At 34.2% G+C, this 72089-nt stretch overlaps 3 protein-coding genes and 2 long non-coding RNA genes across 17 annotated transcripts; 3 read left to right on the top strand and 2 right to left on the bottom strand.

The window, feature by feature from the left end:
* The first annotated feature begins 5958 nt into the window (after positions 1-5958).
* Positions 5959-7016, top strand: LOC112703436 (uncharacterized). Its single transcript, XR_003811299.2, has 3 exons — positions 5959-6250; positions 6404-6469; positions 6553-7016. It is a non-coding gene; the product is annotated as an uncharacterized lncRNA (long non-coding RNA).
* A 529-nt stretch (positions 7017-7545) lies between these two features.
* LOC112703435 (protein TRANSPARENT TESTA 9) lies at positions 7546-11089 on the bottom strand. 7 transcript variants are annotated; one of them, XR_003811217.2, is made up of 8 exons: positions 10221-11089; positions 10056-10132; positions 9832-9965; positions 9590-9702; positions 9193-9250; positions 8732-8840; positions 8251-8440; positions 7546-7949 (listed from the first exon to the last, which is right to left on the bottom strand). XR_003811217.2 is itself a non-coding variant. In XM_025754884.3 (7 exons), the coding sequence occupies exons 3-7, from the start codon at positions 9844-9846 to the stop codon at positions 7888-7890; spliced, it is 357 nt and encodes a 118-aa protein (XP_025610669.1). In that variant the 5' UTR covers positions 9847-9965; positions 10056-10132; positions 10221-11089; the 3' UTR covers positions 7546-7887. The 7 variants fall into 7 exon arrangements, 5 of the variants coding, with proteins under 5 accessions (XP_025610669.1, XP_029143880.1, XP_025610668.1 ...); XM_025754884.3 differs by lacking the exon at positions 8251-8440; XM_029288047.2 differs by lacking the exon at positions 7546-7949 and having other exon boundaries at positions 7956-8440.
* Positions 11090-32039: 20950 nt separating this feature from the next.
* On the top strand, positions 32040-32998 carry LOC112701592 (uncharacterized). The gene is made up of 3 exons (XR_011863519.1): positions 32040-32265; positions 32419-32484; positions 32568-32998. It is a non-coding gene; the product is annotated as an uncharacterized lncRNA (long non-coding RNA).
* A 577-nt stretch (positions 32999-33575) lies between these two features.
* Positions 33576-37323, bottom strand: LOC112703433 (protein TRANSPARENT TESTA 9). Of its 7 annotated transcripts, XR_003811214.2 has the most exons (10): positions 36784-37323; positions 36234-36285; positions 36069-36145; positions 35837-35978; positions 35603-35715; positions 35207-35264; positions 34746-34854; positions 34543-34664; positions 34266-34455; positions 33576-33964 (listed from the first exon to the last, which is right to left on the bottom strand). XR_003811214.2 is itself a non-coding variant. In XM_029288046.2 (9 exons), exons 1-9 carry the CDS (start codon positions 36795-36797, stop codon positions 34414-34416), a joined length of 729 nt encoding a protein of 242 aa, XP_029143879.1. In that variant the 5' UTR covers positions 36798-37323; the 3' UTR covers positions 33576-34413. The 7 variants fall into 7 exon arrangements, 5 of the variants coding, with proteins under 5 accessions (XP_029143879.1, XP_072055737.1, XP_072055736.1 ...); XR_003811216.2 differs by lacking the exon at positions 34543-34664 and having other exon boundaries at positions 36784-37322; XM_029288046.2 differs by having other exon boundaries at positions 33576-34455.
* A 16190-nt stretch (positions 37324-53513) lies between these two features.
* LOC112703432 (protein DMP6) lies at positions 53514-54484 on the top strand. Its single transcript, XM_025754879.3, has one exon. The coding sequence runs from the start codon at positions 53703-53705 to the stop codon at positions 54354-54356; it is 654 nt and encodes a 217-aa protein (XP_025610664.1). The 5' UTR covers positions 53514-53702; the 3' UTR covers positions 54357-54484.
* The last annotated feature ends 17605 nt before the right edge of the window (positions 54485-72089 follow it).

Genomic DNA, 72089 nt, shown 5'->3' with positions numbered 1-72089 from the left:
TGATTTACTTATAAATAATATAATTAATGTGATTTATGTTGATTATAAACTAATTAGATTATCAATAATTAGAATGAATATTTGCATATAATATAGATTTAGCGTAAATTGATATATAATAACAACTCTCTTTTATCATTGTTATGTATTTTTATTCTGAAACACATAACACTACAAGCTAATTACAATGGTAAGAACGCGAAGAAATAATCGAGCTACTTCTGTTGAGGCAAGTTCTATTCCTAACATGAAGATCTGTCAAGAACCAACTAAAATTCTGAACAAGTACGTACTATTTTTTTTTGGTTTCTTGTATTATAAATTTATTCTAAATGATCTTGTATAATTTGTTAATAATGAGTATATCTATTTACATATTTGATTAAAAGAATAAAATAAAAATTATGTTAATTCTTTAAAAAAAAAGAGACAAATGCTGCCACTATCCCTCCCCCTTCTTTCTCCAAAAGGAGACCAAACCCAACCCTAAAAGGTAAAAACTCCATTAGAGCAGCTATCCATCCTCACCATTTAACACCTCCTGACGGGGCATCTCCTCCATCCCCATTGGTCCTTCCAAAACAAACCTACTTCTGTTTTATTTTCTTCTTTTTCACTCTGGCGCAGCATTGTCCACTGGGAAAAAGTAACTGGCTAATGGGAGACCTGTTCCACGTCTTAGCTTCGACCTCCCAGTCACAACACAGACATGCCTGACTGACAGCCTTGTTCCGAGAGTCTAAAGAACCCCCAAACAAAGTAGCCTCAAGCTCCTCTCCTCCTTCGTTCAATTTCCATTCTTGAACCAAACATTAATTTTTCTTCCAATGCTTCTCAGCCTAGTGCAGCACTTTCTACTCCCACATTACAAATCTTGTTGGCCCCCCTGTGCTAAAGCAAGTGAAGAACAAGGAAATGCATGAGAAATACATCAATCCAACTATTTCCCCCTCCTCCTTCATTCAATTTCTTTGAGTATTCTTGTTTTTCTGAGATAATTTCTTTGATTGTTGATTGTTATTAACAGGAAGAATTGTTGATTTTTGTTTTTGTTGAGTTAATTACTATTGCTTTTTTTCAAATTTCAGAGTTAGTTTTTTACTTTGATCTGAATTTTTGTGCTATTGATCTAAATCTCGGAATTTTGTTCTCAGTTAGTTGCACATATTCTTCATGTTAATTATATTTTTGTATTCTTTTATGTAAAAGCTATATGGACTTGGGTTTTTTCACATTGAATAAAATGAGATTTTGACCCTGCATGCAATGTTCTAATGTTACAGTGAACCCAATCCATCATTGAAGGACAGAGTGACTTTAGACTCATTAGCTAATTCTGTTGAGCAATTGACCCAAATAGTCCAATCTCTTGTTCAACGATTGGAAAATAATGTCAGCTCTCCCTCTAAGGTGTTTAAGGTCTTTGGTTCCAATTCTAAGACTCTTAACCAACAAAGTAGTGCGTCGAATAATTCATTGTTGCTATGGTGTATTGAGAAGGCCAAGACAGATCTGTCAATTACTAAAAAAAGGAGAACATATTCACTTACTCCAATCGATATTCCTGGATTAGAGCTACCTAGTGTGAGTACTAAATAATAAGTAGTTTATTATTATTGTTATTATTTTTTCACTAATAACATTTTTTCTTATATATTTAGTGGGTGCAAGTCTGTTTTAGACCAACAGCTTCAATGGGTTTGAACGAAACTGAACTTGCAATTGCAACATACTTGTATGGTAATCATTTGATGGATAAGTAAGTAAACTCAATTAGAATTTTATTTGTTAACGGTGTTGTTGATTTGTTTAGCTATTTTTATTTATGTTAAATTATCTTTGGCAGCCACAAGGAGGATATAGTAATTTCAGAGTTTACAGCTCGCAGAGATGTATTCAGGAGCTTGATACCAGGAAAGCCAATCGTTTCTCTTGTGCTAGACTTAGTAGCAGATATGATGAGCATAGAGTTGACCAGAGAAAGTGGTTATTGGTTTTTACCCACAACTTTTGCGGTAAGTATTTAGGAGTGTATACTAAAATAATATTGGTAGTTGTTATTTGTATTGCGCATATAAACTAGTGGCTGAAATAATGTAGCTGTCAGAGAAGACAAAATTGGATCCTAAAAGTCTGCCACTTTGTATCACATATGGTTATTTGGGCAAAGTTGACTGCTTAAAAAGAGTAAGTTTATATCATTTTAAATTCATATTAGCAAATATTGGTATAAAATAATTTTAATAACTAAAATGACTTTCTCTTGATTAGGTCTTTATCCCTGTATCTGAGACTACTTACGAAGGTCATGAACACTGGTACCTCGTAGTGATTGATCGTGTTAAAGGACAAATCATTTTGCTAGACCCATTACCCATTGAGAAACAGTTCAAGCGAAAGAGGACAACCTTGAAATTAGTAACTATATTTTCCTTTTTTTGTTAATTATCTACATATATGACTAAAAAAACAAACTCTAACATAGACATAAACAGGCCATTTATTTGGACGAGGTATTGGAAGATCGTTCATTCTATGACTTTGAGACCACTCCGAATCTGATTTCTTCACAATTTGAATTTGAAGAGCCGGAAGGCCTTCCGACCCTCGAAGCTAGATCGTAAGATCATATAATGAATAGTTATTGATATGAAATTTATGCAATTATATAATACTCTAATATAGCTTCCTCGATATGTAGGAGCGACGCGGGTGTATGGGTTGCAAGTTGGATGATAGCTTGTTTTGAAGATGATAATTTTAACATAAAGGTAATGTTATGCACTAATCTTTTCCTTCGTTCTTTCTTCTATATTTAAGTAGTTAAGCCTAATGTTAATTATTCAAATTTTATTAGGTGGATGATGGGGTTCGCATGAAGATTGCAGTCTCACTCGTGTTAAAGATTCATAATACGATCAGCTATACGGTAAAAAATAATGCCATTGAAAATCTTAATAAGCTGAATGATAATCACCATCGTGATGATTATGAATTTTCACAAGATTAGATTTGCAACATAGGATATTTATTATTATTTTTGTTTTTATTATTTTCTTATGGGCATATGAGTCGTCTAGTGACATACGACATTATATTTTGTTTACGTTTGTGTTGGTATTTGTTTGCCGGATTATTTAATTTCTCCATTTGACTATGTATGAATTTATACTCTTTTGGAGATTGAAATTTAGTTCTTTTATACTCTTTTATACTCTTTTGGCCTTAGTATGTTGCATGTCAGTGGTTTTTCTTCAATTGTAGCAATTGGAATGCAACAAAAAGGTTAATCTAGAACCAGGGGACTTCACTCTTTTTGATTTTGTTTTAGAGCCATAAGTAAATGCAAACTCTTAAGTAAATAAATTCAGGTCCACTTTGATATGATGCAAAAAATCTGTATGGATTTTTTTCTTTCCTGGTAATATTTTGATCTATTGAATCTAGGAAAGAGGGGAGAAGTTTAATATGCACAAATACTCTCAAACATGTTACATACTAAGGATTGGCACTGACTCAAAAAGAAGAACCCAATATTCCGCTTTGTTTTGTAATTTTTTCTTTCTTTGTTATTTTCCTGTTGTGCCTTATAGTTTAAACAATTTGATGCTTAATAGGATCAAGATTGTTATGAGCTTTCAGCTGAGTATGAAAGGAAGCATAAGACTGAGAAGTTGGAGGAACTTGGGAATATGCTAACTGGTCTTGATGCTGGGGATTCTATTGTCATTGCCAAATCATTTTCCCACATGCTTAATTTGGCTAACTTGGCAGAAGAAGTTCAAATTGCCTATCGAAGAAGGATTAAGCTATTAAAGATGGGCGATTTTGCTGATGAGAACTCTGCCATCACTGAATCTGACATTGAAGAAACCTTCAAGAGGCTTGTCACTGACCTGAAAAAGTCCCCACAGGAAGTGTTTAATGCTTTGAAGGAGCAAACTGTAGATTTGGTCCTAACTGCTCATCCCACTCAGTCCGTTCGTCGATCTCTGCTGCAAAAGCATGGAAGGTTTGTCACTGGACTCAGGAATAATTATAGTCCATTAACTACAAATTTATCGTTCCAATTCACCAGAATCTGGAAATCATTGACCTCATTGGTAATCATTGTCCTCTTTATCATGATAAGCAGGAACTTGATGAGGCTCTCCAAAGAGAGGTGCATTCTTGATTTTGTGTCGACACAGCTCTGAAGAACATCGGAATAAATGAGCGTGTCCCATACAATGCCCTCTTATTCAATTCTCTTCTTGGATGGGAGGAGATCGTGATGGTACCTTACTTTTTTTTTTCCAAAGATTAGCACACAAACTTATTTCTCGTTAAATCTTAATCTTAATTATCTTCAAAGTATTCATGTGGAATGGATTTAAAATATCTTCACCTCCTCCATGATGCTCTGCTATTTCTTTGTTTGTTTTTCTTTTTGAGTTTTGATTCTCAGCTTCATATGTATAATGTCCATTACAGGTAACCCTAGGGTAACCCCTGAAGTTACAAGGGATGTGTGTTTGCTGGCTAGAATGATGGCTGCTAATTTATACTTCTCTCAAATAGAAGATCTCATGTTTAAAGCATTAAAAGCATGATCATTTTTGGCCAAGCTTCTGCGTCTGTTTTTTGGCCAACCCTTGTTCTGCCTTTTTGGCCAACCCTTGTTCGAGCTGCTTAACCCTCTGTTCAGTCCTCTACGCCGTGTGTTCGAGCCTCTGTTCAGCCTCTGTTCCACGGCCTTTCAGCCACCGTTCCACCATTGTCCGCCTCCATTCAGCCATCTCCGTCGCGATTTAAAGCTCCTCCCTTTCCCTCTACTGTTTGAATTTCAGAACTGCTCCATCCTAGGGTGATTTTTTTCCTTCTTGTTCTTTCTTGTATTAATTATTCAGTTATTGTTTTTTTTATTGTTGTTTTCATGGTTAGTATGTTTTCTAGTTCTTATTTTGTTGTTAGTTTACTGTAGTTTAAAATGTTAATTGTTCTTGTTATTTTGATTTTCAGTTTTAATTGATCTTATTAACTTGTTAATTTGAACAGAGACGGAACAAGATCATATCCAAATACGGACTTGCCGAGGGATATTTCTTTGCATTTTGATCATTCCCTCTTGATGTGGGAGTTCTAGTGCAAGTGGGGTTTTTCCTTTTTTCTGGGATTTTGGACTCAAGTACCAGTGTGGAATGGGATGGCAAATATGATCCAAAATTTTCAGGCAGCTGATGTATTCCTGCTAGCATTCTCTCTCATAAGCAGGGCTAGCTATGAAAATGTTGCCAAGAAAGTAAGATTGGTATATACTTATTATTATTATTATTGTTCTTTTTTCTCTCTACTCTGGACTAATTTTTTCTTTTCCTCCTTTTCCAGTGGATTCCTGAGTTGAGACATTATGCTCCTGGTGTTCCAATTATTCTTGTTGGAACAAAACTTGGTTAGATTCTTGTTCTTTCTTTACCTTCTTGATGTTTGATGCCCTTGTTATCTACCTGATAACCTTCAGCATGATAGTAGTTCCGTGATCCTGTGAAGTTTCATCTTATTATCATACTAATTGCTGTCTTTTACTCAATACTGTGTTTCTTTCATTATTAGAAAGTTGGGGAATAGATTCTGGATTCCAATGTCATTGCTGTTATTTTTTCCCTTTGATTGCTTGTTATTCAGTAGTGGTTTAGAGAAGGAAGTTCAATCCTCGAAGGTTACCTAATTCATGACTTTAATCAAGAATTGATTCAGATATACCAAACCATTTCATGGAATGCTTTCTTAATTTTTCCCTTTACCTCCTTGTTTAACTAAAAGGCTAATGTAATGTTTTAAAAACTAAATGGTTGTTGATAAATCTTGAAAAAACCTTGATTTATGAAGAGTATTAGGAAGTTTAAAGTGACAGAAGATTGCTACTACCTAACATGAGTAATTTGCCATGGTGGAGCTGGTGTTTCCATAAGTTCTTTTCTTATTGACTCGTTAGAATTTCCATTTCTGATAGTCAATAACAAAAGTAGAATTTCTATTCTGAAAATTTTGTCTCTGGTCTCAATTTTTCATATAGTTTCTTTTGGAATTTGTTTTCTCTCATATATAGTGCTAACTTAATTATATGTATTTAATGCTTTCATTGTAAAGATGTCATTATTAACTTGCTTGGGCATTTCTTGACAACCAATATGCGACTTGTGTACATCTTCGGGATGATAAGCAGTTTTTTCTAGATCATCCTGGTGCAGCGCCTATCACCACAGTGCAGGTACTTCCTAGCTTTCATTGCTTCCATTACCAATATCCATTGCTATCGCTTTGTGTCTTATTTCATTGTCTTTTAGCCTTCAGTTGGTGTTCATAAGAGAGACCATCTGCTTACTTTATACATTAGTGATCTGATTTTCTCTCTTTGTTGAAGGGTAAGGAACTGAGAAAACTTATCGGTGCTCCAGTTTACATCGAATGTAGTTCAAAAACACAGCAGGTACATATATGTTCTCTGCATCTATAAAAGTTCCAAAGGTTAGATAATATCACGTCCCTAATGATATCTGCCTTTGAATACAGAATGTGAAGGCTGTTTTTGATGCGGCCATCAAAGTAGTTCTCCAGCCTCCAAAGCAGAACAAAAAGAAGAGAAAGGGTCAAAAAACCTGTTCCATATTGTGATCTTCTCAGTTCTAAATTGGTAGTTGGCAGAGGATGACATGACTGTAGCCATTTCTTGGTAGTCTTTTCCATTCTATATCTTTGCTGCATAACACATGATGGTGTTGGTGTTCCGGAAACATTACTGAACCAAATGTTCGGACGAGAGGGACAAGAATCCGAGGAGGGTATTAGTCTGCTCATCAGCAGAAAGTTGCTGAAGCTGATGAATGGAGACGTGCGGTATCTGAGGGATGCTGGCAAATCATCTTTTATCTTAACAGTTGAACTGGCTGCTTCCCAGAAATTGATTGCTTAAAGTTATAGGAAAATAAATACTTTGAGTTTTTGTACATCATAGAGACTGACATAGATTAGTTGAGACAAATTTTGTACAGAAGGCTCTTTCTTTTCATTTTGAAGATTGTCCATTTTGATTTCTTCCTTGTATCATTTCTTTGAAAGTGTAAAAATAGCACATGAATGAAAGAAAGTTATTGCATCTCATTTGTTGACTAATTTATTTTTTATTGGCTTTATTAAATCTGAATCATCTTTTATATCTTTATGCAGCAATTCAAAATTAAGTTCAACATTGTTTTGAAGAAATTCACTGAAGTTGATGATTCGTTTCATTTAATTTAGAATTTTGAATGGCGGTTGAAACTACAATTGTAACTCTGTTATGAACTCACAGTTTTCTTATATTAGAAGTGAAAAGAAGAGACATTCCATGTCATTATAAATAGTAACACAAGCTAGAGACATTCCATGATTGAGTGTCACGAACTTCAATTTTCACAGTAATTCTGGTTTTGCAGATGGCTATGTTATAGAACTGCAAATTCATATCTTAACCTTTAACATCTCCATTTGAAAGAAAGAATTTCGTTTCCGATAAAAAAATTTTTGGGCTCATGACCTGGGTGTCATAGAAATAATGAATTAAATTGACAGAGATGCCTAATAGAGTAATAATAAAAGTGGAAAATATTTTACACAAACAAAACATGACCCTGAGGAAGAATGTCCATGGGATCAAGGTCTTGATCATTTTCCTGTGAAACATTGTGGCTTCTTAAGGCTATGTAAAACAAAGCAATGTTTCTCCGTCAATGCAATACAATACACCAGCTCGGAATTGAAATAACACCAGAGCTATCAGAAGCGTTCCCTTCGCTCAGAGTTCTCGCATTTAAGTTTAAAACATGATACAGGATAACACCAGCCACGTTGTTAATCATGCTTCTTCCCTCAACGACTTGAAGAAGACGTGATAAGATATATAGTGAAGTGATAGCAGATAAATCTGAGCCCTGGGTAAAAGAACATATTGTTTGAATCAGCGCATCACGTGGAAATAAATCATGGATATAAATTCAAGTATAGCAACTAGCAAGATCAGCTGAAGCAGGCAATTACCAAGTGGGAAATTTCCAATATATCATGATATATATTCAAACATTCACAAGTTAGAAATTTGTTTTATCAATTATCGTCAATTCATATCAAGTATTAACAGACTTTAACACTAGAGTTGATATAGCAATGATATACCACAACAGAGGGAAACAGTAATTAGAGTAAACTAATTAGCAGGAAATTCTCAGATCTCACATTATTATTCATTGAAGCTGGTAATGAGAATAGTACAGGAAACACAAGCCCATTCAGGAGATTCTCAGTAACCAATTGATTCAATCAAGGCTCATCAACACTAAGAATGTCTTTCAAGTAGTATAGTTCATCAACAATTTTATCAGATTCAAGAATCAATCAATTTCTTCTTTTTTGAGTGTCCATATCCCTGTTTGAATAAAGGGCAGTATCATTATAAATCAGAATCACTCGAGCATATATAAATTAATGAAAAATATCTAACAAATGATTATACCCTTTTTTTTATGGAGAAAAGCATCTAAGGGAATACACATTTCTCGTAATCTGCCAACCATGACAGAGAAGTAGTCTGAAACTGGTGGCGTCATTATAAATTTATAGACCATCTCATCACTAACTGTCAAACCAAGACCCAAAATACTGTAAATATAGCACTAAGGCATGCTTATGACTTAAAAGCAGATCGAGAGCAGTATACCATTGTAGATGTTGAGAGCTATTGTACGTACTGCTGTCTGAATCATCTTTTCCTCATGATGAGCAAACCTTAGAGCCTCAGTGTACAAGGGAAAGGAAACTACAGCATCCTGCAATTGAATAATGCTTCAAAGAAGATCATGCTGAATTTTGCCAGAGAAAACAAGCAAATTTTCCACTCCCACCACGAATTTATGGTAATGATTGCTTTCTCGTGCTTTGGTTTCAACAAATAACTAATACAAGATAGGAACTGCATATATTTTTAACCGATATCTTTCTCAACAAAAATGATATTACATTAGCTTTCTAAACGTGTGTAATTCAAAACTACTCTAGCATAGTAAATTCAACAAAAAAAGGATGAATTCATTATTCACTTGTCCTATTCAAAAGTGAGAAGACAATTATTTTAGCTCAATATGCAGCAACAAACCATCATATTTACAAGTTTTGACCTACCCCATGTACATTCACAAGAAGGCAAAGTGTGTGTCTGTTTATTTTACCACTAACAGCCCTGAATGAAGAAATGAACCAAAAGTTAGTTTCTCCTTTTAGAATAAATATTAAAAGATAACAACAAACATAAAACCATGTGAAACAAAATATCAGAATCAGAAAATTTACACCCTTATGTGATTCACTAATAAAAGAAAGAGGAGAGAAATTTTAGAACAGAAAAACTTGCAACACAACCTTAGAAAAGACATATAGTATGGAGCCAAGTCTCCCCCATCAAGTTCATACGGATGCAAAATAATGCTATTAATATAACCATTGCTGAAACAATAGTCTGCAAGATGCAAAGTCAGCACAGCATATTGGATTAAGTACCAGTATAAAGCCTAAGACATACCAGTAGATAATATAAAAGTACCAACAGACCATCTGGATTCTGTGTGCCATATTTGACAACATTTCCGCATAGCATAAGATCTCGTGCATCACACTATTGATGGGTCTAAAGATCTTCAATTAAAAAAATTAAAGTTTTCAACTCAAATAACTATTTCATGCCTAACAATGTATGAAAAATAGGTAAAACTCTAAAGTCTAATGACCTTAGCCTGAAACATCAAGAAATACTAATAGTCTTACAAATTGCATGTTCATTATCCATGTTTTGAATCATTATGCTGAGATACTGAAGTAACGGTGCCTCAACTCTTGAATTTTCACTGATATCAAGCATTCAAACGAATTCCGCAACCACTTGGCGATCCATGAAACATCTGAACCATTTAATCAAATACAAAATTCAAAATTTTCAAGATAATACTAACAAGATCATAAGCAACGAGATTTTCCCAACAAGATCTTACTCAAGAATGGATGGATCATGTTTATCACCATAAGTAATTATCTCCACAACAGACTGCAATAAATCCAACACTAATTCCTGCATAAAACAGCATGCATAATCACAAGATGCTTTTTGTTCAATGAAAACAAAGTACCACAATGCGAATAAAATTGACTTGTGTTACCCTGTTACGCATGTTCACAACTTTGATCTGCTTCAGTTCATCAATTACGGATCTGTAACCGGAAAATCATCAACAGCAATATTTATAATAAACAAGTTAAAGTTCCGTAAACAACAAAAGCCTCATAAGGCACTACAGAAACTTAATTTCCACAGCAAACTTCACGAAAAGATCAGGTCACTACCAAAAAGAAAGATCATCAAAAATCTCAAAACAGACTCTTTAATCCTGTATAATAGCATTAATAAAAACAAGTTTTAATTCCGGTAACAAGAGTCCCATAAAAGCACCAATGAAACTCAATTTATACAATCAAATTCATGAATAATCAAGTCACTACCTAAGAAGACCATCAGAATCTCATATCAAACCTTATCATAGCAAATCCAGGACAATGTAATATATAAGAAACAAGTTCAAGCTCTGGAAAGTGGAAACAACTAAAGCCCTGTAATGCACAACAGAAACTCAATTTTCACTCTAAAACGCACAAGTGAACAACCAAGTCACAACTACACTACTAAAGGATCAACAAAATATCAAAACGAACCTTAGCAAATCCATAACAATATCATTGATAAGAAATAAGTTCGAGGGATATGATGCATGGCTTTGGGTACATACTGACCGTCGAAGTCTAAGGATTTTTTCTTGGTTGAGCTTCTGCTCTCTGAACTCGAAGGAAGAAAACTGGAATGGAGATGGGTTTTTCTACTGAGTAGTCTGAGAAGAGGGGGGCAGAATCGTGACGGAAACAGAGGCCAGGCGACGAACACAACTCAGAAGACGGTGGTGGGTTGGAAGAATCTGCGACGACCAGACGAAGACGATGGTGGCTGAGCGCCCGACGGACGGCGGCAGGAGCGCGATGGACAACTATATTTCAAACTATATTTCAACTATATTTCAAACTAATAGTATGTCTTTCTAATTATATTCTATTTAAAATAATTAATTTAGATTATATATAGCATCCCTAAAACGTGGACAACCTTATTCTAATTAGTAGTTGTTATGTGCAAAAATTATGTTCAAATATACAATAGGATAAATTCATGAACATGGCTATGCTTTTTTGAGATAGTCATGCACTCATGTTATATCACTCTAATATAAAAAATTTATGTTTCATATAGATAAGTGAATTCAAAAAGATATTTTGCAAAATAATTTTAATATAAAACACTTAAAATTTAACATTAGTTTATATGTTTTTTAATCTATCTTTATACAATAATAGAATATACTATATATATAGTATAATAATTTATTTATAAGTATACACATGACATCGATCTCATTCTAATTAAATCTAAAATTTTGATACGAATGATAAAACAAAATGATTGTTGAGTCAGACAAAATTATTAAATTTAAAAATATCTTATTGAATTCATTCCTAAAATATTCTATTGGGTGTTTATATGGTTTTCTCTTATTTATTTTATGATGTTATAGAATTTTTAAAAAAATTTAAAATATTTTTATATGATAAAATAATATTTATAATTGTATTAATTATTTAAAGTAGTTATTTTTTTCTAAAGAATTATGTCATATATTAATATGTGTATAGCTAATTTTATTAATTAATATAAAAAAATAAAAATAAAATAGTCTTATAATTTTTAAATATAAAAAAAATAATCTTAAAAAATATTTTTAGTAAGTTTTTTTTTTGACAATGTTCAACCATTCTAATTAAGTGGATTTTTCTTCCAATCAATTGGAACGTATAAATTCGATCAATTGATTTATTCTTCCAATCAATTGAATGAATAATAAAATCGATTTAATTGCATAAATACTGACTTTTCTTCACAAACCAATCGATTGGTTTACGAGCTGTAAACAACATAATGAAGGACATTTGTTCACTAACCAATTGATTTTTTCAATAAAAAAATCAGTTAATTTTTTGTAGATTGTAATTTTTACACCTGCAAAGATGGCATACCTACCAATTCATAATCAATGATTATCGTTGCAACAAATCAATAATTATAGTAGAGAAGATTCGTAAATAATTACAATTATAGAATTAGATAATTAAAAAATAAATTGATGATAGATTAGATTATAAAATTAGTAATTTTAACATTGAAAAAGATAAAATTAAAATTTTTAAATTAAAATAAAATTAATTTAAGATTGATCTATATAAAATTTAATGATAAAATTCTAAAGATAAATAAAATATATCATGAAAAATAAAATAATAATTTATAAAATATAAAATAAATTTTAAAATTAAATAATATTAAAAAATAATTAATAAAATTAAATAAAAATTATTTAATAATTATTCAAAAACTTAAAAAAATATATAATTTATTATTAAAATTATTTAATAATTCAGACGTTTGGAACTAACTATTAAAACTGGAGTTTGCTGCTTAGTAAGATAATATCCATCAGTTGAAATTGTATACAATTTTATTATATAAAGAAAGAGTATACATTTTTTTATAATTATTTTAAATTATTTTATTAATGTTCAATATATGAATCCTATTTTTTTTATTTTCTCTCTCATTCCATAAAATAAAATAAAAAATTTATAAACCTACATATTTACCGTAAAATTTATCATTCTTCTTTAGTGTTTCAACAGCATCATGAAATCTCCCCATCTCTCTCTGTCATACACACGTGTATATTCTCGAATGAGACACAAGGAAAAGAAAGAAACAAATAATTTCTAAGCCATAATAATATATATCTTTTCATTTTAATATTAAACTATAAAAAAGATTGATCTTTTCTTTCTATAAAACGAAACATTTTTTCACGGAATTTTTCGTAAATAAAATATTAAAATTGTTAATTTCTAAAACAAAGAAAATGTTTACATCGAATCTCAAAATTTTCAATTAACACGATGAAAAATGTTTTAACATCTGGCATAATATTGTTGTATATGCATCAAGAATAATGTTAAGTTTATTTTGTTTTTCTTAAGGTTAAGTATGATTTTGGTCTCAATATAGAAATCGAAAATTGATTTTGTTTTCGATTTTTTTTCGCTACAAAATGGTCTCCAAAATTTCAATTTGTTTTAAAATCATTTTTCAGACAAAAATACCCTTCTCTTTCACTCCCAAAATCAACCAAATTCAATAGAAATAAGCAGAACAGAAGTCTAAGTCCAGAATCCACCACCACCACCACCATTATCATCAAGGTCGTCATCATCATCATTAGAACTTTCCTCAAAATCAACCAAAATCAATCAGAAACTCAAGTTGAACCAGAACCTACCACCACCACTACCATTATCATCATGGTCATCATCATCATCAGAAGAACCATCAACAAAATTGAAAATCAGAAGAACCATCAACTATCAGAAAATCAAAACTCAAAAAATCAGAACAATCAAAATTCAGAATCATCAACAAAAAGAAGAAGAAGCGGCAAGCAGTGAGAGTCGTGGAGCATCGGCAAGAACGTGGGTAGCAGTGGGAGCGGCGAGGAGGAGGTGCGACGAAAAGAGAGCGACAGCGAAAGCAAGGCGATGATGTCGGCGAGGGCAAGGAGGAGGAGCGGCAGATCACAGGCGGCAGGATACGGTGCGGCTTCCCTTCCCCCTTCTTCCCTTCCCTTCTCTCTCCCCTCCTCCCCCGGTTTCTCGCGCCTCACCCCCCTTTTTTTCTCTCCCCCGATTCTCTGTATCCTTTCTTTCCTTTATATATATATATATATATATATATATATATATATATATATATATATATATATATAAAGTAAGTGTTCAACACTCAACTGGAGCAATGTAAACAAATACAAGAACAATAAAATCATAACAATTTTTATGTTATTTTCGGTATAGGCATCAACAATATGAGTTATTTATAATACTATTTCTTAACACAAGAGAATGAGGAATAATTTAGTAATAAAAAAATAAAATTGATAAAAATGACGATTTTAAAATAAATTAAAATTTTTGGGATCATTTTATAACGAAAAAAAAAATTAAAGACGAAATCGATTTTCAACTTATTAGATCTATTTCAATTATTACTTGGTCAAATCAATTGCTAAGAAAACTAATTGATTGTAATATTGTACAATCAAAAATGGTGATTGCTACGGTACGATGATAAATTAATACGTACCGATACATTTAAGATATGGACAAATAACAATAAGTCATGTGGAATTTATTTTCCACGTCAGCATTTAATTTTTTCTTTTTTAAATATATAGTATATCACCACTTTTACTAAAACACCCTTTTAATTAAATAAAAATAAAAAATATTTATTTATTTAATTTTATAAAAAGACTTAAACATCCTTTCTTTATTTGATGAGACAAAAATATCCTTTTAAATTAATCAAATTTTAAAATTAAAAAATTAAACAAAACAAAAATATATCTAAAAAAATTGTTTTTGAAATCTAGGTTTCAGAAATCCTTTTCATCTTGTCAAGTTCTTCGAATAAAAAATTGTTTCTAAGTTTCAAAAATCTTCTTCATCTTCTCAAGTTCTTCCCTCCCCTTCGTATCTCTCTCTCTCTCTCTCCCCCTGGAGCTCGGTCTCTCTCATCTCTCTCACCGTGGCGTCGCCGTTGCTCTCTGTCTCGTCATCGTCTTGCACATAGTCGCGCGCGCCTTCGTTGCGCTCTTCGTCGCCGGTGGCAGAAGCAGCAGGTTCAGGGGCTCGTCGTCTTCTTGCTTCGAGTGTCGCCGTCAGCCTCCTTCGCGCAATCAGAAGCTGCTTCATGATTTGGTGAGTTCTAACAAAGGTAGGATTTCATTGTTCCAAGTTAGTTGAAACTTGAAACCGTGACGCTGATGTTTTCTTCCCTTTTCATCGCCACAAAGAATCCTTATATTCTGGCTCACCCACTTCGCTAGATCACACTTTCATTTGATGATTCCATCAATATCATTGTTTATTTAGTTGTTAATCAACCACTTTGTTAATGTAAAATAAATTGAAATTCTAGGTTTGGGTACAGAGACGCCAGTTCATTCCCCAGAACAAGTTAGGTAACTTAATTGATAATTTTTTATAATAGATCAGTTGTTCATTCCTTCTTTGAATTGTCCAGTTATATTTAGGTCTTCCTAGTTTGTTATTAGTGCAACAATTGTCAGTGATTTGACTTTTAGGTTGGATACTACCTGATTTTGTTATAAAGTAGAAATTTGCTTCGATTCAATTTAATACATAGGTGTTTACTCAGCAGTTTATTGTTTTCCATCTTGTTCCATCATTGTGACTAAGCATGCACTTTGTTACTCAAATATTACAGGGAAATCATTTGGATTTACGGCTTGTTCGAAACCAGTGGCTTTTAATAGATCCCAAAATACATTTTCTTATGTCAGAGGCAAATGAAGACAAAACATCTGGAGATTATATCTACCTACTCTTTTCTTTTACTATTTCAAATGATATATAATTCCCATGCTCATTGCATTTCAGGATGGTTATGTTCCGTATCATTCTGCCAGAATTGAACCGAGTTCAGTGGCTTCCTTGGATTCCTCTAAAAGAGGGAAAATCTTCCATGAGATGCTAAATAATTTGTTGGGCCAAATCCAAAGTGACTCTGACCATCGTGTGGTAATCCGATGTGATGTCAACTTCAACACGGCTTGCTATGGCAGAAACTTAAACACACTTATTGGACGCACTGCACATATTGAGTTCTTGGAGTCCGACATTTTCGCCAAGTTCATAATGTGGTCTTTCCCAGAGCTGTTCAGATAGTAAACAACTGAATTTCCATAACTCAGGCCATTTTGTCAGTTTAGCAAAACATATAGGTCGACCGAAGAAGGCTTTCGGAGCAGTGTAATTGAAACAGTCAAGAGATGCTGAATTCAAGTCCGTCAAATGTCAAAACTCCATGGCATCCGGCTTGATTCTCGCAGTCTGAATCATAATCCTCCAAAAAATGTGCCCGCATTTTGCTTACATGGGGAATCTTGTGGCATGTGTGGAGCAACAGGCCTTGCATGGAAGGGGAATATAGCCTTTTTTGCTAACTAGTGTTCCCTGTACTCTGCTAAAGGACCTGAGCTTTTGCATTTATGCAAGGGCAGAATAATGTAAATTAAATCAGGCATGTACAATTACAAAGAACAAAAAAAAATATTTATTGTATCATATCTGACAAGTATATATAATATTGTTAGATCTGCTGCAGGCTTAGAAAACTAGAGATAATGTTGTACAACAAAGTTTATTAACCCTTCCTTGTTAAGCAGTGTTATTTTTGTTAACTGTTCTGGTGGCAGTTGTTATGATCTTGTCTATGGTTTGGTTTTGTTGTTTCTTCTTTGTACATGTATATCTGAAGCGGCTAATGTTTGTTGCTTTGTGTACTGAGCTTTCCAATGAGCCAAATGAAGTTGTCTCCATTATTAGACAATGCTAGAAATCTAGTATTTCTGGCATAGTTGTAATAGTGAGACACACTTAATATAGAAATATACATAGTAACAAAAAATGTTCATGAGTCTAGACAAGATTATAACAAATCATGAACACAAGCAATTTATTTAAATAATAAGAATTTAAATTTTAATGCACTGTGCATCTAATTAGCTTAAATGTCCATCCAATAAAACAAACATGATTGGATGAATGTGTAAATGTACTAATACATCAAAATTAAACTCAAATAATAGATTGTCAATTTGTTATATGTTTCAGGTGTTTGGACAAATGATAATAACATTTTGTTGAAAGAAATTTTCTTCTGAAAACAAATTATTAAATCTGAACACATTGTACAATGCACATGTGTCATGCCTCACTGGAACAGAGAATAAATTCTATTTAATCTATCGGCTGTCTCCATTTTCATAAACACGAGCTGATGTTTCTTTAAGGCATCATACATTTTTCTTATGAATAAGCAACACATTCAGTTCATTGAGAATAGAAACATAACATGCAACTTACATAATACAGGCATTCAAATGAAAATTTTAAACTTTATTTAATAAATTCAACCCAAACCTTAGCAACAGGAAATCATTCAGACAGAACCTTCTGCATTAGAAATTTACTCACATAAGTGTGAGAAAATACTTGCTATATATAAATATATATTTTAAGCCACCGAACCATAAAATATTTATGAAGTGATTATGTTTTCTTATACAAAGTACAGATATATAAATACAATGTAAAACAAGGAAGCTAAATGATTTATCAACTAAGCTCGTCTACTCATTCTTCCTCCTCCCCAAAAAGCTGGTAAGATGTAAAAATATACATGTTCCGCAAATTTGTACATCTGGTAAGCTCAACAATCCAACATTTTCATTGATCTGCATAGCTGGATGAGCCAAGGTAATCAAGACCCTCAGTTTGGCACGTCATAATCTTCCGGAATGCCTCCCTCACTTGGCGCTCTAGTGGATCCAGTCCAACTCTAAAAGCTTCACAAACATGAGTGAGCTCCTTCATGTCCTGTTCAATTTCCATTTCCTGATCCTCTGTCAAGGGAAACTGAGGTGAATCCACCAAGTCTGTCAAGTGACGGGTACATAGCTCAACTCGATATATCTCCTTCAACAATCCATTTGAGTTCTGGCGATCTCACTTCTTTGACTCCTCCATGATCCGTTCATAAAAGGTGTTAACCGGCACGCTCCAAGAAAATTGCCGTGAGACTGAAAAGTGAATGTTTAGACCCCTGTCCTGGCAGGGAATTGCTGCAACAAGGGTCCACAAAACAAACAAGAGAATACAATTCATTGTATAAACAGGAACTGCAAGTCCTCTTGTAGCAGAAATCTCATTCCCACGAGGTGGAACAAGGTTGCTTGCAATGGACTGGAGTTGCTTGGCAGCAGACCATGATCGAGAGACACTCTATGAATGCGATCGTGAATGCCCTGCCGAGTGTTGATCCTTGCTCGAGTTATGACGCCCAAAAGATCTATTACGTTGCGAAAAAACTGATCCAGAGTCTTTCTCCTCGAGCATTGCCAATGCTAAATCCATCAGTGCCTTTCTTGCCCTCCGGAACTGGCCTTCATTCAATGCTCTCTTATTCGAACCCAAGGCAGAAAGCACAATATCCAGATGATTTTGCCATGTACGAATCTTCTCAACCCCATCACGGCTTGCATTACAAATATCAAGCGCCTTCACTGACTTCTCAAAGAATTCAGAAATCAAACGATCTAAGGGGGGTTTTGAAACATGCTCTTTATTATTCAACAGAATAGTCCTGAATTCCTCATGGCAGCAGATGAATACACCCAATAGCTTCTGAACCCAATCAATTGAGAGCAATTCATCATTACTCGTGAATTCAACAGAATAGTCCTGAATTCCTCATGCCAACTGATAATATTTTTAATTGATAAACTCTTATAAACTGATAAACAAAACCAGTCATTTACCATCCAAAGGAAATGCTCAAGCAGGGCTAGTTCAAACTACACATAAATCCAATCCATGCCCTACATTTCACAAGCACTAAAGTAATGCTTCAAAGCATAACTACATGAAAAGAAACATATCAATAGCATCACATTCACATTAATCGCATTATTTGACTTTTCTAAAGTCAAAACCAATCCAAAACATATTAAGATACATACATGTGAATCTAAATAGACATATGAGCCGAGTAAGTTTACCTTTTTTCTCTGATCAGACAGCATCTTCAAAACTGAGCATAAATGAACCTTAAATTATTTAACCAAAAGCTGCATCAACCAGCCCCTTCTCTCGGGTGTAATCCAAATCACCCGAACTCCCACTTCCACTTCAAACCCCAGAAAAAAGGGAAAACCAGAGTTGCACTAGAACTCCCGCATCAAGAGGGAATGATCAAAATGCAAAAGATTTTGGTAACAATGAAAAAGGCAATAACCACTTAGCGTTTTGGCAACAAAAGGCAATAAACTCTTAGCAATTTGGTAACAAAACAAAAGATTTTTCAACTGAAATAAAAAATAATGGCAAGTGAATGGACTAAACAGCATAAAGACAGAAAATTCACAACCACCTTCTTATGCAAGGAAATAGGCAAGCATTGTTTATAAGCCTAAACCAGTACAAGTCATGTGATGATAAATAAATATTTGAGCCTTAATCATTTAAAGAATCTTTACAACTCATGAAACAGCTTGAGTTATATAAGAAAGTGGCAAGAAATTTAACTTTATTAACCAAAATATTCACCTTCTTGGCAGTTATTTCTCTCAATAACTGCATAGAACTGCTATAGAGCTTTCTTTGACATGAAGCTAGCAGAGAATTTGATAAGTAAATAACTCAATTGGAACTTCAAATTGCATAAATTAAAAATATAATATATAGATTATAACTCTATGGCTTTTTGTTGTTGATGACATCATTCAAAAGTCCAACCTATGTATTGCTATCACGGGGTCGACTAGAATACGACGAGACATGCAAAAACTGAGGATATGATGTAATTCCGGCAGTAGAAGGATATTGGTTGAAATACGCCATGCCATTTGGAACAGGATGAAAAGGAATAGGGAGGACTCCACCATAAGGTTGATAAGGAAGGACCACTGGATAATGATGCATAGGATACTGTGGCAATCCTGGTATCTTGGTTGTGGCTGCATCTGGAACTTCGGTCGCTTCTATTCCTGATGTGTTGGTCTTAGCTTTTAATGTCTCTTCACTTAGACTGATTTCTTCGGTCTAAACATAAATCACAATTTTTAAATAATTACAATACAGAATTTATGCAAAGTGTTTGTCTCACTCGCCATTAAACTCTCGGTTGCACTTATGGTATTGGATTAATATAATTTAAATTCAAACTAATACTTTAATTTTCCTTCTTGAATTATCTAATATAAATTATTAGATATGCAAAATGTTACCTTCTGTCGATTTTTTTTTGCCATTTGCTCTAATCTTCGGTCTCTCTGCCAATTTAGATACAGACTTCTTGCTTCCATAACCCTTAAATTTTTTGTAACAGAATAATAAGAAATAATATAAGCACTACGAGAATAATATGTTGCAAATTTGAATTGAAATGACAATAAATTTGATAGATGGTATAACATGGATAAGTGCTTACTTTAAAATTATTTTTATTGTGCACGGGTGTATTTTCTACTGATTTTGTGTTCTGAGAGGGAGTCCGTTTATTGGCATCACATTCTTCAACCTGCTAAAAAAAATTTAAAAATTGCTCAAAATATAGCATTATTTAATAGTTCTGCGAAAGACACTAAAATAATAGGTAAGCATAAAGTATATCCTTAAGCAAGGCATTATATTAATACCATTGGTTCACCTTCAGCATTTGAGTATTCGGCGGGGGAGTCCTTCTTGGCGAGTAATGGACATTGTCCTAATGAAATACCTGCCTAACTTACAATGCGAACATCTTCGCTTCTTTTGCCCTTTTGGAACCTTTCTTGGAGCCCCTTTTGACTTCACAACAGCTGGATCACCGATTAGTGCTGAAGTGGGGGAAAGCCTCGCTTGTGCATCACCTTTATTTTGCACCTTCGAAATTAGCTTAAGTAACTCACCTGAGATTTCCCTATAGTCTGCTGAATTTTTGGAAGAAATATCACAGCTTCCAACAAATAGATGCCATTGCATCGCGTCTAAGTGTGGGCGTTATATCATCAGCGGCGTCTTGCTCGCCAATTGAGCATATAAAATCACTCTTTGCATCTCTTGTCCATCTTTTCAGGATAAGAGATGTAGGGACGCAATTTGCATTGCGATGCTTCAAGACCCCAAAGATGTGGGAGCACGGTAGTCCACGAGTCTCAAATAGCCTGCACTCACACGCAAACAGGTCCTTGTCTTTATTGTAAGACACTTTAAATTCCCATTGCTGATTAAAATACTCACTCGTGCTGTACTCAACAATGTCTCCACTGTTTGGGCATTCAGTCACATTTAAAGCACCTGCTGCTTCTATCTCATCTTTCACAAGTTTAAAAATATTTCTAGTATAAAGTTCAGCAGCTTGTTTCTCAAAACTTTCCAAGCACGTAGTCAAAACAGGAAACTTATAAAAGGTGTCAAAGTCAGCAGTAAGATGGTTGTTTCGGTAATGCCTTAGTACTTCACTAAATTTATGCATGAATTCAAGGAGACTGGTTTTACTGTCAACATAGTTCTTCAATAATGAATGAATTCCCTCACACTGTGATGTAGTTCTTATGCGGCCAAAGACGTGCTCCCTCAAATATGCGGTAGCCCACTTCATTCTATCATTATAAATGACCTGGACCCATTCATTCTCGGCAAGTCCGTATTTGGATATGATCTCATTCCATCTCTGTTCAAATATTTTTACGGTAAATTGTCCATACAATAATACACTAAAATCGTCCCAAAAATGCTTATTTTTTATATTCTGTACCGCATTACGATGGAGATTTCATGCACAAAGGCGGTGTGGTATACCAGAAAATACTTCTAAGATAGCCTCTCTCATAGCACGGTCTCCGTCTGTCACAACGCCTCCGGGTAGTTTTCCTGACATGATTTCCAAAAATTCCTTCAGTGCCCACTTGAAAGTTTCGGACTTTTCATCTGAGAGCAGAGCGCATCCAAAGATAGTCGTCTGGCCATAGTGGTTGGTCCCTGAAAATATGACTAAGGGCTTGTTGTATACATTTTTCTTGTAAGTGGTGTCAAAAGCCAGTACATCGCCAAAACATTCGTAATCAACAACGCTTTCTCCATCATCCCACACCAAATTATCCAACCTACCATCCTTTAAGGTGAACTTTCCTAGAAATAACGGGTCACTATCTGCCTTAGAAAACAGATAGGCCAACGCAGCAAATGCATCACCGTCTTTCACTTTGCCACGCCTAGTCTTACTAATGTGGTTATGTAAGTCTTTGCTAGTAAAACCCACTTTATCATATCCACCTTTTTGGGAAACCATGTAACCCATTATGTGGCAAGTTTTAACATCACATGCTCGCAAGCTGTCTGCTTGTGTTTTATCGGCCTCATCAAGCCCACGATTTGTGGCAATAAGATGTCTGTACTTAGGTGGACACAGTGGATGATTGTGTTCACTCTCAAAGACACTGACTTTTCACTTACCCGTTCTATAGTGACGAATGAACCGAATCCTCGCCTTGCAGTTGACACGAGTAATTGCCCTATGCTCCCTTTGCCGATTGTCCCTTTTAAGGTGCTTCCAATGTCTTTCTCCCGCTTTATTGCAAACTAACTGTCTTGTATTAATGTTGCCATTAACATCCACCGTCTTCAAGTCTTTTCGGGACACAAATCCATAGCACTTGGCATATTTGGCATAAAATTCACAAACTTGAGATTTTGTATCAAACGCCAGTCCCCATATATCTTCGATGGTCATCAGTTATCAACTTTTCCAAACCACCAGCATTAATTATATCTGCCTCTGCTTCATCTACAGTTACATCCACCATATCATCACTTTCATTGGAACTACACTCATACTCAACACTTAAATCCTCAGATTGATCACCATCCTTATACGACTCTTTGCCATCATTCTCCATGACCGAACTTAAAATTTTAACATGTTAGGTACTAACTAAATGCTAGGAGAATGGAATAGGCAAAATGAACTAAACTTTTTTTTAATTAAAATTATTGGTCAATCAAATCCTATGAAACCTAAGAGCTATTAGTGCATAAGAGTGTTAAAACAGTTTTTCATACTTAAAAAAATTCGAAGAAACATGTGGAAGTCTAAGCTCAACTTCTAGGTGTATTCACAGTTTTCTTAGTCATCCCTTGCATTTTCTCAACAGGTTCAATTCAATTTTCTTCTGACAGGTAAAAAAATCTAATACCAACTTTCACGTATTAGAATATTACTAGATACATGTTTTTTTAAAGGTATATATCAGTTCATAAATATAAATGCCATTAAATAATAAAAAAAATTAAAAATACAATAAATTATATACGTTTTTAGACCTTCATCAACTTTTTCCATAAATTTTTTTGATAATATTTCAACAGAACTTTAATTTTGGTATCACATTGCAGTATGAATTGCTGAATTTAATAGTTAGGGACTAAGTCAGTGACACCAATTAAGTAATAAGATAAAATAAATAAAAACGATAACAAGTTTGAAAAAGACATTGCGTACCGAAAACACAGCTGGCAAATACCAGTGTGTTTGACATCCTATTTCTTTCTCCTGCATGGTTAGCATAGTAGCCACCAAATCTAACACCCATATGGTAAATAATAAATATATTAGGAATTAAAGTATGCTAGAGATAGCAGTTTAATTATGCACTTACATCCCCATGTACCCGCTCCTTGGGAATTAATGACTTGAAATTGTCACGAGTTCCGCTAAATTTGTTTGTTGTCACCAAATACTCATCACTACAAATAGGAATCACATTAATATTGAACTATATTTTTAATATTTAGTATATAGATAATGAGATATTTAACCTTCGTTTATTTGGTGCAAACACATAGGTTGCCATTTTAATATCTAAGTCATCCAAATCCATGTATGCAGGAGGCTTAAATAAAATCGGAATCCACTGCAAAAAAAAAAAAATTGGTGAGATCACTAAGTTATATAACCGTAGAGGATTCATGCGAATGCCTGAGATATGAGAACTTACAGATGGCCATTCAATTCTTCGTTTATTGTGCTCGATATTTTCTTGGTTTAGGGTAGGCATGCTAATAGAATATCCACTTGGTGTACTCTTTTTTAAGAGTGTCTTTTGCTCCTCAGTTACAGATTTGTGTGAGGTCCCTGGTGGAGTTTTTTATTTTTTGAAAAGTTGTCTTTAATGGAGGCAGCCTTCACACTAACCTTATTTTCAGACAAATGTGAATTCCAGACAATTCTTCTCTTGGCCGTATATATCTTCTTATTGCGTACACTTGTCTGTTTTGATGCCTTTTTATTTGTACCAGAGTCAGACTGATGATGTTGTGGAGACTTTAGCAGTTTAAGAATTTCATCTGTATCTCTTGGATTACTAGATTCAGAAGGATATAAGAAAGTAGGAGGCTGAAAATTTGTGACAGTTGGACCTACAATAAATGATGGTGGGAATATGTTGTATAGTGATGGATGCATGGTTGTTGGATATTGGTTAGAATATACTGCAGCAGTATAAAAGCTAGGGTAGATAGAATACAAAAATTGGGGCATGTGTGGTATATGGTTCAAGTACGAATAATGTAAGAGTTGGTTATCAATAGCATTAATGCTAACATCTCTTGTGTCTCTCTTGTAATCTCTACGTTGAGGTGATCCGGATGATTTTCGCTTACCCATATCAAACACTCAAATATATATGTAACACAATTAGAATTATAATGTGAATATAATTTGCTAATGATATGCTGAGGAGTGTTCTTATATATATACAAAAATTTTGTTTGTTTATTCTTTATTATTGAAAAATATCTTTCAAAGGATTATATATATATATATATATATATATATATATATATATATATATATATATATATCACATAATATAATTATAAAGAATGTGTATCTATAATTGTAATTTAAAAAGATTTACTATTTAAAGTGGATATTATTTTTTTATAAATAATTTAAAATAGATCATATTATTCAAATTTATTATTTTAACTTGATATTATAATGTACATGCTAAAGATCTTATAATGCGAAAGGCTTTGCCTATTAATACATAATATTTATTAATAAATATTAATTTTTTAAAAAAATCATAACATTACCAAAACATGCTAATTTTAACTTTATTATTCTATGTGATAATAAATAGGTAATATTTAATAATAGTTATATAGTATTTTCAAAATTATATATTATTGTAAATTTATTATTTTTATGTCGAAATTATTCATAACAGATATTATTATTTAATTTTATTATTCAACGTGACAATAAATATGTAATATTTTGGAAAAAATACTCTAAAAAAGATCGTTAGGAAGACTTAATTATTAAAAATGACCTTTAATACCAAAATTATTAAGAAGGACCAAATCTTTTTATAATATTTAAGAAGAAAAACTAAATCTTTTTATAAGAAGATAAATATATTCTTAACTATTTTTTATTTATCTTGTATAATCTTTAATATATGCTATTTGATTTACAATGTAACGAAGATATTTATGAATATTCACTTGGGATTAATTAGTTATTTAATTTAAAAAGAACTACTCTACAAGATTGTTAGAGAGATTTAATTATTAATATATTGATTCTTAACTACTTTTTTATTTATTTTTTATAATTTTTATATTAAAAATTTTTATTTTTTCTAAAATTTTGGTAATTTTTATTATTTATTTATTTATTTATTACTTTTATGATTTTTTGTTTTTTTTTTCCTCATTAGGTAAAGATCATAAAAATAAAAAAATAAATAAATAAAATATTTAACTAATAAAAATTACTAAAATTTTAAGAGAAATAAAGTTTATCAACATAAAAATTATAAAAAATAAATAAAAAATAATTAAAGATATATTTATCTCCTTATAATAAGATTTGATTCGTTTTCTTAAATATTATAAAAAGATTTAATTCGTTTTCTTAAATATTATAAAAAAATTTGGTCTTTTTTAATAATTTTAGTATTAAAGATCTTTTTTAATAATTAAATCTTCCTAACGGTCCTTTAGAATAATTTTTCCTAATATTTTTAAGTTACTGAAAATTTACTTTGTTTATTAATACATGATTTAAAATAGATATTATTATTTTAGCTTATTTTAACTTATAACTCTACATAATACTAGTATTTAAATTTGTAATATTGATTTAGATATAATATTGATTTTGATGGAATATATGATTTACTTATAAATAATATAATTAATGTGATTTATGTTGATTATAAACTAATTAGATTATCAATAATTAGAATGAATATTTGCATTTAATATAGATTTAGCGTAAATTGATATATAATAACAACTCTCTTTTATCATTGTTATGTATTTTTATTCTGAAACACATAACACTACAAGCTAATTACAATGGTAAGAACGCGAAGAAATAATCGAGCTACTTCTGTTGAGGCAAGTTCTATTCCTAACATGAAGATCTGTCAAGAACCAACTAAAATTCTGAACAAGTACGTACTATTTTTTTTTTGGTTTCTTGTATTATAAATTTATTCTAAATGATCTTGTATAATTTGTTAATAATGAGTATATCTATTTACATATTTGATTAAAAGAATAAAATAAAAATTATGTTAATTCTTTAAAAAAAAAAAGAGACAAATGCTGCCATTATCCCTCCCCCTTCTTTCTCCAAAAGGAGACCAAACCCAACCCTAAAAGGTAAAAACTCCATTAGAGCAGCTATCCATCCTCACCATTTAACACCTCCTGACGGGGCATCTCCTCCATCCCCATTGGTCCTTTCAAAACAAACCTACTTCTGTTTTATTTTCTTCTTTTTCACTCTGGCGCAGCATTGTCCACTGGGAAAAAGTAACTGGCTAATGGGAGACCTGTTCCACGTCTTAGCTTCGACCTCCCAGTCACAACACAGACATGCCTGACTGACAGCCTTGTTCCGAGAGTCTAAAGAACCCCCAAACAAAGTAGCCTCAAGCTCCTCTCCTCCTTCATTCAATTTCCATTCTTGAACCAAACATTAATTTTTCTTCCGATGCTTCTCAGCCTAGTGCAGCACTTTCTACTCCCACATTACAAATCTTGTTGGCCCCCCTGTGCTAAAGCAAGTGAAGAACAAGGAAATGCATGAGAAATACATCAATCCAACTATTTCCCCCTCCTCCTTCATTCAATTTCTTTGAGTATTCTTGTTTTTCTGAGATAATTTCTTTGATTGTTGATTGTTATTAACAGGAAGAATTGTTGATTTTTGTTTTTGTTGAGTTAATTACTATTGCTTTTTTTCAAATTTCAGAGTTAGTTTTTTACTTTGATCTGAATTTTTGTGCTATTGATCTAAATCTCGGAATTTTGTTCTCAGTTAGTTGTACATATTCTTCATGTTAATTATATTTTTGTATTCTTTTATGTAAAAGCTATATGGACTTGGGTTTTTTCACATTGAATAAAATGAGATTTTGACCCTGCATGCAATGTTCTAATGTTACAGTGAACCCAATCCATCATTGAAGGACAGAGTGACTTTAGACTCATTAGCTAATTCTGTTGAGCAATTGACCCAAATAGTCCAATCTCTTGTTCAACGATTGGAAAATACTGTCAGCTCTCCCTCTAAGGTGTTTAAGGTCTTTGGTTCCAATTCTAAGACTCTTAACCAACAAAGTAGTGCGTCGAATAATTCATTGTTGCTATGGTGTATTGAGAAGGCCAAGACAGATCTGTCAATTACTAAAAAAAGGAGAACAGATTCACTTACTCCAATCGATATTCCTGGATTAGAGCTACCTAGTGTGAGTACTAAGTAATAAGTAGTTTATTATTATTGTTATTATTTTTTCACTAATAACATTTTTTCTTATATATTTAGTGGGTGCAAGTCTGTTTTAGACCAACAGCTTCAATGGGTTTGAACGAAACTGAACTTGCAATTGTAGCATACTTGTATGGTAATCATTTGATGGATAAGTAAGTAAACCCAATTAGAATTTTATTTGTTAACGGTGTTGTTGATTTGTTTAGCTATTTTTATTTATGTTAAATTATCTTTGGCAGCTACAAGGAGGATATAGTAATTTCAGAGTTTACAGCTCGCAGAGATGTATTCAGGAGCTTGATGCCAGGAAAGCCAATCGTTTCTCTTGTGCTAGACTTAGTAGCAGATATGATGAGCATAGAGTTGACCAGAGAAAGTGGTTATTGGTTTTTACCCACAACTTTTGCGGTAAGTATTTAGGAGTGTATACTAAAATAATATTGGTAGTTATTATTTGTATTGCGCATATAAACTAGTGGCTGAAATAATGTAGCTGTCAGAGAAGACAAAATTGGATCCTAAAAGTCTGCCACTTTGTATCACATATGGTTATTTGGGCAACGTTGACTGCTTAAAAAGAGTAAGTTTATATCATTTTAAATTCATATTAGCAAATATTGGTATAAAATAATTTTAATAACTAAAATGACTTTCTCTTGATTAGGTCTTTATCCCTATATCTGAGACTACTTACGAAGGTCATGAACACTGGTACCTCGTAGTGATTGATCGTGTTAAAGGACAAATCATTTTGCTAGACCCATTACCCATTGAGAAACAGTTCAAGCGAAAGAGGACAACCTTGAAATTAGTAACTATATTTTCCTTTTTTTTGTTAATTATCTACATATATGACTAAAAAAACAAACTCTAACATAGACATAAACAGGCCATTTATTTGGACGAGGTATTGGAAGATCGTTCATTCTATGACTTTGAGACCACTCCAAATCTGATTTCTTCACAATTTGAATTTGAAGAGCCGGAAGGCCTTCCGACCCTCGAAGCTAGATCGTAAGATCGTATAATTAGTAGTTATTGATATGAAATTTATGCAATTATATAATACTCTAATATAGCTTCCTCGATATGTAGGAGCGACGCGGGTGTATGGGTTGCAAGTTGGATGATAGCTTGTTTTGAAGATGATAATTTTAACATAAAGGTAATGTTATGCACTAATCTTTTCCTTCGTTCTTTCTTCTATATTTAATTAGTTAAGCCTAATGTTAATTATTCAAATTTTATTAGGTGGATGATGGGGTTCGCATGAAGATTGCAGTCTCACTCGTGTTAAAGATTCATAATACGATCAGCTATACGGTAAAAAATAATGCCATTGAAAATCTTAATAAGCTGAATGATAATCACCATCGTGATGATTATGAATTTTCACAAGATTAGATTTGCAACATAGGATATTTATTATTATTTTTGTTTTTATTATTTTCTTATGGGCATATGAGTCGTCTAGTGACATACGACATTATATTTTGTTTACGTTTGTGTTGGTATTTGTTTGCCGGATTATTTAATTTCTCCATTTGACTATGTATGAATTTATACTCTTTTGGAGATTGAAATTTAGTTCTTTTATACTCTTTTATACTCTTTTGGCCTTAGTATGTTGCATGTCAGTGGTTTTTCTTCAATTGTAGCAATTGGAATGCAACAGAAAGGTTAATCTAGAACCAGGGGACTTCACACTTTTTGATTTTGTTTTAGAGCCATAAGTAAATGCAAACTCTTAAGTAAATAAATTCAGGTCCACTTTGATATGATGCACAAAATCTGTATGAATTTTTTTCTTTCCTGGTAATATTTTGATCTATTGAATCTAGGAAAGAGGGGAGAAGTTTAATATGCACAAATACTCTCAAACATGTTACATACTAAGGATTGGCACTGACTCAAAAAGAAGAACCCAATATTTCGCTTTGTTTTGTAATTTTTTCTTTCTTTGTTATTTTCCTGTTGTGCCTTATAGTTTAAACAATTTGATGCTTAATAGGATCAAGATTGTTATGAGCTTTCAGCTGAGTATGAAAGGAAGCATAGGACTGAGAAGTTGGAGGAACTTGGGAATATGCTAACTGGTCTTGATGCTGGGGATTCTATTGTCATTGCCAAATCATTTTCCCACATGCTTAATTTGGCTAACTTGGCAGAAGAAGTTCAAATTGCCTACCGAAGAAGGATTAAGCTATTAAAGATGGGCGATTTTGCTGATGAGAATTCTGCCATCACTGAATCTGACATTGAAGAAACCTTCAAGAGGCTTGTCACTGACCTGAAAAAGTCCCCACAGGAAGTGTTTGATGCTTTGAAGGAGCAAACTGTAGATTTGGTCCTAACTGCTCATCCCACTCAGTCCGTTCGTCGATCTCTGCTGCAAAAGCATGGAAGGTTTGTCACTGGACTCAGGAATAATTATAGTCCATTAACTACAAATTTATCGTTCCAATTCACCAGAATTTGGAAATCATTGACCTCATTGGTAATCATTGTCCTCTTTATCATGATAAGCAGGAACTTGATGAGGCTCTCCAAAGAGAGGTGCATTCTTGATTTTGTGTCGACACAGCTCTGAAGAACATCGGAATAAATGAGCGTGTCCCATACAATGCCCTCTTATTCAATTCTCTTCTTGGATGGGAGGAGATCGTGATGGTACCTTACTTTTTTTTTCCAAAGATTAGCACACAAACTTATTTCTCGTTAAATCTTAATCTTAATTATCTTCAAAGTATTCATGTGGAATGGATTTAAAATATCTTCACCTCCTCCATGATGCTCTGCTATTTCTTTGTTTGTTTTTCTTTTTGAGTTTTGATTCTTAGCTTCATATGTATAATGTCCATTACAGGTAACCCTAGGGTAACCCCTGAAGTTACAAGGGATGTGTGTTTGCTGGCTAGAATGATGGCTGCTAATTTATACTTCTCTCAAATAGAAGATCTCATGTTTGAAGCATTAAAAGCATGATCCTTTTTGGCCAAGCTTCTGCGTCTGTTTTTTGGCCAACCCTTGTTCTGCCCTTTTTGGCCAACCCTTGTTCGAGCTACTTAGCCCTCTGTTCTGTCCTCTACGCCGTGTGTTCGAGCCTCTGTTCAGCCTCTGTTCCGCGGCCTTTCAGCCACCGTTCCACCATTGTCCACCTCCATTCAGCCATCTCCGTCGCGATTTAAAGCTCCTCCCTTTCCCTCTACTGTTTGAATTTCAGAACTGCTCCATCCTAGGGTGATTTTTTTTCCTTCTTGTTCTTTCTTGTATTAATTATTCAGTTATTGTTTTTTTATTGTTGTTTTCATGGTTAGTATGTTTTCTAGTTCTTATTTTGTTGTTAGTTTACTGTAGTTTAAAATGTTAATTGTTCTTGTTATTTTGATTTTCAGTTTTAATTGATCTTATTAACTTGTTAATTTGAACAGAGACGGAACAAGATCATATCCAAATACGGACTTGCCGAGGGATATTTCTTTGCATTTTGATCATTCCCTCTTGATGTGGGAGTTCTAGTGCAAGTGGGGTTTTTCCTTTTTTCTGGGATTTTGGACTCAAGTACCAGTGTGGAATGGGATGGCAAATATGATCCAAAATTTTCAGGCAGCTGATGTATTCCTGCTAGCATTCTCTCTCATAAGCAGGGCTGGCTATGAAAATGTTGCCAAGAAAGTAAGATTGGTATATACTTATTATTATTATTATTGTTCTTTTTTCTCTCTACTCTGGACTAATTTTTTCTTTTCCTCCTTTTCCAGTGGATTCCTGAGTTGAGACATTATGCTCCTGGTGTTCCAATTATTCTTGTTGGAACAAAACTTGGTTAGATTCTTGTTCTTTCTTTACCTTCTTGATGTTTGATGCCCTTGTTATCTACCTGATAACCTTCAGCATGATAGTAGTTCCGTGATCCTGTGAAGTTTCATCTTATTATCATACTAATTGCTGTCTTTTACTCAATACTGTGTTTCTTTCATTATTAGAAAGTTGGGGAATAGATTCTGGATTCCAATGTCATTGCTGTTATTTTTTTCCCTTTGATTGCTTGTTATTCAGTAGTGGTTTAGAGAAGGAAGTTCAATCCTCGAAGGTTACCTAATTCATGACTTTAATCAAGAATTGATTCAGATATACCAAACCATTTCATGGAATGCTTTCTTAATTTTTCCCTTTACCTCCTTGTTTAACTAAAAGGCTAATGTAATGATTGTTTTAAAAACTAAATGGCTGTTGATAAATCTTGAAAAAACCTTGATTTATGAAGAGTATTAGGAAGTTTAAAGTGACAGAAGATTGCTACTACCTAACATGAGTAATTTGCCATGGTGGAGATGGTGTTTCCATAAGTTCTTTTCTTATTGACTCGTTATAATTTCCATTTCTGATAGTCAATAACAAAAGTAGAATTTCTATTCTGAAAATTTTGTCTCTGGTCTCAATTTTTCATATAGTTTCTTTTGGAATTTGTTTTCTCTCATATATAGTGCTAACTTAATTATATGTATTTAATGCTTTCATTGTAAAGATGTCATTATTAACTTGCTTGGGCATTTCTTGACAACCAATATGCGACTTGTGTACATCTTCGGGATGATAAGCAGTTTTTTCTAGATCATCCTGGTGCAGCGCCTATCACCACAGTGCAGGTACTTCCTAGCTTTCATTGCTTCCATTACCAATATCCATTGCTATCGCTTTGTGTCTTATTTCATTGTCTTTTAGCCTTCAGTTGGTGTTCATAAGAGAGACCATCTGCTTACTTTATACATTAGTGATCTGATTTTCTCTCTTTGTTGAAGGGTGAGGAACTGAGAAAACTTATCGGTGCTCCAGTTTACATCGAATGTAGTTCAAAAGCACAGCAGGTACATATATGTTCTCTGCATCTATAAAAGTTCCAAAGGTTAGATAATATCACGTCCCTAATGATATCTGCCTTTGAATACAGAATGTGAAGGCTGTTTTTGATGCGGCCATCAAAGTAGTTCTCCAGCCTCCAAAGCAGAACAAAAAGAAGAGAAAGGGTCAAAAAACCTGTTCCATATTGTGATCTTCTCAGTTCTAAATTGGTAGTTGGCAGAGGATGACATGACTGTAGCCATTTCTTGGTAGTCTTTTCCATTCTATATCTTTGCTGCATAACACATGATGGTGTTGGTGTTTCGAAAACATTACTGAACCAAATGTTCGGACGAGAGGGACAAGAATCCGAGGAGGGTATTAGTCTGCTCATCAGCAGAAAGTTGCTGAAGCTGATGAATGGAGACGTGCGGTATCTGAGGGATGCTGGCAAATCATCTTTCATCTTAACAGTTGAACTGGCTGCTTCCCAGAAATTGATTGCTTAAAGTTATAGGAAAATAAATACTTTGAGTTTTTGTACATCATAGAGATTGACATAGATTAGTTGAGACAAATTTTGTACAGAAGGCTCTTTCTTTTCATTTTGAAGATTGTCCATTTTGATTTCTTCCTTGTATCATTCCTTTGAAAGTGTAAAAATAGCACATGAATGAAAGAAAGTTATTGCATCTCATTTGTTGACTAATTTATTTTTTATTGGCTTTATTAAATCTGAATCATCTTTTATATCTTTATGCAGCAATTCAAAATTAAGTTCAACATTGTTTTGAAGAAATTCACTGAAGTTGATGATTCGTTTCATTTAATTTAGAATTTTGAATGGCGGTTGAAACTACAATTGTAACTCTGTTATGAACTCACAGTTTTCTTATATTAGAAGTGAAAAGAAGAGACATTCCATGTCATTATAAATAGTAACACAAGCTAGAGACATTCCATGATTGAGTGTCACGAACTTCAATTTTCACAGTAATTCTGGTTTTGCAGAGGGCTATGTTATAGAACTACAAATTCATATCTTAACCTTTAACATCTCCATTTGAAAGAAAGAATTTCGTTTCCGATAAAACTTTTTTTGGGCTCATGACTTGGGTGTCATAGAAATAATGAATTAAATTGACAGAGATGCCTAATAGAGTAATAATAAAAGTGGAAAATATTTTACACAAACAAAACATGACCCCGAGGAAGAATGTCCATGGGATCAAGGTCTTGATCATTTTCCTGTGAAACATTGTGGCTTCTTAAGGCTATGTAAAACAAAGCAATGTTTCTCCGTCAATGCAATACAATACACCAGCTCGGAATTGAAATAACACCAGAGCTATCAGAAGCGTTCCCTTCGCTCAGAGTTCTCGCATTTAAGTTTAAAACATGATACAGGATAACACCAGCCACGTTGTTAATCATGCTTCTTCCCCCAACGACTTGAAGAAGACGTGATAAGATATATAGTGAAGTGATAGCAGATAAATCTGAGCCCTGGGTAAAAGAACATATTGTTTGAATCAGCGCATCACGTGGAAATAAATCATGGATATAAATTCAAGTATAGCAACTAGCAAGATCAGCTGAAGCAGGCAATTACCAAGTGGGAAATTTCCAATATATCATGATATATATTCAAACATTCACAAGTTAGAGATTTGTTTTATCAATTATCGTCAATTCATATCAAGTATTAACAGACTTTAACACTAGAGTTGATATAGCAATGATATACCACAACAGAGGGAAACAGTAATTAGAGTAAACTAATTAGCAGGAAATTCTCAGATCTCACATTATTATTCATTGAAGCTGGTAATGAGAATAGTACAGGAAACACAAGCCCATTCAGGAGATTCTCAGTAACCAATTGATTCAATCAAGGCTCATCAACACTAAGAATGTCTTTCAAGTAGTATAGTTCATCAACAATTTTATCAGATTCAAGAATCAATCAATTTCTTCTTTTTTGAGTGTCCATATCCCTGTTTGAATAAAGGGCAGTATCATTATAAATCAGAATCACTCGAGCATATATAAATTAATGAAAAATATCTAACAAATGATTATACCCTTTTTTTATGGAGAAAAGCATCTAAGGGAATACACATTTCTCGTAATCTGCCAACCATGACAGAGAAGTAGTCTGAAACTGGTGGCGTCATTATAAATTTATAGACCATCTCATCACTAACTGTCAAACCAAGACCCAAAATACTGTAAATATAGCACTAAGGCATGCTTATGACTTAAAAGCAGATCGAGAGCAGTATACCATTGTAGATGTTGAGAGCTATTGTACGTACTGCTGTCTGAATCATCTTTTCCTCATGATGAGCAAACCTTAGAGCCTCAGTGTACAAGGGAAAGGAAACTACAGCATCCTGCAATTGAATAATGCTTCAAAGAAGATCATGCTGAATTTTGCCAGAGAAAACAAGCAAATTTTCCACTTCCACCACGAATTTATGGTAATGATTGCTTTCTCGTGCTTTGGTTTCAACAAATAACTAATACAAGATAGGAACTGCATATATTTTTAACCGATATCTTTCTCAACAAAAATGATATTACATTAGCTTTCTAAACGTGTGTAATTCAAAACTACTCTAGCATAGTAAATTCAACAAAAAAAGGATGAATTCATTATTCACTTGTCCTATTCAAAAGTGAGAAGACAATTATTTTAGCTCAATATACAGCAACAAACCATCATATTTACAAGTTTTGACCTACCCCATGTACATTCACAAGAAGGCAAAGTGTGTGTCTGTTTATTTTACCACTAACAGCCCTGAATGAAGAAATGAACCAAAAGTTAGTTTCTCCTTTTAGAATAAATATTAAAAGATAACAACAAACATAAAACCATGTGAAACAAAATATCAGAATCAGAAAATTTACACCCTTATGTGATTCACTAATAAAAGAAAGATGAGAGAAAATTTAGAACAGAAAAACTTGCAACACAACCTTAGAAAAGACATATAGTATGGGGCCAAGTCTCCCCATCAAGTTCATACGGATGCAAAATAATGCTATTAATATAACCATTGCTGAAACAATAGTCTGCAAGATGCAAAGTCAGCACAGCATATTGGATTAAGTACCAGTATAAAGCCTAAGACATACCAGTAGATAATATAAAAGTACCAACAGACCATCTGGATTCTGTGTGCCATATTTGACAACATTTCCGCATAGCATAAGATCTCGTGCATCACACTATTGATGGGTCTAAAGATCTTCAATTAAAAAAATTAAAGTTTTCAACTCAAATAACTATTTCATGCCTAACAATGTATGAAAAATAGGTAAAACTCTAAAGTCTAATGACCTTAGCCTGAAACATCAAGAAATACTAACAGTCTTACAAATTGCATGTTCATTATCCATGTTTTGAATCATTATGCTGAGATACTGAAGTAACGGTGCCTCAACTCTTGAATTTTCACTGATATCAAGCATTCGAACGAATTCCGCAACCACTTGGCGATCCATGAAACATCTGAACCATTTAATCAAATACAAAATTCAAAATTTTCAAGATAATACTAACAAGATCATAAGCAACGAGATTTTCCCAACAAGATCTTACTCAAGAATGGATGGATCATGTTTATCACCATAAGTAATTATCTCCACAACAGACTGCAATAAATCCAGCACTAATTCCTGCATAAAACAGCATGCATAATCACAAGATGCTTTTTGTTCAATGAAAATAAAGTACCACAATGCGAATAAAATTGACTTGTGTTACCCTGTTACGCATGTTCACAACTTTGATCTGCTTCAGTTCATCAATTACGGATCTGTAACCGGAAAATCATCAACAGCAATATTTATAATAAACAAGTTAAAGTTCCGTAAACAACAAAAGCCTCATAAGGCACTACAGAAACTTAATTTCCACAGCAAACTTCACGAAAAGATCAGGTCACTACCAAAAAGAAAGATCATCAAAAATCTCAAAACAGACTCTTTAATCCTGTATAATAGCATTAATAAAAACAAGTTCTAATTCCGGTAACAAGAGTCCCATAAAAGCACCAATGAAACTCAATTTATACAATCAAATTCATGAATAATCAAGTCACTACCTAAGAAGACCATCAGAATCTCATATCAAACCTTATCATAGCAAATCCAGGACAATGTAATATATAAGAAACAAGTTCAAGCTCTGGAAAGTGGAAACAACTAAAGCCCTGTAATGCACAACAGAAACTCAATTTTCACTCTAAAACGCACAAGTGAACAACCAAGTCACAACTACACTACTAAAGGATCAACAAAATATCAAAACGAACCTTAGCAAATCCATAACAATATCATTGATAAGAAATAAGTTCGAGGGATATGATGCATGGCTTCGGGTACATACTGACCGTCGAAGCCTAAGGGTTTTTTCTTGGTTGAGCTTCTGCTCTCTGAACTCGGAGGAAGAAAACTGGAATGGAGATGGGTTTTTCTACTGAGTAGTCTGAGAAGAGGGGGGCAGAATCGTGACGGAAACAGAGGCCAGGCGACGAACACAACTCAGAAGACGGTGGTGGGTTGGAAGAATCTGCGACGACCAGACGAAGACGATGGTGGCTGAGCGCCCGACGGATGGCGGCAGGAGTGCGATGGAGCAGATGAATACCAGGAACTGACGCGCCGAGATCGAGGAAGAAGAAGCTGCGATTCTTGAAGGAGGAAGAAGCACGGACGACCAGACGACGATGGTAGTGCCTGAGAGCGACGGACGGCGGCAGTCCTTGCGGCGGTGGTGGAGAAGCTAGGGCTTAGGGGAAAAGCTGTTAAGATAGGGGTATTTAAAGGATATTTTTGTCTAATCAAATAAAGGAAGGATGTTTAAGTATTTTCATTAAAATTAAATAAAATTTATTTTTTATTTTTATTTAATTAAAAGGGTATTTTAATAAAAGTGATGATATATTATATATTTAAAAAAAATTAAATGCTGACGTAGAAAATAAAAAAAATGTAAGTATTTTTTCTAATCTTTTATTTATAAAAATGTACAACTGATTCACGTATTTTTTATGCTTTAGATATATAATCTAATCGTAATTTTCGTTAAGAATTACACAATCTATCACTTTGACACTTATTTTAATGATAAAAAATTAATCATCGTTAAGATGTTATAATACACTAGCTGAATGCCAATTTTTCAAATTTAATATTATATTCTTTAATAACATTTTAATTTGAAATAGGTAAGAGTGTTGGAACAAATTAACCTGGCAAGCTTTTATAAGGACGATGACATTCAGATATATAAAAAATAATTTTTAGACTATAGTATTACAAGATTAGAAGATATACGTACTTAAATGTGGTTCAAACTAAAACTCTATTACTTAAGTAATGAAGTGGACGAATATAATTTTTTAGTTATGACGTCGGTAGATGACTTTTGAAATATATACACAAACAATTAAATGTTTAGATATTACCGGTCTAAATTATTAAAAAAATTTAGTTTAAAATTAGTTATTGAGTATTTATATGTTGAAGTAATATTTTATCTCTTTTACTATTTGAACAACTATATTTCAAACTAATAGTATGTCTTTCTAATTATATTCTATTTAAAATAATTAATTTAGATTATATATAGCATCCCTAAAACGTGGACAACCTTATTCTATTAGTAGTTGTTATGTGCAAAAATTATGTTCAAATATACAATAGGATAAATTCATGAACATGGCTATGCTTTTTTGAGATAGTCATGCACTCATGTTATATCACTCTAATATAAAAAATTTATGTTTCATATAGATAAGTGAATTCAAAAAGATATTTTGCAAAATAATTTTAATATAAAACACTTAAAATTTAACATTAGTTTATATGTTTTTAAATCTATCTTTATACAATAATAGAATATACTATATATATAGTATAATAATTTATTTATAAGTATACACATAACATCGATCTCATTCTAATTAAATTTAAAATTTTGATACGAATGATAAAACAAAATGATTGTTGAGTCGGACAAAATTATTAAATTTAAAAATATCTTATTGAATTCATTCCTAAAATATTCTATTGGGTGTTTATATGGTTTTCTCTTATTTTATTTTATGATGTTATAGAACTTTTAAAAAAATTTAAAATATTTTTATATGATAAAATAATATTTATAATTGTATTAATTATTTAAAGTAGTTATTTTTTTCTAAAGAATTATGTCATATATTAATATGTGTATAGCTAATTTTATTAATTAATATAAAAAAATAAAAAATAAAATAGTCTTATAATTTTTAAATATAAAAAAAAATAATCTTAAAAAATATTTTTAGTAAGTTTTCTTTTTTTGACAATGCTCAACCATTTTAATTAAGTAGATTTTTCTTTGAATCAATTGGAATGTATAAATTCGATCAATTAATTTATTCCTCCAATCAATTGAATGAATAATAAAATCGATTTAATTGCATAAATACTGACTTTTCTTCACAAACCAATCGATTGATTTACGAGCGAACTGTAAACAACATAATGGAGGACATTTGTTCACTAACCAATTGATTTTTTGAATAAAAAGTCAGTTGATTTTTTGTAGATTGTAATTTCTATAACTGTAAAAATCATATACCTGCCAATTCATAATCGATGATTATCGTTGCAACAAATTGATAATTATAGTAGGAGAGATTCGTAAACGATTATAATTATAGAATTAGATAATTAAAAAATAAATTGATAATAAATTAGATTATAAAATTAATAATTTTAAGATCGAAAAAGATAAAATTAAAATTTTTAAATTAAAATAAAATTAATTTTAAGATTGATCTATATAAAATTTAATGATAGAATTTTAAAGATAAATAAAATATATCATTAAAAATAAAATAATAATTTATAAAATATAGAATAAATTTTAAAATTAAATAATATTAAAAAATAATTAATAAAATTAAATAAAAATTATTTAATAATTATTAAAAAACTTAAAAAATATATAGTTTATTATTAAAATTATTTAATAATTCAGACGTTTGGGACTAGCTATTAAAATTGAAGTCTGCTGCTTAGTAAGATAATACCCGTCTGTTAAAATTGTATACAATTTTTTTTAGACATTTTATTATATAAATTGAAGTTATATAAAGAAAGAGTATAATTTTTTTATAATTATTTTAAATTATTTTATTAATATTCAATATATGAATCCTGTTTTTTTATTTTCTCTCTCATTCCATAAAATAAAATAAAAAATTTATAAACCTACATATTTACCGTAAAATTTATCATTCTTCTTTAGTGTTTCAACAGCATCATGAAATCTCCCCATCTCTCTCTGTCACACACACGTGTATATTCTCGAATGAGACACAGAGAAAAAAAAGAAACAAATAATTTCTAAGCCATAATAATATATATCTTTTAATTTTAATATTAAACTATAAAAAAGATTGATCTTTTCTTTCTATAAAACCAAACATTTTTTCACGGATTTTTTCGTAAATAAAATATTAAAATTTTTAATTTCTAAAACAAAGAAAATTTTTACATCGAATCTCAAAATTTTCAATTAGCATGATGAAAAATGTTTTAACATCTGGCATAATATTGTTGTATGTGCATCACGAATAATGTTAAGTTTATTTTGTTTTTCTTAGATTAAGTATGATTTTGGTCTCCAACATAAAAGTCGAAAATTGATTTCGTCTCCGATTTTTTTTATTTTTTTGCTATAAAATGATCTCCAAAATTTCAGTTTATTTTAAAATCATTTTTCAGACGAAAATATCTTTCCCCTTCACTCCCAAAATCAACCAAATTCAGTAGAAATAAGCAGAACAGAAGCCTAAGCCCAGAATCCACCACCATCACTACCATTATCATCAAGGTCATCATCATCATCATCAGAATTTTTTCCAAAATCAACCAAAATCAACCAGAAGGCCAAACTGAACCAGAACCTACCACCACCACCACCATTATCATCATGGTCATCATTATCATCAGAAGAACCATCAACAAAATTGAAAATCAGAAGAACCATTAACCATAAGAAAATCAGAACTCAATAAATCAGAACAATCAAAACTCAGAACCATCAACAAAAAGAAGAAGAAGCGGCGGGCGGTGAGGGTTGTGGAGTAGCGGCAAAAACGCGGGTAGCAGTGCGAGCGGCGAGAAGGAGGTGCAACAGCGAAGGCGAGGCGCGATGATGTTGGCGAGGGCGAAGAGGAGGAGCAGTGACAGATCACAGATGGCAGGATGGTGGTGCGGCTTCCCTTCCCCCTTCTTCCCTTCCCATCTCCCTCCTCCCCTCTCCCTTGTTTTTCGCACGCACCCCACTTTTTTTCTCTCCCCCGATTCTCTGTATCCTTTCTTTCCTTTTTTTATTTATTATATATATATTTATTTATTTTAAAGTAAGTGTTCAATACTCAAGTGGAGCAATGTAAACAAATACAAGAATAATAAAATTATAACAACTTTTATGTCATCTCTAGTATAACCATCAACAATATGAGTTATTTACAATACCATTTCTTAGCACAAGAGAATAAGAAGTACTTTGGTAATAAAAAAAAATAAAATTAATAAAAAAGACAATTTTAAAACAAACAGTTTTTACGTTAAAAATCAAAATCATATTTAACTTTTTTTTTTACTATCATTCACATTCCCTATCTGTATAAAAAATCAGTCTATCTTAAAATTTATCATTGAGAATCAAACTCAGACAAATTTTATAAAAAAAAAGATAATAATTAAACAGAGAAAGTAAAGGGGAACAGACAAAACGAAAAATTGAAAAATATAGAATATACAGGTGACGAAAATTGGTAGAATATAAGATAAATTTAGAAGTTACATAATAAAAAATCTTTCCACAAACTTTTACGTAATATTTTTTGAGCTATGTATTATTTTCTGTTTTATAAAATAAAAAACTATTACCACTTATTTCAAAAGGTTTAAATATTTTTGAGTTGGTTTTCATTTTTTTTTTAGGTTTTGTACAATGTTCTATGATAATAGATTCAATTTTGCTACAACTCTCTCTTTTTTTTTCAGTATCATCAAATCTTTATTTTTTATTTTTATTTATTTAAATATTTATTTTATATTATAATTATAAATAATATTTCTTAAGTTTATAATTAGAAGGACAAACTAATTATTTTAAAATATAATGATTTTACTAAAAAAATTTAACTATGAAATAATAAATAATATAAATATATGATTTTATACTATTTAGTAATTTTAATATTTTATAATACAAAATTATTTTTCAACTAAACAATAAAATAAATAAACTAATTTCACATTATTTATTAGATAAACAATATACAAATTTTATTAAAACAAGTCTAATTTTTTAATAATATTGTATCTCATTGTTAAAATATGTTTGCACAATAGAATAATTAGTACCATAGAATCAAATAAAAAATATATTGATAAATTTTAAAAAATTCTATAATTATAAATTTATAATGGTTGAAAAATAAAATAATTAACACATTTAGTTTAAATATAAACACTTTTACATAATTTATATACTTATTAGTTATATATTTGATCCTTCTAAAATCTTTTTTTAAGATTTGCCACTATATCATCCCAACTACGAAGAACATCCATAAGACATCGTAATAGTTTATTTTTAGTAATTTTTACTTATTTTTTAAATGCTTCCCATAATGAAAAAACACGATCATAAACCTTCTTCTCGTTAAAAAGCTGACTTGTCATGAAAGGGCTGTATTTTGTGCAGTAAGTAAAGGGTGAAAAATAGAAAAATGAACAGAAGAGATCAATAATGCAAGAGTTTGATTATTGTAAACAAAAAAAAAAGTAGAATTATATGTATTGCTTTGATGTATCAATACATCTATGAAAATATTTATATAATGACATCTTTACATAAAAATAATATTTTAAACTTTTAGATAATTAGTTAAATATATTTAGTCAAATATATTAAATTATCTAACGATTTATCATGTTATCTTCATATCAAAATAATATGGAAATCTCTCCCTATATATATATATATATATATATATATATATATATATATATATATGCACGTAATAACCAGAAAAATAAAATAAATAAAATTATGAGATCTATTCACCTTGATATTTTTACTTTCTGTAACCCTAATCACACCCAAATATTTACTCGACACATATTTTAAGACCCATAAATTTTTAAAAAAAATTATTATGAAAAAATTTTAAATTATTTATTTAATAACAATTTTAATTTTAAAAATTATTTTATTAAAGATAATTAAAATATGTTTTGACAAATTAAATTTAAAATAAATTAAAATTTTTATCTAAATTTATCATTGAGTATTTTTCGAATTACAATTTAAAGTTTTAGAATTTTAAAAATAATGAAGTTTTGATTATTTAAATAAAATTTTTTATCTAATTTTATAATTATCAAATTTATTTTTATATTTAAATTATAGAGTTTAGTAGTTGAAAAATAATAAAAAATTTGTATGATTTGATTTAAGTAATTGAGATTTTGAAAATTAATGCGAATGAAAAAAAATTAATTATATTATTTTATATTTTAAAGTAGAGTACTTGATTGAAAGCTAATTAGTAAAGTGAAACAACAAATACTATTTTAAAATAATTTTAAGGGAGTCAATAAGATTTAAAATTAACACTCTATACCCTAATTTGATTAAAATTACTAAACTCCAATTTAATCCAAAATTCTCAAATCACACCCTAACCCTAATTTAACAAAACCCTGATTTTTCTACCCTGACCCACCCTGACTCTTCTCCCAGTGCCGTAACCATCCTTCTCCAAACCCAACACTCAACAGCTTCAGAAAATAAAAGAAAGAAAGAAAGGAGAGAAGAGAGAAAGGAAGACATAGAAGAGAAGAGAGGAAGGGACGCGTCGACGTTGGTGGGACTCGCCATCGCCATCCCCATCAAACCAACCGTGTGAGAGAGAGTTTGCGAAGGAGAGAGCCAAAGTAGAGGAAGAACGACGTTGTTCCGCCGTTCCTCGTCGCGGCTGAAGCTCATCGCCGCAGCTGCTGTCGTTAGCTGTCGTCCATGGTGAAGCCAAAGAGAGAGATAGAGACAGAGATGATGCAACGTGATGAAGGAGGCGAAGCTGTCGAGTCACCGCCGTCGAGTTTCCATTGTCGCTGTTGGAGATGCGGTCACCGAGCCTCTGTCACTGAAAAATAGCGCTGCCGTCGCAAAGATCCACTGCTGGTAAGGGTCTTGCTTCTAGTTTTCGTTCTTTTGAATTTCGGAAACATTATTGTCACTGCATGGTTGTTACAGTTGCCATCGCCGAAGCTTCTGGTCACCGCTTCCGCTTGGGATAGTTGTCGGAGCTACTATTGGATTAATTCAGAGGTCGTTGATGCTTTGTTCTTTTGTTGCAGTAATATCTTTGTTTTGGAACCCTTGCCGTTAGTATTCTGTTGTATGTTATTAAGGATTTCGCGACATTGATGATTTAGGATTTAGTTATCGAGATTGCGTGTTGCAATTAAAGCTGTTTCTGTTGTTGCAGAATCAAGCGGAGCTATGGATGCAGCTGCCGCTGTTGCGGGCCGAAGGAAAAGGAATTTTGTAACACCCTACCTCACAGAGCTTTACGCTTAAGTCGTAAAATAGAGGTGGTGATGTATTACGCCCTCTAAGAATAAAATATATACGTATATATAGTTGAGTAAATTTGTAACTAGGAGCTTTAAAGAAAGGTTTAAGCAAAAACCGCGAAAAGAAAAGCGCATTACACTCGTAAACGTAAAACCCAACATGCATAAAGAAAATACCTAGTTCTCCAAAAAAACCTCGATTAAACATCATTCATATATATATATATATATATATATATATATATATATATATATATATATATATATATATATATATATATATATATAAGAGAAGAAATAAATAGAAAATACATAACAGACAATTCCAAAATGTAATTTTCCAACTTTGCTTGCCAGAGAAACCTCCAGATGCTCTCTGAGGCACATCTCGACCTGCATCTGAAAACAACAACATAGATATGGAATGAGAATCGGAGGCTCTCAGCATGGTAATGGTGTCTACATACATAATATATAAAGTCCAGTGAAGCCTGAGGCGATTCTAGAACTTCGACACTTAGATTTAAATCTTAAAGTTTATAAATAGAAAACCATAAACAGGATAGGTTATCTAAGGTTCTTATTTCTAATTTCTTTATACCTTAAGCCCTAATTTCTGCCTTCCTTGAATTCTCCAAAACTCTGGTGCACAGATAAGCAATACAGACAAAGCAAAAACAAGTAGGATACAGATACAGCAGGTAGCAAATATAGCAAGTAAGCATTGTAATCACATAGGCAAGCCCAATTAATGCACAATCAAGCAAAACACACATATGTATATGATGTATGTCTGCCCTATGACTGATGAGTCTCATCTGTCGGTTATATAGCCAACCCGACATGTCCGGTAGCTAATCCAGACATCGTCGTCCTGAAAACTGGTGAGCGATACAGTACCACGATCCTCACCTGGTGAGCGGTAAATCACCTCACCATCTGCGGGCGGTAAAGTATACTGGCATATGTGAAAATTTTTCGAAATTATAAATGTAGTGGTGATGACAATTGTTGTAATTTAAAATATCGTGATAAAATAATAAGAGAAACAAAAACATATTAATAGAACAAAAAATAGTACTTTGAAAAGAAAAAAATTAATTTTAATATAGGACTAAACTAGGATAAAGTAAAATATTTTTAAGATAAAAATAAAATATTTTAAATATTATAGACAATAAAATTTAATCCAAAATTTAATAACTAAAAGAGTAATTTACCCTAACATACATATCATTTTCTGTAAGTAAGTAACTGCAATGTTGTTGAACTATTTACAACTATATATGTCAATCGAACGGTCTGATTTCTACTTCTCTAATTAAATGCTTCCATATTTGATAATAACACACCAATAATCCAAACTTTAAAAAAATATCATTTGTTAGCTTCGGGGTGATCGATTCCTGAGTAGCTGTTTGCTTATTTGGATATCCGTTCTGTTATTTGGATATCCGTTTTATTGGTTTCGGGGTGATCGATTCTCGGGTAGCCGTTTACTTATTTGGATATCCATTTTATTATTTGGATGTCCATTCTGTTGGCCTCAGGGTGATCGATCCCTGGGTAGCGTTTACTTATTTGGATATCCATTCTGTTATTTGGATGTCCGTTGTGTTGGCCTCAGGGTGATCGATCCCTGGGTAGCCGTTTGCTTATTTGGATATCCATTTTATTATTTGGATATCCGTTTTGTTGGCCTCGAGGTGATCGATCCCTGGGTAGCCGTTTACTTATTTGGATATCCGTTCTGTTATTTGGATGTCCATTCTGTCGCGCCTTCAGAAGGATTCCTTGTTCCGCTATTTGGTGGCAGATGTCAGTGTTGGGCGTGGGTAGTGGGTGTTATTCGAGAACTTTCCAACCCTGGGTGGTCGGTTGGCGTTCACGGGTTTGAGGTGCTCTTTTGGTGTATCTCTTGGTGGTGGGTTACTACGAGGTGCTGTGTTACCGTGTTGCCGTTTGTTGGCAGTCACAACTTGGCTTACCTCTTCGTCATTTTTGTATTCCCTTGTGATGCTTTGAATTTCGTGCATGGTCCAAACTGCTTTGGTGGTGAGGTGTTTCTAGAAGTCTTCATTTATGAGGCCATTGGTTAGACAGAGACTGGCGACCGAGTCCGTAAGTTCGTTCTCCGTTAGGTACTCATCGTTAAACCTATCGAGGTATTTTCTTGTGAATTTATCTTGTCTTTGGGTGATTCCGAGTAAAATGATGAGGTGTTCTGCTTTGGTGATCCTAGTGGTGAACTGGGCCATGAACTTTTTGAAAATGTCATGAAAGCTGGCTATAGAGCCGTTTGGACCATTTGATTGCGTGGCCGGCTAAGGTTATCGAGAAGGCCTTACACCGGACCATGTCGGCAGCTCCTTCCAGGTTCATCCTGGCCTTGAAGGCCGTTAAGTGTTCCTGGGAATCTTTGGTCCCATCGTATTTCATATCAGTGGGCTTGTTGAAGTCCTTTGGGAGTTTGGCTCTCAAAGATTTTTCTGTGAACGGGATGGCTTCCATTATCACGTGTATGTTTCCTGCTCGTTTGGCCTTGAGGATGCCGTCGGTCCTCTTCTTCGCGTCGGTGTTTTGGGTCTAGGGAAACGTTGCGATCGTGCCGTTTGTTGTGTCATTGCTCAGGCAGCCTAGTGTTTCTGATATCACGGTGAGATCAGGTCCTGAAGGTTGCTTGGCTTGCATACTCCGGGTGGTACCGTTCTTTGGGTGTAACTCGGCCTTTGAGGTTTTGCACCCTGAGGCACAACTCTTGGATTATCTGGACCGCCTTCTCTTTCAGGCCATCGGGTGGCCAGGCTTCAATGGGAGGACATTTCTCTTCTCTTTGTTGTTGCTGGGTTGGGGTTGGTTGGCGATGTGCCGCGCTTGTTATCCTCCCATGGGTGGGAGGAGTGTTATCTTGGAGTTCGGGAGTTGGGCTTCGTGGGTTTGAGTTGGGGTGTTGGTTGGAGGATTTCTCTTCGAGGTTCTCCGTCATGCCGCCACGATTTGGCAGTCCCCCACATCTATGCAAGAACCTTGAGAACTTTCTTGATCTCTTGGCTCTTGAGAGGTCTAAGCTTGGCCACGGTGGTGGCGTTTAGGAGGTCGTTCATGATGAGCTTCTGTATGAATTTTCAGTAAGGTTCGAAGGGGGATCATGGCAACAGAGTTGTCATAGGTGAGGCGGCGGATGGCAGAGGTTTGGAACTTGGTGTTGAAGGAGGTGACCTCGTGGGTTTGGAGGAAGAACTTGAAGAGTTCAACAGAAGAAGCAATCACGGTGGGCATGGAGCCGAAGTAGAGGGAGAAGATGGGGTCATAGCGCTTGGAGAGACGGATGAGGGAGTGGTGAATGAGAGGGTCCAAGCGGTGGACGTGTCCCACTAAAGGGTGGCGAGATTTTGGGCTCAGAGGATTTGGAATTTCACTGTTGGAGTAGGGCGAAGGTGCATAAAGAGTGTTATCACTAAGAAGGTGATTGCAAGTCGAAGAAACTTTTTTTTGGGATTTCGCCGTTGGAGTAGGGCGAAGGTGTGTAATCAATAAGAAGGTGATGCAAGTTAAAGAAACATCATTCTTTTTTGCTCTCAGTTACAAGCAAGAAATCAAGTGAGTGAGTTTGAAGATTGCTCTTCTGGATTATCCGCATGCCGCCATGACATTGCAAATTTCCTACAGACGGCGCCAATGTACTGGATGCCTCTGGTATGGGTGGAGAGATAGATTGGAGACTTGCGAGCCGAGGCGGATGTCAGATCCTCTTACTGGAGTAATGGGGGGTGGCACCTACAAAGACACTCCGACGCTCAAGTCAGAATGGATCTAAATGGTAAAAGGTGTGAAGAGTGAATGAGTACCTGATGGGGTTAGGGCTCCCCTTTATATAGGCGATGGTAATTATCTTATCTTATTTGATTAAGATAAGGGAGGTATTTGAATTTGATTGTTAGTTAGAAGTTCTAGTGGGCCAGTTCCAGGCCTTCCAGAAGGGCAAAGCAGGTCGGACATGGGTTATTGGGTTCGGGGACTGTTCCAGATGTAGGAACCGTGGATCAGATCCGTAACAGGTTACACAAGCATTTACCATTCAATACTCAAATTCAATCAGGAGTACACTATAAAAAGAAGGAGAAAAAAATGATTGATAAGTTTCTTTGCGAATTTTTTTTAACTTTTCTATTTATTTATTATTGTTCTTACTCCACTTATTGTGTTGTTGAGCTCTCTTATTTAAAAAAAAACACTCACATTCAATCTCATTCAATATGTTACTAATTAAATATTTCACATGTATTTTTTTATGTAACAGAACTATTACTACCAAGATCATTAATTTTTTAAGCTCACATTAATTTTTTTAAACTCAGCCATTTTGCTTTCATTCTCATTAAACCTAACATTCAGTTTTCTTCAACATTCAACATACAATAACATAGCAACTCCAATAAAGCTTAATTACTATGCGTACGACTACAATTACCACTAAGCAAACCATTCATTTTTAGCATCATTGAAGGGTTTAACAATAACTTTAAAAAGGATTTTTTATTTTAATAAATTAAATAAATATTTTATTTATTAAAATAAATAATTATAAAAATTATTACGAAAATACATCAATCTCTCTTATCTCATTTATACTATAAACGAGATAATTTTGTACGTACTTTGTTTACAGTGTAAACGAGATAGGTATATTTTTTCAATTTTTATATATCTGGTTTATACTAAAATTATCCCGTTTACAGTATAAACGAGATATGTATATTTATAAATATAAAAATATAATTTTTCAAAATAATAAAAAATATTAATAATTTAAATTAAACAAAAATCTTAAAAATGGAATGGTTCAAATAACTCAAATGGCATAGTCTCTTAGCCAACGAGCAATAGCTCAAATGGCACAGTCTCCCCACACTTAACTATTATTTGAAATCGTCAATATTTTCTATTATTTGAAATCGTCAATCTTTTCTATTATTTAAAATCATCCATCTTTCGTATTATTTGAAATGTTCCATTTTTAAAAATTTGGTCTAATTTAACTTATTAATATTTTTTATTATTTTTAAAAATTATATTTAATTATTTATAAATACATATATCTCATTTACAGTAAATAAATATAATATAAATTAATAAATACACTATAAATTATTTATTTTGATAATTAAAATAATTAAATTATTTATTTAAAAAAAATCTTTATTTTGGAATGGTATATTACCCAATTTCAAATATGGGTCCACTATTTCTATCGGCTGCATGTCCCAACCGACAATTTTCTCTCAAGCTTGGCTAAGGAAAAGGACACAACGTCATTTTCATAAGAATAAAACGGGTTAAGAAAATGATCAGTGCTAAAATCTACCTGCACTCTTTCTCTCAATAATCTACAGCATTATTTAATTACACATCTGCACCATCTAAATATTATATTATATATCTTAACGCTTTTGCATACTGACATAGCAATAAAATAATAAAGTACAATGGCATATGTGAAAGCTTTCCAATACGATATCCTCCTTAATCAAACCTATACAAGTCCATGTTCACATGTCCGAAAAGTTAAATAAAAAATGTGCCAAATCCAAAAAAATAAATAAATAAATACATAAAAGATGTGCATAAAAAGATAAATAAAAATACGGTCAATAACTATCACTAAAAAAAACGGTTAATTATAGTATAAAAAAAATCAAAAGTATACAGATATACAAATATTTTTTAAAATTAAATATTATTGTGATACGTGGTTTGAAGGATGGTGGAATTTGCAGCTTAATGTCAAGACGGGATCAGAGCTGCTGCAGTAGAGTGGTCAAATGAGAGATGGTTTGAGCCGCATAAATCATGTGGGGATGGTACAAAATTGGTGCAAATGTAAATGCTATCGTTGGACTTTTTCTGGTCTGAGGACTGAGGAGGTAAAGTTGGGCTGTATGTATTCTTGGTCTATCACAATTTGTAAAAATGTTATTTCAGGCATGTGAAAAAAGTACCACAATTTAAAATATTTTATGAATTTTATATGCTATATTTTATTTTATAATCATAATAAAAAAGAATTATTTGGAAGACCTATTTTATAATCGTAATAATTCTTAATAAAATTTATTATTAAATTGTCAGTTATGTTTACAATATTTGTCTTGTTTGAGGGTGAAGTTATAACTCACAATAAAAATAATAACAAATAAAAGGTAATTAAAAAATAAAAGAAAAAAATTATCAAGTGGTTAATCTAACTCAATATTATAATTTAAATTGGATCGGTTATATCTATTTAAATTTTAAATTTTAAAATTATTTTAGTTTAAATAATAGCTCATTTACATTTTAAATTTTTAAGATTTAAAACGTGAAAATTTAATTGACTCTCTATCTTAGAGTTTGTTTGAGCGTTATTCTCGAAATTTTTTTTTAAAAAAATATTTTACAAAAATAAAAGTAATTTTATGTTTAAATACTTTATTTAAAAATACTTATTTAAAAGATGTTATTATTTAGATATAAAAATATAAAAGTACATTTATAATAATAAAATTACTTTATTCAATCGTAAAAGAATTTATTAATAATAATAAAAAAATAATTAATTATATTAATTCATTTGATTTGATAATTGATATCTTATATTGTCTTTTATTTTTTTCATTGGTTGAACATCTTGTGTTGGTTCTTCTTATTCATTAATTTCAGAATTTATTGATTTATTTCTTATAATAGTACCATTATCTTCATCGGCTTGTAACGAAATATATCTAAGCTTTTGCAAAATTCTTATATCGTCAGAATCCATCATTCTTATAAAATTATGAAGGATGAAACATGCATGTAACAATGATATCACGTTGGTTTTAATTTTGGCAATGTCTTCTTCAATAAATTTATTTGTATAATTAATGTTACCTCCATTCTCAAAATCTTCATTGTTTTTATTATTAAATTCTTCAGGATTTAAATCTTTCGATAGCGTCCAAGCACCATAATCAATAGCTATGATGTCTTTGAAACATTGTTCAAGTCTATTTAAAGATTTAAGACCTTGATTTTTAAATTTAGCGAATTATGAATTAATATGTTTAAAATATTCAAAAGAATAAATATAAAAGATATCTAATAAATTTTAAAAGTAAAATAAACTTGTGTATTATTTTATAATGCAAAATTAAATACATCTGGATATAATCTATTAAAAAAATAGTTGGATATAAACAACCAGACATATACACCCATCTCCATTTTCATCAAACAGAAGAACAGGTTAAACTAGTTTTTTTTTTCAAATATACATCTTTATTAAACAACATATGCTTTAATATAACTTAATTTCTCAATCATTTTTTAATCTGTTAAAATGGACAGTTTGATAATTTTTTCAATTTACAACAAAATATTTTAATCTAATATAGAGATTTCAATTAACAAAACAAAACATAATCTAATCGAATTTCAACATGTATCAGTATTAAGCATACAATTTTAATTTCTATTTTTAATATTCGCATTTGAATTTGTTATCTATTGTTGTTGAGGCAGAATAGATTCGAAGAGGACAAGCTACCTAGCAACGGTAGTGGTGGCAGTGACGAACAAACACTAAAGAGAAGGTTCGCATTTTGAATTTACGTCTCGATTATTATCGGACTTTTTAATGGTAAAACTTTTGCGATCACCAAAACACATTATTTCACTAATTTCATTTATCATTGAAAAATCCAAAGTTAAATCTAACGGTAAGGAACGTGCCATTTTATTTTTGTTTCCCTCCAATACTTACCGTTAGATTCCAAAATCCGCCGGTAATTACTAAACCTTACGAATTTGACACCATTATTACAGGTAAATTCGACAAAAATCTCGCTACTAACAATCAACGTTAAATCCGACAGTACTCAATATTTTTTTTATAGTGATATAAACATAAAATCATTGCTAGCTACAACGATTTACATAAAATTAACAATGACAAAAGTATAACAATATCTCATATAAAACATATGCTTAATATTAGAATCAAAATAATTTGTTTTGGTGATTTACCCTAATATTGTTGATTATAAGAGATATTACATATTTAAATTTCATTTTAAAAAAACTAAAATTTTCACTTAATTTATTTTAAGAGACTAAAATACCCACAAACTTTAACTTAAAATGGCATTCTAATTTTTTTTAAAATTAATGCTAAAAATGATTTTTGTCAAAATATTAAAAAGAGTATTTAGTTCTTTTGAAATATGAATCGAAATGATATTTTAATCTTTTTATACATAATTGAACGAATATTTTAATATAAAATAACATGTGATATATTTTTAAATTTAATTAATATTTAAAAAAATATAAAAATATAAATTGTTAAATTTAAAATGCAATTTATTTATTAATAATATTGAAGGTTATAGAAGGCTTAGAGAAAGGGGTTGAATCTATAACCTTCTTTTACTTTAATAAAATAATCCTTTTAAAACAAACTTGTAATCTGAATCTGTTTGAACTTGGCAGCAAAAAATTTATGAGACAATTTTATTGTCTCATAAATATCAGAAAACATAACAGTGCAGGAAAGAGAGAAGCTGACACCATCATGTATCCTGGTTCGGTTGTCTTGTGCAATGCAACCTACGTCTAGTCTCCACCACAACAGTGGTAGAATTTTCACTATAGTTAAAGTATTACATACACCAATTTTACGGTATTGACACAATCTTTTCACTCTCAAGTTCAACCTAACTTGACTTGGTTATGTTAATACCTAACTTTTTACTTTTAGTACTAACCCAACTAAGAAAGGAGTATTTCACTGATACAAGATACAAGACATAGAATCAACCTAAAGAAATCTGAAATAACTCTAGGCTTTTCAATCATGTATATTTCTCTGCCTCTTTTTACTCTTAGATTTTTACTTGAGCCACAATTCAGACCACGTGTTGTTACAACATTAAATAAAAAAATATCTATAAATCTGTATCAACTTATATCTGTACCATAGTGTGACCCTAAATACACAGCCCTTGGCAGATTAACGCGTGTTAATACTTAACAGCCATTGGGTCCCAGCCCCAGCCAAACATGCGTGTCAGGAGGCACTAAACTCAAATCTTGTGAAATTAATTTCAAAATACAAATTATAATAAATATAGAAAAAGAAAAGATTATAATTTTAAAGCGATCGGTTCAAATTGAAGCAACAACATGTAACCGGCAAGGTACTTGTAGTGGCAGCGTACACACCCAATACACCCTCATAAACAAGTTCTGACGAATCAATCTCTTATCTCACCTAACGGTCTTGCATGCATTAAAAGCCAAAAGAATGTTTCCCTTCTTAGTTAAATCTTCATCCTGTTCATATATAATACTGCATCATCAGGTTTTTCAGTTTGTGTTTCTTGCAAGAAATAACAAACCTCCCTTCCTATACTTTCCTTTCTTTTCTTTTCCCACTCTCTGTCTCCACTCATATTAGCTCGTTATTTCCCTGCATATAAAGCTATATACCATTTCAACAAAAACAATGCTGCAAAAACAGAACAGCAGAGATAGTTTACAGGTTCTAGTTTCAATCTTTTAGTTCATGGACATCAAGCTTGACTTTGACGATCCTAATAAGAATAAACACAAAGATGAAGAAGAGCTCCCTCTTCTGCGAAACACAGAGGTTCCGGAAGCAGAGCGGAACCTTGTACAGAAAGCAATTAGCCAGACATTTGAGAGCACAGCACATTTGGCAAACCTTTTACCAACCGGCACTGTTCTCGCATTCCAGCTTCTTTCTCCAATATTCACAAACCTTGGCAACTGTGACTCTGCCGCGAAGACAATGACTTCTTTCCTCGTAGCTATCTGCGCCGCCTCCTGCTTCCTTCTATGCTTCACAGATAGCTTCAGAGACAGCAAAGGAAACATCTGCTATGGTTTTGCCACGTTCAGGGGCTTGTGGATCATTGATGGATCAACAACTCTTCCACCTGAACTTGCTGCTAAATATAGTATCCGGTTTATAGATTTCATGCATGCAGTGATGTCGGTTATGGTGTTTGCGGCGGTTGCATTATTTGATCCCAATGTGGTGAATTGCTTCTTTCCAACACCAGATAATGAGACACAGGAAATACTCACTGCATTGCCAGTTGGAATTGGTGTTTTCTGCAGCATGTTGTTTGTTGTATTTCCTACACACAGACATGGAATTGGCTTCCCTCTTTCAACAAATTATATATATATATAACATAAAGCTTTTTATATTCATGTGTGTAAACAATGAGTTAATCATGTTTGTAACAAATTAACCATGAATTCAGGTTACACGTTATTGAAAAATATATATTAAAAAGGAAACAAAAATATAGTGAGCAAGTTTACACATGTAAGCATTCTAGGATTTCATGTGTTCGGATAAAAAAAGATAAAAACATATTTTTTCTTCTTCCAAAAAGAGGACTTTAATCCTGAATGATATTCCCTTCTTTATCCATTCTTTTGAAGATTTAGTACATTAAAAATTCAATATGTTTTAGATAAATTTTAAGTTTAGATATACAAAATTATTTATATACCAAAGTTTTAAATGATAGATATTTTAAAAGGGAAGGAATATCAACAAAAATGTTAATATAGTGGTAAAATTGTAGAACTGTATCACTTATAGTCATAAGGGGAACTTGAATTATACTCTAGAAAAAATGCTTCTAAAAAGAGCAAGAGTAACGATGCGTTCGTATCTTTAATTATTTTTCATGTTTTTAATTCTTATTTTTTTAGATTTAATTACAATTTCATCTTATAATCTCATTAATTTTAAGTATTTTTTGGTACTAAGGTATTTATTAAGTGTTTTTAAGAAAGGGTAATACTAAATAACCAATAACTTTCTTGAAAAACATGAACAACCACCAATCAAATCAAAACACACTACACCTCCAAATTACCCACCTAAATCTTAATATAAGAATAACCATCAGCACACCTAGTAAAATAAACATCCGATAATCCATTGTTCACATTATTTAGTATTTTCATTGTCTATCTATACTTTTCTTTTAAGAAAATACAGGATTTAAAGAAATGAAAATCAAGTAACCAAGAGAGAATGATCAAAGAGTAACACAACAAAGCTTTTCAAAGAAATAGAAAGTGTGCATATGTACACATAGGTGCTCACGCTCCAATCAGAGTAGGCCTCTCGTGGTGTGCGTACACACAAGTTCTAAATGTGCCTTGTTGTCTGTACACATGCCTTGTGCATACGCACGAATCTGCTTTAAGAACATAGGCATGACACGTTGGGAGCAGGCGTGCCACACCCTTTGAATATGCAAAGCTGGTGTGCTACGAGGAAGGGAGGCATGCCACGCTCGGGAAGGAGCCAAGCTCCCTAGAAGCAATTAAGGAAGGGCGTGCAGGGTAGCAAGGAAAGCGTGCCACGCCCTAAGAGAAGCTAACCCCTGGGAAGCAGAATTTGTAATGCTGCCAATCCTGACCTCTTCATACTGAAGTAATCATAAATAGAGTTAGAGAGGTCCAAATGAGGTGGTTTCAATGGCGTTAGAAAGCTAACATTCAGAGTTTAAAAACTATATGCATATATCTATAGTGGACATTTAGTTTGGGTCTGAAACTGCCCTCACCATTGCAGCTCAAAAAACAGCAGCCAAGGAAAAAACAATACATGGTGTGCCATGCGTTGGAAGAGAGCCAAGAGAGGGCGTTAAACGCCAAAATGCCAAGGGGCACGCCCAGGTGATAAGAAAAATTAATAGAGGCTTAGGGATTTTAATACAATAGATAAGGATTATTTAGTAAAGGACATAGCGGAAACACAAAAAGATTGATAAATGGGATTTTTTCTACTAGACCTCTAAGAAACCTATTCTTAGCAACCTAGGAAACTGAAAGGGATTTCCTACTAGACCTTCAAAGAACCTATCCTTGACAACCTAGATCAAAGGGATAAAAACTGAAAGAAATCACCACGCATATCACCTTAGCTTTGGATCCTTCAATCTTCTTCATGCAACAAGCAAAGAAAATCACTCAGCTCACTTAATCACACAATAAAAACGTGCTTAAAACAACGAAAAATTTATTCATCAAAAGTTATGTAATGGTCTCACCAAAGGTGTTTAAATAGTCCCATAACAAACTAACAAAAATATAAGATAAGATTTTAAAATTTAAATCAGATTTGATTTAAATTAAAAATTTCTAAAAATACTACTAAGCAAATCAGAACTAAACAAATCTTCTAACAAACTCTAACCGCAAAACAAACTAAAACAAATGCCTAAAATTTCAAAATTTAATGATAAATTATGCCTCCCACTGAACTTGAAAAGCATTATTGGGCTTCTTGCTGCCCTGACTTAGCCGAATGGGTCTTACCCATTCTTCCTTGGTTAGAACTGATGTAACTCCTTATGCAAAAGTGCTGCCAAGTTCCCAAAATTCTCCTTGAGCTTTTTTGCACGTGATCTAGTGATGGGGCCTTCTGCAAGTGTGAAATTCTCATTCTGTCCTTTTGCCTTAGAATGTCCTAGTTGTCTTTTCGAGCATGTATCATTCCCTCCTTCCTCAAAAAGATTCGTCCTTGAATCTGTGTTCATATCAAAAGGAGAGAGATAAAAAATATTGAAAATAGCAGAGACATTATGCTCACCTGGTAGGTGATGCACCACTATTTCGTGGTACATTTTGTACTTAATTTAGGTGGATTTTACCCATTTTTTCATATTTATTCAAGAAAATAGCATGGTTTCATAATTTTCTCCTAAATTGTACTTAAGTGTAAAAACATGCTTTTTAGACCCTTAAATTGTTAATTTTGATTCACCTTTGATTCCACTAGATGCCTTGATATGTTTGTTAGTGATTTCAGAATGAAAAGGCTAGGAATGGATCAAATGAGTGAAGAGAAAAGCATGCAAAGTGGAGAATTCATGAAAAAACAAGTATTTGGGATGCTGAGATCAACGCGCACGCGCAACAGACGCGCACCCGTGGAAAAGTGAAGTTGCATGATGACACGTACGCGCAGCAGATGCGCACGCATGGATAGAAAATGCCATCAACGCGTACGCGTCGGTGCTCGCACATGACCCACTTAAAGTGAATCCGCTGGGGGCGATTTCTGGGCTTCCTAGGCCCAAATCCAACTCACTTCTGCTGCTATTAAACCCAAAGAATAAAGGAGGATTAGGGGAGTTAGTTACCAGGTAGTTTTAGAAGTAGTTTAGTTGAATCTTATCATGCTTTTCGAATAGGTTTTTAGAGAGAGAAGCTCTCTCTTCTCTCTAGAATTAGGATTAGGGTTAGGTTAATTTCTTCTTAGATCTAGGCTTTAATTCTTGTTCTCATCTACTTCCCCTTCTCAATTTCTTGTCGCTACATTTTGTTCTATTCTTTTGTTGCAATCTCCTTTGTTCCTATACTTTGTTGTTGATACACTCTTGTTCCTTTTATTTTCTTTTTTTGCAATTTGAGGTAATTCATGTTAATTGTGCTTTCTTTAGTTGTTGTTATTGTTTCTTCATAATTTGATAGTTGTAGATTTATTTCTCTTGCAATTTAACTTTGCTTTCCTTTTATGCCTTCCAAGTGTTTGATAAAATGCTTGGAAGGATGTTAGAGTAGATTTTAGTGTTCTTGGCTTGGGATGGTAACTTAGGTGAACTTGAGTTACTAATGTCCAAGTGTTGATAATTGGTGTCCATTGACTCTAGCTTTCCCCAAATTAATTTGTGAGAAGGTTAGGACCTATGGATTAGGATTAGTGTAGCTCATTTTACTTTCCTTTATTCGTTAAAGGATGACTTAATGGTTGATCCTTGCAAATATCATATTGTGGTTAGTGATGAGCGGATAATTTGTACGCTTTTTGGCATTGTTTTTAGTATGTTTTTAGTATGATCTAGTTAGGTTTTAGTATATTTTTATTAGTTTTTAGTTAAAATTCACTTTTCTGGACTTTACTATGAGTTTGTGTGTTTTTCTGTGATTTCAGGTATTTTTTGACTGAAATTGAGGGACCTGAGCAAAAATCTGATTCAGAGACTAAAAAGGACTGCAGATGCTGTTGGATTCTGACCTCCCTGCACTCGAAGTGGATTTTCTGGAGCTACAGAAGCCCAATTGGCGCGCTCTTAATGGCGTTGGAAAGTAGACATCCTGGGCTTTCCAGCAATATATGATAGTCCATACTTTGCCCAAGATTTGATGGCCCAAACCGGCGTTCAAAGTCACCCTCAGAATTCCCAGCGTTAAACGCCGGAACTGGCACAAGGATGGGAGTTAAACGCCCAAACTGGCACCAAAGCTGGCGTTTAACTCCAAGAAGAGTCTCTACACGAAAATGCTTCAATGCTCAGCCCAAGCACGCACCAAGTGGGCCCGGAAGTGGATTTTTATGTCATTTACTTATCTCTGTAAACCCTAGGCTACTAGGTCTCTATAAGAAGGACCTTTTATCTTTTGATCTTTGGAATCTTTTGATCATGTTTTGATGATTGAACCCTCTCTGGGAGGCTGGCCATTCGGCCATGCCTAGACCTTGTTCTTATGTATTTTCAACGGTGGAGTTTTTACACACCATAGATTAAGGTGTGGAGCTCTGCTGTACCTCGAGTATTAATGCAATTACTATTGTTCTTCTATTCAATTCCGCTTGTTCTTGTTCTAAGATATCACTTGTTCTTCAACTTGATGAATGTGATGATCCGTGACACTCATCATCATTCTCACCTATGAACGTGTGCCTGACAACCACCTCCGTTCTACCTTAGATTGGGTGGATATCTCTTGGATTCTTTAACCGGAATCTTCGTGGTATAAGCTAGAATTGATGGCGGCATTCAAGAGAATCCGGAAGGTCTAAACCTTGTCTGTGGTATTCTGAGTAGGATTCAATGATTGAATGACTGTGACGAGCTTCAAACTCTTGAGGGATGGGCGTTAGTGACAGACGCAAAAGAATCACTGGATTCTATTCCGACCTGATTGAGAACCGACAGATGAATAGCCGTGCCGTGACAGGGTGCGTTGAACATTTTCACTGAGAGGATGGGAGGTAGCCACTGACAACGGTGAAACCCTTGCATACAGCTTGCCATGGAAAGGAGTAAGAAGGATTGGATGAAGTCAGTAGGAAAGCAGAGAGACGGAAGGGACCAAGCATCTTCATACGCTTATCTGAAATTCCCACCAATGAATTACATAAGTATCTCTATCTTTATCTTTATGTTTTATTCATCATTCATATCCATTTGAGTTTGCCTGACTAAGATTTACAAGGTGACCATAGCTTGCTTCATACCAACAATCTCTGTGGGATCGACCCTTATTCGCGTAAGGTTTATTACCTGGACGACCCAGTACACTTGCTGGTTAGTTGTGCGAAGTTGTGTTTACGCCATGGTATTGAACACCAAGTTTTTGGGTTCATCACCAGGGATTATTTGAGTTGTGAAAAGTATTGATCAGAATTTCGTGCACCAAGTTTTTGGCGCCGTTGCCGGGGATTGTTGAGTTTGGACAACTGACGGTTCATCTTGTTGCTTAGATTAGGTATTTTTTCAGAATTCTTGAGAATGAATTCTAGAGTTTCATGATGATCTGTTGAAGTCTGGCTGGATGTGAAGCCATGTCTAATTTTATTGGACCGAGGTTTCAACCTATCATCACAAGAGCTTGTTGATTTCTATCAATCTTGCTGTTGGAGCAATGATCTGCTAAGGCTTGGCTGGCCATTGGCCATGTCTAGTGTTTTGGACCGGAGCTTTCTTTGAAAGCTTGGCTGGCTATGAAGCCATGTCTAATTCCTGGACCGGAGTCTTAGACTAGCATTGCAATGATTCCTAGAATTCTCATTAAGAATTTTGATATTTTTATTTTTTCTCTTCACTTAATTTTCGAAAAAACAAAAAAAAAATTTACAAAATCATAAAAACCAAAAATATTCTATGTTTCTTGTCTAGTGTTTCATGTTAAGTTTGGTGTCAATTGCATGTTTCTGTTCTTCTTGCATTCATGCATGTGTCTTAAGTGATCTTCAAGATGTTCTTGATGATTTCATTGCTCTGATCTTTGAATTCTCTTGACTTGAGTGTTTTGTTGTTTCTCATGTGTATTCTCATTTTGTTAGTCTCAGTAGTATACAAACTGCTAAGTTTGGTGTCTTGCATGCATTGTTATTTGATTTTAGTTGCATTTTGATTATTCCTTATTATTAAAAATCCAAAAATATTTTTAATTTGTGTCTTTTCAAGTCAATAATACAGAGAATTGAAGATTCAGAACATACTGCAGAGGAATTACACAGAAAAGGCTGGGCGTTCAAAATGCCCAGTGAGGAAGGCAAACTGGCGTTTAAACGCCAGCCAGGGTGCCTGGCTGGGCGTTTAACGCCCAAAAGGGTAGAGTTTTGGGCGTTAAACGCCAGAATGTGCACCATTCTGGGCGTTTAACGCCAGGATGGCACAAGATGGAAGATTCTGTTTTCAATTCAAATTTTTTTCAAGTTTTCAATATTTTTCAAAATCAAATCTTTTTCAAATCAAATCTTTTCAATCAAATCTTTTTCAAAATCAATTTCTTTCTATTTTCAAAAATACTTGCTCTCAATTAATGATTTGATTCAACATTTCAAGTATGTTGCCTTTTCTGTTGAGAAAGGTTTAATGTTTGAATCATATCTTTTCTTGTTAGCCAAGTTATTAGTTTTTAAAATCAAATCTTTTTAAAATGTTTTTCAAATCATATTTTCTCAATCACATCTTTTTTTAAAACCAATCATATCTTCTTAACCACATCTTTTTCAAAATATTTTCAAAATCTTTTACTTAATTTTCGAAAATTTCTTCCCCTCTTCTCACATCCTTCTATTTATGGACTAACACTATTCCTTAATGCACAATTCGAACTCCATCTTCTTTGATAAGTTCGAATTTTCTACTTCTGCCTTCTATTTTTCTTTTCCTCTGACACTTCAAGGAATCTCTATACTGTGACATAGAGGATTCCATATTTTTTTGTTCTCTTCTCTTTCATATGAGCAGGAGCAAAGACAAAAGCATTCTTGTTGAGGCTGACCCTGAACCTGAAAGGACCTTGAAGCGAAAGCTAAGAGAAGCTAAGGCACAATTCTCTGTAGAGGACCTAACAGAAATCTTCAAAGAAGAAGAACACATGGCAGCCGAAAACAACAACAATGCCAACAATGCAAGGAAGGTGTTGGGTGACTTCACTGCACCTACTCCCGACTTCTATGGGAGAAGCATCTCTATCCCTGCCATTGGAGCAAACAACTTTGAGCTTAAGCCTCAATTAGTTTCTCTAATGCAACAGAATTGCAAGTTCCATGGACTTCCATTGGAAGATCCTCATCAGTTTTTAGCTGAATTCTTGCAAATCTGTGACACTGTCAAGACTAATGGGGTTGACCCTGAGGTCTACAGACTTATGCTATTTCCTTTTGCTGTAAGAGACAGAGCTAGAATATGGTTGGACTCACAACCTAAAGAAAGCCTGAACTCTTGGGAAAAGCTAGTCAATGTCTTCTTTGCAAAGTTCTTTCCACCTCAAAAATTGAGTAAGCTCAGAGTGGAAGTCCAAACCTTCAGACAGAAGGAAGGAGAATCCGTCTATGAAGTTTGGGAAAGATACAAACAATTAATCAGAAAGTGTCCCTCTGACACGCTTTCTGAATGGAGCATCATAGGTATTTTCTATGATGGTCTGTCTGAACTGTCCAAGATGTCTTTGGATAGCTCTGCTGGAGGATCTCTTCATCTGAAGAAGACGCCTACAGAAACTCAAGAACTAATTGAAATGGTTGCAAATAACCAATTCATGTACACTTCTGAAAGAAATCCTGTGAGCAATGGGACTAATCAGAAGAAAGGAGTTCTTGAGATTGACACTCTGAATGCCATATTGGCTCAGAACAAAATATTGACTCAGCAAGTCAATATGACTTCTCAAAGTCTGTCTGGAATGCAAAATGCATCAGGTAGTACTAAGGAGGCTTTATCTGAAGAAGAAGCTTATGATCCTGAGAACCCTTCAATGGAAGAGGTGAATTACATGGAGAACCCTATGGAAACACCTATAATCCTTCATGGAGAAATCATCCAAATCTCTCATGGAAGGATCAACAGAGACCTCAACAAGGTTTCAACAACAATAATGGTGGAAGAAACAGGTTTAGCAATGGCAAGCCTTTTCCATCATCTTCTCAGCAACAGACAGAGAGTTCTAAGTAGAACACCTCTGACTTAGCAACCATGGTCTCTGATCTAATCAAAACCACTCAAAGTTTCATGACTGAAACAAGGTTCTCCATTAGAAACTTGGAGGCACAAGTGGGTCAGCTGAGCAAGAAAATTACTGAACTCCCTCCTAGTACTCTTCCAAGCAATACAGAAGAAAATCCAAAAGGAGAGTGCAAAGCCATCAACATGGCCGAATTTGGAGAGGAGGAAGAGTCAGTGAACGCCACTGAGGAAAACCTCAATGGACGTCCACTGGCCTCCAATGAGTTCCCCAATGAGGAACCATGGGAATCTGAGGCTCAAAATGAGACCATAGAGATTCCATTGGACTTACTTCTGCCATTCATGAGCTCTGATGAGTATTCTTCCTCTGAAGAGGATGAGTATGTCACTGAAGAGCAAGTTGCTAAATACCTTGGAGCAATCATGAAGCTAAATGACAAGTTATTTGGTAATGAGACTTGGGAGGATGAACCCCCCTTTGCTCACCAAAGAACTGGATGACTTGTCTAGGCAGAAACTGCCTCAAAAGAGACAGGATCCTGGGAAGTTTTCAATACCTTGTACCATAGGCACCATGACCTTCAAGAAGGCCTTGTGTGACCTAGGGTCAAGTGTAAACCTCATGCCTCTCTCTGTGATGGAGAAGCTAGGGATCTTTGAGGTGCAAGCTGCAAAAATCTCACTAGAGATGGCAGATAATTCAAGAAAACAAGCTTATGGTCTTGTAGAGGATGTTCTGGTAAAAGTTGAAGACCATTACATCCCTGCTGATTTCATAGTCCTAGAGACTGGGAAGTGCATGGATGAATCCATCATCCTTGGCAGACCCTTCCTAGCCACAGCAAAGGCTGTGATTGATGTTGATAGAGGAGAATTGATCATTCAAGTGAATGAAGAATCCTTGGTGTTTAAGGCTTAAGGATATCTCTCTGTCACCATGGAGAGGAAGCATGAAGAGCTTCTCTCAAAACAGAGCCAAACAGAGCCCCCACAGTCAAACTCTAAGTTTGGTGTTGGGAGGCCACAACCAAATTCTAAGTTTGGTGTTGAAACCCCACATTCAAACTCTAAGTTTGGTGTTGGGAGGTTCCAACATTGCTTTGAGCATCTGTGAGGCTCCATGAGAGTCCTCTGTCAAGATACTGACATTAAAGAAGCGCTTGTTGGGAGGCAACCCAATGTTATATTTTATCTATTTTCCTTTGTTATTTCATGTTTTCTGTAGGTTGATGATCATGAGAAGTCACAAAATCAAATGAAAAAGCAAAAAACAGAATGAAAAACAGAAAGAAAAACAGCACACCCTGGAGGAAGAACCTGCTGGCGTTTAAACGCCAGTAAGGCTAGCAGATGGGCGTTTAACGCCCAGTCTGGCACCATTCTGGGCATTTAACGCCAGAAAGGGGCACCAGACTGGCGTTAAACGCCAGTAAAGGGCAAGAAGTTGGCGTTAAACGCCAGAAATGGGCACCAGCCCGGCGTTTAACGCCAGAATTGGCATGAAGAGCAAATTTTGCTCGCCACTTGGTGCAGGGATGACTTTTCCTTGACACCTCAGGATCTGTGGACCCCACAGGATCCCTACCTACCCCACCACTCTCTCTCCTCTTCACCTATTCACCAATCACCTCAACACCTCTTCCCCAAAAACCCTTCACCTATCAAATCCCATCTTTCTCTTTACCACTCACATCCATCCTTCATAAAACCCCACCTACCTCACCATTCAAATTCAAACCACTTCCCACCCAAACCCACCCATACATAACCGAACCCTACCCCTCTCCCCACTCCTATATAAACCCATCTTCACTCCTTCATTTTCACACAACCTAAACACTACTTCTCCTCCTTTGGCCGAACCACAAAGCCATCTCCATCTCCTCTATTTCTTCTTCTTCTACTCTCTTATTTCTTCTTTTGCTCGAGGACGAGCAAACCTTTTAAGTTTGGTGTGGTAAAAGTATTGCTTTTTGTTTTTCCATAACCATTTATGGCATCCAAGGCCGGAGAAACCTCTAGAAAGAGGAAAGGGAAGGCAAAAGCTTCCACCTCCGAGTCATGGGAGATGGAAAGATTCATCTCAAGGGTGCATCAAGACCACTTCTATGAAGTTGTGGCCTTGAAGAAGGTGATCCCCGAGGTCCCTTTCAAACTCAAAAAGAGTGAATATCCGGAGATCCGACATGAGATCCGAAAGAGAGGTTGGGAAGTTCTCACCAACCCCATTCAACAAGTCGGAATCTTAATGGTTCAAGAGTTCTATGCCAATGCATGGATCACCAAGAACCATGATCAAAGTGTGAACCCGGACCCAAAGAATTGGCTTACTATGGTTCGGGGGAAATACTTGGATTTTAGTCCGAAAAATGTAAGGCTGGCATTCAACTTGCCCATGATGCAAGGAGATGAACATCCTTACACTAGAAGGGTCAACTTTGATCAAAGGTTGGACCAAGTCCTCACAGTCATTTGTGAAGAGGGCGCCCAATGGAAGAGAGATTCAAGAGGAAAGCCGGTTCAACTGAGAAGGCATGACCTCAAGCCCGTGGCTAGAGGATGGTTGGAGTTTATCCAACGCTCAATCATTCCCACTAGCAACCAGTCCGAAGTTACTATAGACCGGGCTATCATGATTCATAACATCATGATTGGAGAAGAAATAGAAGTTCATGAGGTTATATCCCAAGAACTTTATAAGGTGGCGGACAAGTACTCTACCTTGGCAAGGTTAGCCTTTCCTCATCTCATTTGTCACCTCTGTTATTCAGTTGGAGTTGACTTAGAGGGAGACATCCCCATTGATGAGGACAAGCCTATCACTAAGAAGAGGATGGAGCAAACAAGAGACCCCTCTCATCATCAAATCCCTGAGATGCCTCAAGGGATGCACTTTCCTCCACAAAACTATTGGGAGCAACTAAACACCTCCCTAGGAGAATTGAGTTCCAACATGGGACAACTAAGGGTGGAGCACCAAGAACATTCCATCCTCCTCCATGAAATTAGAGAAGATCAAAGAATCATGAGAGAGGAGCAACAAAGACAAGGAAGAGACATTGAAGAGCTCAAGCACTCCATAGGATCTTCAAGAGGAAGAACAAGCCGCCATCACTAAGGTGGACCCGTTCTTTAATTTCCTTGTTCTTTATTTTTCTGTTTTTCGAAAATTATGCTTATGTTTATCTATGTTTGTGTCTTGTGATCATTAGTGTCTTAGTGTCTATGCCTTAAAGTTATGAATGTCCTATGAATCCATCACCTTTCTTGAATGAAAAATGTTCTTAATTAAAAAAGAAAAGAATTGCATGAATTTTGAATTTTATAACAGATTAATTATTTTGATGTGGTGGCAATATTTTTGTTTTCTGAATGTATGCTTAAACAGTGCATATGTCTTTTGAATTTGTGGTTCATGAATGTTGGCTCTTGAAAGAATGATGAAAAAGGAGACATGTTACCGAGGATCTGAAAAATCATAAAAATGATTCTTGAAGCAAGAAAAAGCAGTGAATACAAAAAAAAATTTCGAAAAAAAAGAGAAAGAAAAAGAAAGAGAAAAAAAAAAGAAAAAGAAAGAAATAAAGTTGTGATCAAAGGAAAAAAGAGTGTGCTTAAGAACCCTGGACACCTCTAATTGGGGACTCTAGCAAAGCTGAGTCACAATCTGAAAAGGTTCACCCAATTATGTGTCTGTGGCATGTATGTATCAGGTGGTAATACTGGAAGACAGAGTGCTTTGGGCCACGAACAAGACTCAATAAGTAGCTGTGTTCAAGAATCATCATACTTAACTAGGAGAATCAATGACACTATCTGGATTCTGAGTTCCTAAAGAAGCCAATCATTCTGAATTTCAAAGGATAGAGTGAGATGCCAAAACTATTCAGAGCCAAAAAGCTAAAAGCCCCGCTCATCTAATTAATACTGATCTTCATAGATGTTTTTGGAATTCATTGTATATTCTCTTCTTTTTATCTTATTTGATTTTCAGTTGCTTGAGGACAAGCAACAATTTAAGTTTGGTGTTGTGATGAGCGGATAATTTGTACGCTTTTTGGCATTGTTTTTAGTATGTTTTTAGTATGATCTAGTTAGTTTTTAGTATATTTTTATTAGTTTTTAGTTAAAATTCACTTTTCTGGAATTTACTATGAGTTTGTGTGTTTTTCTGTGATTTCAGGTATTTTCTGACTGAAATTTAGGGACCTGAGCAAAAATCTGATTTAGAGACTAAAAAGGACTGCAGATGTTGTTGGATTCTGACCTTCCTGCACTCGAAGTGGATTTTCTGGAGCTACAGAAGCCCAATTGGCGCGCTCTCAACGGCGTTGGAAAGTAGACATCCTGGGCTTTCCAGCAATATATGATAGTCCATACTTTGCCCAAGATTTGATGGCCCAAACCGGTGTTCAAAGTCACCCTCAGAATTCCCAGCGTTAAACGCCGGAACTGGCACAAGGATGGGAGTTAAACACCCAAACTGGCACCAAAGCTGGCGTTTAACTCCAAGAAGAGTCTCTACACGAAAATGCTTCAATGCTCAGCCCAAGCACGCACCAAGTGGGCCCGGAAGTGGATTTTTATGTCATTTACTCATCTCTGTAAACCCTAGGCTACTAGTTCTCTATAAGTAGGACCTTTTATCTTTTGATCTTTGGAATCTTTTGATCATGTTTTGATGATTGAACCCTCTCTGGGAGGCTGGCCATTCGGCCATGCCTAGACCTTGTTCTTATGTATTTTCAACGGTGGAGTTTCTACACACCATAGATTAAGGTGTGGAGCTCTGCTGTACCTCGAGTATTAATGCAATTACTATTGTTCTTCTATTCAATTCCGCTTGTTCTTGTTCTAAGATATCACTTGTTCTTCAACTTGATGAATGTGATGATCCGTGACACTCATCATCATTCTCACCTATGAACGTGTGCCTGACAACCACCTCCGTTCTACCTTAGATTGGGTGGATATCTCTTGGATTCTTTAACCGGAATCTTCGTGGTATAAGCTAGAATTGATGGCGGCATTCAAGAGAATCCGGAAGGTCTAAACCTTGTCTGTGGTATTCTGAGTAGGATTCAATGATTGAATGACTGTGACGAGCTTCAAACTCCTGAGGGCTGGGCGTTAGTGACAGACGCAAAAGAATCACTGGATTCTATTCCGACCTGATTGAGAACCGACAGATGAATAGCCGTGCCGTGACAGGGTGCGTTGAACATTTTCACTGAGAGGATGGGAGGTAGCCACTGACAACGGTGAAACCCTTGCATACAGCTTGCCATGGAAAGGAGTAAGAAGGATTGGATGAAGACAGTAGGAAAGCAGAGAGACGGAAGGGACCAAGCATCTTCATACGCTTATCTGAAATTCCCACCAATGAATTACATAAGTATCTCTATCTTTATCTTTATGTTTTATTCATCATTCATATCCATTTGAGTTTGCCTGACTAAGATTTACAAGGTGACCATAACTTGCTTCATACCAACAATCTCTGTGGGATCGACCCTTATTCGCGTAAGGTTTATTACTTGGACGACCCAGTACACTTGCTGGTTAGTTGTGCGAAGTTGTGTTTACGCCATGGTATTGAACACCAAGTTTTTGGGTTCATCACCAGGGATTATTTGAGTTGTGAAAAGTATTGATCACAATTTCGTGCACCAGTTAGTGACAAGGATAAAGATCCTTGACCATTATTCCTTGCCAAGACCTTTTTACATTTGAGTTTCATTTACTCTCTTGCAATTTATCTTTCATGTCTCCTATTCAAAACCCCAAAATACTTGTTCCATAACCAATAACAAGAACACTTCCATGCAATTCCTTTGAGAGATGCCCGAGGTTTGAATACTTCGGTTATTATTTTTATTGGGGTTTGTTACTTGTGACAACAAAATTTTTGCATGAAAAGATTATTTGTTGGTTTAGAAACTATACTTGCAATGAGATTTCATTTGTGAAATTTTATATAATCAAAAATTCGTTCATCAAAATGGCGCCGTTGCCGGGGAATTGCAAATGTGCGCTTGTTATTGGTTATTGTACATATGTTAATATTGTCAATATGTTTGCCTTTCGTTTGTTTGCTAGTTTTTGTTAGCGTTAGGACTTTGTTAGTTTTGTTTTTGATTTCACTATGAATTCTCACCCTTTTGGCTATGAGTTTGGTTAAAACTATGTTGTAGGAAATGTGAACGTCAATGACAACATGTATCAAGGATTGAACAATCAAGAATGGGAGGAGTCTCAAGGAATCGATCGCTCCTCTTGGCAACAACCTCCGAATACTTATAAGTATAATCCCCATCCTAATGCATATCGATTCAATGGCTATGGTGAACCTCTTTGTGACAATCAACACCCACCACACTATACCTTTGAACCTCATCCTCAACATGATCCTTAACCATACTCACAAGCTCCTTTTTACCAAATACCTACCTGTGATCCATATCCATCATATGACCAATCACCCTACCTCATCTTTGTGACCATTATGAGCGAAAACCTTTAGAACCACCTCAATACACACAATCTCCATACCACTACCAAGAAGAACCACCTTCCTACTATGAGCCTTTTTTCCAAATTAATGAACCCTCCTATCCACCCCAAGCCCCAATAGATGATTCTCTCACCTTGCTACTTCAAGGGCAAGCGGACATGCAAAAGAACACATTTGAGTTTGTGACTAACTTGACAAAGGTAGTGCACACTTTAGCCTCCCAATGCTTGAACACTCAAGGTGCTTCCGTGGCCACATGTGAAGGATCAAAAGAATAGCATAGCATGAAGGAGATATATAAAAATCCGGTGGAGAAGGAGGAGTTGGACTTTGTATTGGAGCAATTGGAGGAACCTATGATTGTTGAAGAAAAGGAAGAAGTAGTTGAAGACTTAGGAGATGCAGAACCACCATGGGAGACTCAAGAACCTCTCTCCAAAAAGCTTGAATTTGATGTTGAGGAAGGTGTACGACCTCCAAGACATATTAGAGTTGAAGGACTTAAGGAGGTCGATCAAGAGAAAGATTTCATCATTGATGAATTCTTGTCCCAAATGGAATCCTCTCCCATGGAATATGAAGTTGAAGTTATTAAAGACAACTCCCCATCAATTGACATTGGTGACCTTGTTGAAGACTCTTCCAATGAATGTAAAGTTGATGTTGAAGTAGATTTCACACAACCTCCAAAGTTTGACTTGATTGATGATGAAGAGGAATTGGAAGAAGTTGGCAAGCAAGGAGAAGTTGAAGAAAGTTGTCAAGAGGTGGAAATAACTAAGGAAGAGCATAAGGGAATAGTACTTGAAGAACCATTGGAGATATCCCTTCCTAAGTCACCATCCAACACAACATTCAAGTGGGTAAAATTCTTACTCTTAAACTTTACTTTCTCACTTGAATATGGTTTGCTTGAAACGGATGGACAACTTAGAGCTCTTTGTGGCTTTAAGAGCAAAAAGGAGATGGTCAGTGATTGGTATTGTAAATCAAAGCTCATGATGGTTGCTTGTTCAAAGTTTGATGGCAATGATTGGTGTAGAGCTAGTTTGCTTGGGTCTAGGGCGATGTTTGGTCGCCCAAAAGAGAATTCTAGGTACCTACCACCCAATTGGAATAATGATGATCAACTGGAAGACGGGTGTGAAAACAAGATATGGGATCCCGGATCACAATATGAAGACCAATTTTGGGAGCTCATATCTTGGGTAGAACTTCACCCAAGCTTGGTGAAGACGGTTAGAAATTTTGACAACCATTTGAGGAGCAAGCATCCTTGGAGATTCAAGAATGAGTACAAGCATAAGCCACCATGATGAAGAGCTCCCAAATGTCCAACTTAAGGACTTAAACTAAAAGTGCTAGGTGGGAGACACCCCACCATGGTAAACTCTTTCCATTCTCTTATATATTTGATTAATAAGTGATTTGAGTTGCCATTGTAGGTAGTTTTCCTCTTCATGTATTCTTGTTTTAAAGCTTTGATTATTAGTTGGTTTAGATTGCACCTTTGTGTTGGGTTGCACTTTGCTTGAGGTGCAAGTTATGTTTATTTTGTGTTTAAAAATTCTTCAAAACCCAAAAAGATTTTTTATTAATTTTGTATTTTTGTTAGTTTTGAGTTGTAGGTAGTGTTAGCAGGATTTTAAGCTGTTTTTGATGTTTCTGAAAAAAGGGGAGAGGGGCACGCGTACGCGTACATCACGCGTACGCGTCGATGTGTCAAGTGTAACACCCATACCTTTTACCGAGATTCATGCCAACTTAGCGCAAGAGTTGTGCCTATGGCACAATTCTCATTCCACGCATACGCGTCGATGCGCCAACATGCCCCCATACATTTTTCAGAGAGTTGTGCCCATTTTGTGCCCATTTTGTGCCTCTAGCACAATTCCAACCCACGCGCACGCGTACATCACGCGTACGCGTCGATTTACACACTCCCCATCTACGTGCAAGCGTCCGAGACGCATACGCGTCGATTTTACCTTGGCACGTACACGCTTATGCGGGATTGACGCATCCGCGTCGATTCTCTCTTCTATCCACCCATGCGCACGCGTCAGGGACGCGTACGTGCGGATTCAACATCAATAATACCATCAACGCGCTAGCCCTAACGCAGTCGCATCCTTTGCCCCTTTCAACGTTTCCTTTCTTCTTCTCCCTCCAAGCCCAGAACCACCATTACCATCCCTTCTCCAGTTCTGCAACCACTACTCCGGCGACTAACCTCCGCCGATCGCCCTCCTTCTCTTTCCTTCTCTCTTCTTTCTTTCCTATTTCTTTTACCTTTTTTCCCCCTACCCCTCTCGGCCGTTCACTCTACTGTCTTGACCAGCACCGCCGCGTCACCCATTATCACCAGCGAGATGCCCATCATCACCACAACCCCCTCTCTTCCCTCATTTTACCCCTTTTCCCTACTGCTCCTACCAAAATAGATTCTGGTACTCTATTCTGCTGCGCCACGTCTCGACGCCACAGAACCACCGTAGCAGCGCCGCCGTAAGTCAGTGGCGTTTCCATTCCCTTCTAATTGCTGCTCCTCTCTCTTCCATTTTCATTTCTGCCCTTGCTTTCAGGTTCCCTGTCTTCCCCCTGTTTACTGCTTACTGTTATGTTTTAATTTTCTTTTAGTTAATTTTTCATGCTATTTAGCTATTGATTAGGTTATATAGAATTGCATGTGGTTAGGTAGTTAGGATGTGGTTAGAAGATTTAGGTCTAAATTTTTGTTGTTGTTGCTGTCTGAAATGGATCATTGAACACTGCTTTGATTGAGTGATGATGATGCTTGTGTTTTATGCTTCACATGCTGCTGTAATTGGTTGTTTCGGATTTACATACACTGTTTGTGCTACCATATTAATTTTAAGCCGTTTTATTTTGATTAATGATGCCTAAACATATGCAATCCTTGCTTGTTGACATGTTTTATGTAGTTTGGATTCATGTGACACTATTTTTGCTGCTGTTTGTTTATCCGGTAACGTCCAATTTACTGCCGGAGTGCTGCCAAATTTTTTTTGGGAAACTCCATTTTGTTAACTTGCAACTTAGAAATTGAACTTGGCACTTTTGAATTTGAGATTTACCTGACCTACACCAAGTTCAGTTCATAAGTTGATTTGGCCAGCTTTCCGTTTTATTTTGGTTCCCTCATATGTGTGTTGATGAT

Source organism: Arachis hypogaea, chromosome 7 (genome assembly GCF_003086295.3).
Source record: "Arachis hypogaea cultivar Tifrunner chromosome 7, arahy.Tifrunner.gnm2.J5K5, whole genome shotgun sequence".
NCBI classification, from domain to species: Eukaryota; Viridiplantae; Streptophyta; class Magnoliopsida; order Fabales; family Fabaceae; genus Arachis; species Arachis hypogaea.
The sequence above is the reverse complement of the archived record's forward strand: the minus strand, read 5'-3'. Positions and strand labels throughout refer to the sequence as shown.

Bases quoted from the DNA above. Each gene is read 5' to 3' on its own strand.
- LOC112703433 (XM_029288046.2), bottom strand. The intron at 35,265-35,602 runs GTATGTCTTAGG...TTCTTCATTCAG, and splicing joins TACTTTTATATTATCTACTG to GGCTGTTAGTGGTAAAATAA. The intron at 34,456-34,542 runs GTATAATCATTT...TTATTCAAACAG, and splicing joins CTTTTCTCCATAAAAAAAGG to GGATATGGACACTCAAAAAA.
- LOC112703435 (XM_025754883.3), bottom strand. The intron at 9,251-9,589 runs GTATGTCTTAGG...TTCTTCATTCAG, and splicing joins TACTTTTATATTATCTACTG to GGCTGTTAGTGGTAAAATAA. The intron at 8,841-9,192 runs GTAGGTCAAAAC...ATTCAATTGCAG, and splicing joins TTCTTGTGAATGTACATGGG to GATGCTGTAGTTTCCTTTCC.
- LOC112703432 (XM_025754879.3), top strand. From the start codon at position 53,703: ATGGACATCAAGCTTGACTTTGACGATCCTAATAAGAATAAACACAAA.